At 36.6% G+C, this 72,089-nt stretch overlaps 1 protein-coding gene across 1 annotated transcript; it reads left to right on the top strand.

The window, feature by feature from the left end:
- Window positions 1-13,463: 13,463 nt before the first annotated feature.
- On the top strand, window positions 13,464-71,219 carry CNGB3 (cyclic nucleotide gated channel subunit beta 3). Its single transcript, XM_085049828.1, has 18 exons — window positions 13,464-13,627; window positions 15,893-15,968; window positions 22,463-22,574; window positions 38,041-38,189; window positions 38,969-39,157; window positions 39,711-39,919; window positions 41,734-41,784; window positions 43,733-43,819; window positions 45,472-45,536; window positions 48,972-49,094; window positions 56,268-56,409; window positions 58,362-58,521; window positions 58,872-58,969; window positions 60,017-60,100; window positions 61,664-61,782; window positions 66,209-66,355; window positions 68,861-69,041; window positions 70,169-71,219. Exons 1-18 carry the CDS (start codon window positions 13,520-13,522, stop codon window positions 70,400-70,402), a joined length of 2,334 nt encoding a protein of 777 aa, XP_084905954.1. The 5' UTR covers window positions 13,464-13,519; the 3' UTR covers window positions 70,403-71,219.
- The last annotated feature ends 870 nt before the right edge of the window (window positions 71,220-72,089 follow it).

Below are 72,089 nucleotides of genomic sequence, written 5' to 3'. Positions count from 1 at the left end.
GTGGCCTCCCCTGTGCTTTCTGTGATCTCTGAGCTTTGATCTCTCATCCAGAACAGGGATGTGTTGTGAGAGTGCCTCTCAAAACACCTGCATTATCTCTACACAGAAATTCTACTTCTCAAAACAGACAAAGGATAAACAGCAAGAGGCATAAAATATGGGATTCCCCACACCCTTATTTTCCATGCCTTGGCTTTCCCAGCTGCAAGGCCACTTGAGCAAATTTATCATCCTCATCGCCATTCTTCCACTTTTACCCATTTCTCCCACTTTTACCCATTTCTCCCAGGAGTGGCATTCCTCAGGGGTTGGCAATAGGACCTAAAATATCTTTGTTGGGGACATGAACAGTGGGATTAAGTGCACCATCAGCAAGTTTGCCAAAAACACTGAGTTGAGTGATGAGGTCAACACCCCAGAAGGAAGGCATGCATCCAGAAGACCTTGACAGGCTTGAGACCTGGGCCTGTGAGAATCCATTGGAGCTCAACAAGGCCAAGTGCAAGATCTTGCACCTGTGTTGGGGCAATCTCAATCATATATACAGGTTGAGTGAGGAATGGATTGAGAGCAGATCTGGGCAAAAGGACTGGGAGATGTTGGTTGAAGAAAAGCTTGGGAGATGTTGGTTGAAGAGAAGCTTGACATGCCTTGCCATCATATGCTTGAGCCCAGAAAGCCAGCTGTACCCTGCACCAAAAGAAATGTGACCAGCAGGGTGTGGACTTGCTGCAGCTAGTCCAGATGAAGGCCATGAAGCTGGTCAGAGGGATGGAACAACTTGGCCAGTGGATGCCCCCATCCCTGGAAGTGTTTAAGGCCAGGTTGGAGGGGGAATTGAGCAAGCTGGCCTAGTGGAAGATGTGCTTGTCTGTAGCAGGGGATTGGAACTGTATGATTGTTAAATTTCCTTCCAACCCAGGCCATTCTATGATTCTAAAATTAGTAGTCCGTCTTTTCCAAAAGTAAAGTACAGGAAAAACATGGACACCAATTCTGCTAAGAGCAGGACTTGGTGACTCAGTCCAGAACACAGAAAAGCTGTGCATCTTCCAGGATAAGAAGGAAATAGAGACAGGCATTCTCATCCCTGAGTGCTACTGCAGTATCATGCGTTCTGTGCTATGACTTATTATAGAGTTAACATGCATCACTGAATGAAATTTGTCCATCTGTTAGAGAAGAAATCTCTATATTTACATTCTTGTGACTTTGCTGCAAGACCTCTAAGAGACCATATCAGACACTCATATGCATTGTCCAGTTCAATGATTCATTTGTCCTGATTCCTTTCATAATGTTGCGAGAGAAAAGGCATGAAGGAGCCTAATCTCCCTTCAGGAGGCCTACTGCTCCCCCTTCAGACAGTTGGGAGGAATCTCAGTCTCTGCACTATTTAAAGGCAAAGAAAAAACATGAGAATAAATCTGTTACATTTAGATTACTATACAGAGTTTTTTTAATATAGTGTTTATTGTAAAAAAAAAACCACATTTTTGTTTTAAAATTCATTGAATAGGTGTGTGACAAAGAGTAAATCAACATAAATAGAGCAAATAAAATAGAAAACAGGGTTGAGAAAGAATTAATACAACAAAAAGAGCTGGCAAGAAAATGGCAGATTATTTGGAGCCTGATATTTATCAAAGAATAAAGCATAGTAGGTGGCTGAGGTTATTGTATTTCCCTGTTAATGAAGAACAGTTCCTTGGCAGATTCCGTAGGCAGAAAGCACCTCAAAGCCATTTTTAGCTTTGCATGCAATTAAGCTGCTGAATCAAATGGGAATGCATAAACTCCCCTGTGTAGCTCATCCTGTAGGACATATTTATCTCGTGTTTGTGTGCTACATAACAATACAGCAAAACCTGCTTGCTCCTATTAAAAAAACTCAAGAAACATCTATATTAGAATGTTTGCATACTCTGTATGAACTACTTATTTCATTTAGAAACAGCAAAATGTAATTTTAAGTCCATGTTACAAGAAACTGTAAAGACATGACATTATCGTAACGAAAGGGCTGCTTCTCCCCTGAGTTCAGGATCATACTTTGACATCCAGAAAATATTTGGGGATTTTTTACCTCGTTTTGTCTATCAAAACCAATACAGCTGAGACTATATGAAAAAAATTACATTCTTGTCCAGCTGAAAGTGGTGCAATTATCTGACAATTTTCCCATCACTTGTGCTTGAGGGCACCACTAAAGCAGGAGCAGTTCTGAAAGCAGAGATTGGTTGTTTGTAAAAAATAGCAGGACGAATCAGCAATTTAACTACAGGCTACACAACTTTTCAGAACAACCTTGAGATGGGAGAATGGAAGCCTAAAGTTTTACTAATACTTAAGATGAAGTTTGATTAATTTCCAGAAGACTGCAATGCATACCTATGAAATGAAATAAGGAAGAAAGATCTTGATGGCACAAGAGGTGCCTTCTCACACAACATTATCTACTAGAATAAATTAATACATGAAGGGTTTTAAGTATTATCCAGCAGGAGGGTAGAGACTACAGCAGGAAGCTCTAAATCTATAGCATTTGGTTGTAAATTCACCAGACCTGGCCCCTAAGCATTCAGGATTACAATCACAGAAGGTATTTCTGTGTGCCTTCTACTGCAATAGTCATTCAGTATTTATTGACTTAAAAGGGAGGTAAGCAATGAAGCCACTTTGCAGATGTAACACTTAGCTCTTACCAAAGAGTAGAGAATTTATAAATTACTGGTATAAAAAGGATGCACAAAATCTTTTGCTGGGGCAGTAACATCACCTTCAAAATTGCTCAATGTGCGTATTGTTAAATAACAGGACTTTTCAACTCATGATCTATGAACCAGTTTTGCTCAATTATCAGAAAAAACATAGACCACTGTCATCCCTTGCTTGGTCTAAACAAAGTCCTTATCCAAAAACCTAGCTGCAGAGTTCTGACTGTGATTTGCTTTGTGCATTAGTGGTGAAAGAAGCTTCACTTACCACTAGAATTTGCATCTGCTCTTGCTAATAGAACACCATTTGGGATCCCAAAAAATCACAACCATGAGGTTGTGCAGGCTGCTTTCTCTCTGACAGATTGACAGAGCAAAAGTGAAAGTATTATAGAAGATTAACAGAAAATAAATTAGAGTAAGGAAGCAGATGATATAGACCTGCTGTAACGTCTGGTGTGATTTTTAAGCAGGACACAGCATTGGAGCTCTGCAGGAGGAGCAGATCTAGTGGTCTCAGAACAAAGGGATCCTGGATGTCAGGATTCTCTGTCACTGGCATGGTAGGAATCAACATGAAGTACCAAAGGAAGAATATAATGTTCATGGTTGTGAACAAGCTGAAGAGGGAAACTGTAAGATTTCAGAGACATTTTGAAGAATGGAAATGAGAAAAGAAGGAATTTCAGATCATTATACAAGTAAAAATTAATAATTATATGACTGATAGCAAGACTCACTGGTTTTCTGGGTTGACATTAGTTTGAGGGTGAAAAGGGGGTAAGTTTTGCTAATGTAGTGAAGGAACATGTTTCTCACTATACAAAGGGGTTGAGGATGCAAAAGATTGGGTAACTGGAGTCATGAGTAGATGCCATTCTCCATGCTCTTCTTACTCATGCACATAGAAGAAGTAGAAGCATGGGATTATCCTGGAGCTCACAGTGCTTTGCTTCTAGTCCCCCTCTACCAGTCAGGTGCCCTTAAAAACACTGGGTCTTTGCTAAAGAGCAGAAAGACATGTATAAATAAACAGGAAAGTTATAACTAAGAACTTTTTCAGGATTTCATCTGAAGGAAAAATGACTACTGGTCTGCTGCTCAATAACTCCGGAAAAAACTATAATTTAAAAGAAAAAACTATAATTTAAAAGAGAAATATAAATCTTCTCTTTCCTTGATAAAATTTACTGCTCTTCATGAACTGCTTAATCACAAACTTACTAATGCTTTTGATTAATGGCTGGGGAGAGAAAAAAAGTCATATTTTATCTGAATCAGAAATGGCAATTTTGTAGCAGTGAGAGCTATAACCGAGCTAACTCTATAACCAAAGGAAATGGCTTTTTTCCAGCTTCTACAGAACTGATTGAGTTTTAAATACTAAATAAATCTATTTTCTTAAACTGCAAGAACATTCATTTTTCCAAGAACAGGCTTAAACCTGATATCAAATACAACTAGTAAAGTTTAGTGCAGGAGAAGAAAAAGAAGTGCTCTATTTTAATCATTCCTTCAAATTCTTCAGGTGTTCTTTAAGGGCTTTTTGTCCTCCTTAAATAGAGGTACTAGTGACTTAGAAAAGCAAATGTTTTACTGCATTTTGCCACCGAACATGTTGTATCAATTTTAGAATGTCTTTATCTAGGTTTCTATCCAGTAGACACTACTGCAGCTTAAGAACATTCCAGTACAACTCCTAACACTTGAGACAAAGTTTTTCATAGACTTATGGTCATGGTGAACTTTAAACAGGAGCCCAACAACATCACTTATTTCTCATTTACAATTTCAGTGAAGGAATTCACCTTTTTTAAAGTTGTCCATGTGCACATATCTGAGGAAACCAGAATCAAAAAGCATGACAGATGATGGCAAGTAGAAGTATCACTAATGCAAATAGCTGTCTTTCACAGCTGTTGTTTGCCTACAATAACTTTTCCAGTGATCCATGGGGACACAGGAGTCAAACTGCTGCTCCAAATGGGGGCAAGCTTACTTCAGCACACTGAGTTAAAGAAAGTTAAACCACTCTTCTCCTTAAATTGTGTGACTGCTCTGTAGAGGTAACCTTAAAAGTAATGTAAGACCCTTTTTTGAGAGGTGGGAATATTGAGGTTAAAGGGATAATCAAATAAAATGAGGAGAAATCAGGTAAGTTTTAAAATATTTTTGTGCTTAGCAAGGTCCAATGGATGTTGCACAGTTTTCTATCTGAAGGATAGAAATGTCACAGTTCAATGAATTCTTTTTCATTAGGAGGGGATGTGCGAGTTACAACCTTTCAATTTAAAATTTGAAAATAAAGAACACCTTTTCATTCACCCCCAAAAAGTCTTAGTAAAATGGGGATGTGAATTCTTCATAGCATTACCTAAACATAAGTAAGCCCATTCCCACAAATATAAAGTAATTGTAATAGGTCAACCAAATCAAAGGCCTTTTTTTTTTGCTATGAAATGCTCTTCATTTTAAATCTCACTGTTTAATGAAAGTGACTCTAGCAAAACTAGCTTCTACTGCTTCTCTTACAGCTGATCACATGTTACCAGAAAGATCAGCAATGTTATACTTGCAAATGAGAGATCCAGGAGAACCTAGAAGTGGAGCCTGACTTGCTTACAGAGTCATTTCTCTTCTGCCTTTTATTACTGAACCAAATTAAATCAAATAAGTTGCCAAATCAAGTCCTTCATTAACACCAGACCCTCATGAATTGCTGGCCAGACAGGTCATGACTATTCTACATTCAAGCCTTATTCAAAAAAATTTTCATCTGATTTTCACTCCAACAAGTTTAATGTATTTCATGTAGCAAGTGGAAATTAATTTATATAAAATTTCCTATCTTAACAGGAGAAGTTACCAGTCTGCTCTGCCCTTCCCAAATGACAGAACTTCAGGGCTAAAGCTTGCTCTGGCTCTTGTTCTAATTTTGTGTTGATCTTTGAGTTATAATATATACAGCTGTACTGATTTAACAGGAGATGTTTGGAATAGTTCTTTTCATCTTTGATAAAGTTCAGCCTAGTATTGCAGAAGAGTGGGAACTGTGAATATGAATCCCTTTCTGTCAGAGGTCAGAACCAACAACAGGTCCTGTATTTGAGCTTGTGATGGAATTCACTAGACAATTGCATTAAAATATTCTCACAGCTCCCTTTTAAAAGATGAAAAGAGAAAGCAGAAGCAAGTACAGCACTTGGAGGAGTTTGATTATGATAGACACTACTTCTCTGAGCCAAGCTACTTACACAAAGAGTTAATGTTTGCCTGATGTGAATGTTTTCATTGCACTATTTCATCAGAGAGAACTGGAGTGTTAAGTACCATTCATAATGCACTAAAAATACTAAGAATTCCTATTCCTTCCAGAGGTTTCCCCATCCAAACAACTTATGTTTCAATCATCACAACTCTAAAAGTTGCAAAAAAAGAGCTAGAATTGAAAAAAATAGATAGGTCTTGATCTGTGCATGGCAGGGAAAGCGTCTTCAGACAGTAATTACTTTTAAGGAGAGAAAAGTGCACAAAGGAAAAATGTAAAAGTTTGATGGACTGGCTGAAACTGGGGCAAGTCCCAGTTTAGTGCTTTATCAGTTATATCAAACTACCTCCATATTTAAAGTGTTGGGTTTTTTCTCTGCTAAGGCACTGTTTCTGCAGTACTCAGTTCTCAGTTTGTTGCCATGTTGTTGACTAGATGAGGTAGTTTGTGTTGGTGGCATGTTTTAAATATTTATGGTAGCAGAAATATAAGGCTTAGCACCACTGCAATGGGAACAGGATGCTCTGAGGGTATGTAGAAAATATGATGGGTTTAGAGGAATACATTACACACTTCTGAGAGCTTTTCTTCTTTTGATAGCAGAGTGAATTTCAGCTTTACAGAAGAGATGCAATTTATAACCAAATTTATATTTCCATTTCCCTCAGATAGAAGTATTAACATACCCAAGTGTTAACACTTCTGGCATGAAAGACCCTAAATGTATAACCCTGTTTTCCTCCCTTCCCCACAGTGACCATTTGCTTGCAAGACAGTTCAGTGGCCACAGATGTTTTTCCTCCACACTTACTTCTGCTCTTCCCTACAGGTACCTGTCTTGTACTTCTGGGTCCTTTTTCATCTAAAATAAGTCATGTCATCATCTCCCCAGTCACCCTTCAAGAAAGTATGTCAGGGTCTTGTAACTCAAAGAATTGAGAAGTAACCTAGTCTTAAGATAAAAATAGGGGGACTGCCTAACTTCAGCTACCAAATTTGCTTCTCTTTCTTAAACTTATCATTTTTATTAAAAAGGGAATCTTCAAAACCCGACAAATATTGAACATGAATTTCCAATTCTATCCTGACCACCTTCCGATATTTTTCAGTGTAAAAAACTATTTCCTCTCTTCTCCCTGCAACCCCACTTTACTCCTGTAAGAGAATATAATTGAGGAATGTTGAGACAACATTGTTCAGAAACCAGGAACCCAGAATGAGATTATATATTGAAATATTCTGAACAAGACATACTTATTTCATTGGTTTGATTTGGTTTTTGGGTTTGGTTGCTTGGCTGTGGCGTTTTTTGCTTTTGTGTTGTGATTTTTTTAAAGAAGAAAGTCCTTTCTTTATAGGGAGTCCTTTTCACCTCACATTAAATGGTTTTGAATTCCAAAATGAAGGATGTAGACTAAAACCTCATCAAAAATTGAGATATAGTTGTGGTTCAAGAATCTCTTCTTCTCAAGTATGATGAAGTTTCCTTTTCCTGATGCACTCACAGGTATGAAAGACAAAATCGCCCAATATTTTCTTACAGTTTTATTTAAGGGAATGAAATTCCTTTCTACCACTCTGCCATCCTTGTTAATCATGGTATTCTACATCAAAGAAACAATGATTAATGGTTAAATAAGTCAATGATAAACAGCTAGGCCAGTATGAAATGATATAAATGTAGTTACTAGAGAATAACCCTTGCATTTTTCTTTTGAAAAATAAAGATAAAATATAAATATTAATAAATTTAATAAATATTAAATATAAAAATACATGTAAAGCAGTGGTTCTGAAACCAACACCTCAATATCTTTTGTAAAAAGCATATTCAAATTTTTTAACAACAAGATGCATTCCAGATTAATGCTATTTTATAAAACTAGAAAACAAAGCTGCAGAACCACATCTTTTTTGGGAGTCTTGACATTTTACTGAAATTTTTGACAGCCTACTATTTTAGAGTGCTTGCACGGTTCAGAGATCTTACTGCTCCTACTAGCATTTGAGGGAAAATAATTTCACCAAAGTGACGTAGTTTTCCAACTCTTGATGTAAATAGCCTTCAGGAAGAAAAAAACAACTTTTCCAGTAGTTTCCAGTAAAAGCTTTTAAACTTGGTGCAAAGGCAGTCCATGTAGCTCCCCACTGAAATGCAGCCTCCAGTCCAGGAGTCAGACCTTTCAAAGGAAAAGGTTGTCTTCCCTCCCTGTTTTCCTCCTGGGGCTTCCTACCAAAGACATTTAGCAAAGGACGCCTTGTCAACTTTCCTGCTGTAAACAGGTGCAGTATGTTTTCACAAAAAAAATTAATAACAGTACAGAATGATTTTTGAGCTCATCTCACATCATCCTGGTTAGAGAGACAAGGGTTTCTTCTACAGTTTCTAGCAGTGTTTAATTCTGTACCATTAATATAATGGCAGGGACAAGTCTCCATTTCTGCCTTTGTCTGGGAAAATGACACTGGGTACTGTCTTTGGGAAGCAATTTTGTTTGTTTTGTGGTAAATACTGTTTTGTGGGTAAAACACTCTCCCTTTTGTACACTCTTTTACTCATTGCTGTGGTTATAGCAATTTCTCAGCAAATTGTGATTGCTTTTTATAATCTCTCAGAGTGTTTCCTCCACTATTGGAAGAGGAGAGAAAAGGCGGACAACTTGAGTGGGTTTAATGTTTCCACTGGGTTTTAAACCAGCACACATATATTTTGAGACGCTCTACCACTTGAGCTTCATATTTTGAACCACTTCAGTCTTACACACAGAGGGCTTCCCCTGGGAAATATCCAGCAGACCACATACAGGCAATTTCCCATCTAAATGTTGTGGCAGAGAATTTATTTCCTTTTATAGTAATCTATTCTTCTCTATGCAGATGCATAAAAAATGGGAAAAGAAAGGGGACTATGACCTCAGCAGTATAAGGTCACTAAATGGCTGCACATGAGAGCACAGCTTTTTAGGTTGTTTGCTTCTGACACAAGAGTGACCTCTTACAATTCCAGACAGTACTGCTTATCCATGAAGGTACTTGAAGAGACCCTGCTTTGGTGGTTTGAGAATATGTGCTCCTCCTGGAGAGGCTGTAGGACACCTGATTCTGTCAGTGATGCAGCCTTGGCTGAGAATCCTCCTAGAAGATCACACAGCCACCTTTCTGTCTGCTCCTTTTTGGGCCTAGGTCCAGAGATTAATTTTGGATACTCATCTAAGGGAAAGAGGTACTTTTGAGCACTACCTTAGCATATAAAATTTTCTCATGTAATGAGTCACATTTTAGGCAGTAACAATGATTTTACCAAAGGAATTTTGCTCCTAAGGACATGTAAGAAATACAGGCAAAAATATCTGTTGATGGTACCTTTTTTTTGCCCTGAGGGGAGAAAAAAAGATGCCAAAAAGACAGGGGAAAAAAAGTAAGAAAAACAGCCAGACATGCTAAGGGAGGTGTACCTTTCCTCAGCTTTTATTATGCCTGCAGATGAATGTCATAATTAAACATAAGGAGGTTTGCATTTTTCTTGTGTCTTATATCCCACTCCTTTGATTCATATGTCACTTTGATCAAAAGAGGTCAGTAGCAAAAAGTGGCATCAGTCATTATAATTTTGGCAGGCTGACAGTCAATTTTGTCACCTCCTCCAACCCACCCATCCCATTATAACATGATTCTGTGATCATATTCAAAGCGAGCTAGGATCTGGTGCAGGCTCTAGAAAACAAGCCTTTAGAATATGGCTTAAAACTTAACTAAGTTTTTTTTATACAGAGGAATGTGAAAAGGAGCAGGACATAACAGCATTCTGTCTTTTTTCAGCATATTGCCAAAGAAGTGTTCTGATCTCTTTTTTGTTGTAAGCTGAATAAATCCCATTGATTGGATTTTACAAATAAAACTGAATTTTAAAGGAAAGTCTTTATTCCTTTTAGTCCAAAACAATCAAGACTATTGTGTATTTTCAGATTCCTCCAGACCATAAGATCTTTTACTGCTTCAAACTTAGGATGCAGATGATTTGTGCCAGAGTATAAACTGCAACATAAGAAAAGCCTTATGAATCAGTGCAAAATTAGATATAGTAAAATGGTGAAGGAATCATCCTTTAATTAATCTTTGCAATTTCTAGAGAAACCTCATTGAATGTTAAAGTTATAATGCATACATCTGGCCATGACTGTGATAATATGCCTAAGGAGACATATTCCCATTGAAAGCGTGAATTAATTTTCTTTATAAAGGTACAACTAGTTAGAAGATAGTATCACCTCCATTTAAAAAAGAAGACAATAAGTACATATGAACAATCTGAGCTCCAAAACCAATTATTTTCTGGGAAAAAATATAAAAAAGTCTTTTAATAAAAACCTCAGCATTAAGTGAGACAGATAATTTACTGTTGTAATTTTCATTAATCCACAAAAATTGTGAAAATTGTCAAATCTTACACTGTGAAGAGGCAAAAATTATGAAAAGTGCTAGATTCAGCTATTGTCTGACTATTATTACAGAGCTCTAAAGTAAGATGTACTACTCTTAGCTGTCAAGATCCTTGAATCACAAAGATAAGCTGAAGAAAGGTTCCTATGAAAAGCATCTGCATGCTACATTTTGCATCATGGGAGTATCTGAACAGAAGTAAAACCTAGGCATTGATCTTTTTAAAATGTTACACATGACTTAATGCAAAATAAAACTTCCAAGTGGTATCTATTGATCTGTACATTCAAACAAATGGAGCAACTGACCCTGCCTTTGGAGGAATGAAAAGCAGACCTTGGGATTCACTCTGTGCCTGTTAAATACACTGGTAGTTAAATTTGCACCCATGGCGCTTTCAAACATTTTATTACAAGTTCCAGGCAAAGAAAAAGGCCAACAAAACGCAAACCACCTCAAAGAACAGTCCTGAAAAAAAGAAATTTCTTATTATTATCAACTCTCCTAATTATAGAGAAATTCATGTTTCCTTTTGTATATTCTAACAATTAAAGTACTGCATTCTTTAAGATTAAAAATAAAATCCTTTGAAGAAAAATTTTATGAAAACTTTGGAAAGGCAATGCATATGTCACTTTTTTACTGGAGGACAGATAATTTCTTAAAGAAGAAAAAAAATTTGATAGGAGGTAAATCATTAATAAATATAAGATATACTCCACCTGCAGCTAGAGAGTAGAATGTATGAGACAGGCTTGAAATCCCTGTACCCCTGGGGTTTACCATAAATACAACACCTAGTAAGTCCTGAGCAAAGCCAATGTAGCTAAGGAGCTAACTGGACTCAGGCTATCTTCTTTTCTGCTGCACTCTTAATCTTCTTACTTAACAGTGCATCATGATATTCAATTCACTAAAGTGCTTTTAGCATGTTCAAAGCATGGTAAAAATACCTAAACAGCCTTTGCACATAGAAGGAAAATGAAACATTGAAGCAGATTAATCATTTTACCAGGGTCAGGACGTGAACTTGTACCTCTATCTGTATCAAAATACAAGGTTTTTTGTGGTCTACTTATTATTTACAAAATCAGATCATGTGAAGGGATTTCAAACATTTGTTTAATTAGTCACAGACTAAATGAATATAAAATTCATTAACTGTGGATGTCAATAGTTATTAACGTATTCCCAATGGCACTTTCCTTTCAATGTCTGCTACATTCCTTTTGCATGCCTATTAATTATAAATTATATGTCTGCATAAACATTATATTTTTAAAAAGCATTAAAACATGTTGCTTCACATTTTTCATGAGATTAATGTGCATAATTTTGCATAAATTTTTAAGATGTGTATTTTCCTTTTATAAATACTATATATTTTCATTGCATTATGGTTTATGCAGAACTTTACCATTTTTAATAAACAAGGAAGAAAACTACCTATTCTAAAAAATTTTAGTAATTAAGAATTTCTTTTTTATGAGAAAACAGTTGCTCTCAAAAAGATTCAGTCTTCAAGTATGGTTTGTATGTGGCTATTATTTAAAATTTCCTGAATTGGTCAATTTAATCCACTAAAATTTCACATAGTAAAAGAAAAACGAACTAGTTTTCTAAGATTCTTCTGTTATGAGGAGATGTAAAAATTCACATATAGAAGAAAAGAAGCTGCCTATTGTCCAGACCTGCATAAGTAAATGAAAATTCTTTAAATACTAATTTATAATTTAGTCACTCAAACACTAATTTTAAAAACAATGTGAAAGATTAGCAAGAACTTCATTGCTTGTAAAGTAAATCAGGTTATAGAGGTTAATAGAAAGGGGAGGTTCTAAGCTCTTGCTGCATCTAACAACTAAGAACATCATGCATGTGGAGAAGTCTGGCCAATTATTATAAGGTTTGCTTTGTAAATGTCACTGGAGAAAAAAAACTTGCAAACAAATTAGGATTTTTGGTTCATTCTTATTTACTACTGTGGTTGAATAAGGATTAGGAACAGTACTTGCCAGATAATAAAGCCCCAAAGAAGGGCATTTTCAATACTTTGATGTAATTGCTAAATATGTCATTTAAGGAATAACTCAGAGGAGTAGCTTTCTGTATTTCTTGATGCTTTGATGGTCAGTATAAATCAATAGTAAGCTGTTAGCTCAAATTCAAAGCTCAAAGTGAAGGCATAATACACAAAGTGAAATTAAGGACAAAAAGAGACTTGTAAAGATCCTTGTTAACAGTGGCTTAATCAAGATTACATTAGAGATACTTGAAATTGAATTTATGTATAAACTACACTATGCTTTATTTTATGGAAATTTATATAAGATGACCCAAAGCCCGTAGAATCTCAATATCATGTCCCAGTTATAAACCATAATAATTTATATTTTACTGATTTATAAGATGTTCATTCACCTAACATTTATTCTCATCAAAATTGTAGCTAAGACTGCATAAAGTGGTATTGCCTGTAAATGCATTAGAAAATGAAAGACAAATTTTTTCCATGTTTTAAAATAAGAAGAATGAAATAAAACAAGGTATAAAGTTGCTAAAACAAACCCCAAGAGAAGACCTTTTATTGTCACTCACTCAAAAAATAAGTTGAGGACTGCAGAGAAATTAACATTTTGTGATCTCAGGTAATTTATTGTTGATTATTTACTAATTAATAATTTTAATTTTGTAGTTAAACTACAGGGATGCTAACAACTTAAAACCTTATTTCTAAATATAAATTAAAAGCTTACTATCCAATGCGTAAAAGATTAGACACTGGTTTATTCTAAACAGAAATGAGTCACTCTCCTCTGACTTTTTGCATGAAAAGTAGAGCTGTATATGGTGTAACTGTCAAGACTAAAAATAACTTAAAAATAACTTTGTCTACAACATGAAAAATGGTACCAATGGTGACAGAAAAATGTCACTGAAACAGACTGTGCAAGGAACTTCTTTAAGGCACTAATCAGACCTAAACCTGATTAGGTGTCTAATTGGCTTGATTACAGATGGCAAGAAAACATGTGCTGTAAACCTGTCCATGGTAAAAGAGACATAGAGGCTTCAGGGGAGTTGAAGAGACAAGATGTTCAGAAAACTACGATCAGTATTTTCTAGACCAAAGTTAGCACCTGAGATAGTAGATTCCAAGAATGAAGCTGCCCCTCCACCACCAAAGGCATCGACAGGCCAGGTATGGTTTTTCTTGTCTATTATAGACTGATTGTTACTATCTGTTGTTTAGAAGGTATTTATGTAAGTAAACGCCAAAAGTTAGAATTTCAAATATATTTACTGAACATGTTATTAACCTTTATTTAGAAAAATGAAATAAATGTTGTTATTCTTTTCCACCCTACCGTCTTTTCTTTATGAAGAAAATACAATTTTCCCTTTTAGAAAGCTGCTTTCCAAATAGGGCTAACCTGAAATAGTACAGGTTTGTGAGAGGTCATGATTAACATTGCAAATGGAGAATTAGAGATACAGGTATTGCTGCTTTTCATATGCTGATATATTTTTCTGCATCTTGTTTCCTTCTGGCAGGAAATGTCAGTGTGTCCTTTCTGAATATTAGAATGTCATGCAGGTATATATCAGCCTGCTTCCTGATAAACATTGGAAAGACAAAGTAATTTAGTAGCTTTTTAAGGAAGTCTTTTTTTTCAGCTTGCTTTGACTAACATAACCTTTCTTTGAAAAATACGGTAAATCATATTAGTCTACAGTCTATATTTTTATTTAGTATTTCTTTATGGAAAAAGTTAATTTATTCTTTTCAATTTAATTAATGGAATATTTTAAACTGAACCAAAAAGATAAGTTCTCTTTCACTTGTTGCCTTTGAATTTTAATCTTTTCCCAATAGTGTCCCTGAAAGTGTTTTTGTTTTTTCCAGATTGATAATCAGAAATATACAAGGCAAAATGGCAATTATTTAGGGTTTCAACAAATAATTATGGAAATAAAAAAAGTTATTTAGTATCAGCCTGAGCTATTAATCATTCATGCGTACTGAAATAATCAAAACTCCTCTGTTATAAAGTTAATTTTAAGTAAGCAGTTTTATTTAACATATTCATAACAGTTGAGCATATACCAAGACTCTCACATAACTTCTGGGAGCATTGATTTACATGTACAAGACTTCCATTAATTTTAAAGTTTTAGGTAAAACTGATAGAAGCAAAAATGTTTGTAAGACTGAATCACTTCTTAGAACTGATGTTTTCTAAAATTCATAGGTTTGTACAGACTCAAGAAGAGGTGTGGTTTAATCCAGGCTAATTACAATTCAGATTTTATTTATCACTGGTATAAATAAGATGAGCAGGCATATCCATACTGTCATCCACAAAAAATGGCAAAAATGTCTATGTTCAATAACCTTCATATACTGCACATCTACAGGCATTGTTCATGCTTCTTTTAGAGTTCAGTTTCCTTGTGTCAATAACATACTGTTTTAAAAGCAGAAAACTCCTGAATATTAACAGGTTAGCTTCTGTGCAGGCTGATATCTCACTTGGCAAAGTGCTCTAGGGAAACAGATATATTTAGATTTCACTGGAGACATGGATTACTCTTTTGGCAAGAATAATTTCATACATCAGTACAACACTCAGATTGTATCACCATCAGCCTCCACTCTTCAAAACACTGCTAAGATGGAGGCACATGAATGGATCAGAGATTAAGACATTTCCTGCTGCAAGGAGATACCATCTAAAGAGAAAAGAAGTGCATAGTATCTGGTATCTGATTAATATACTAATGAATGCACTAATTTATGTACCTAGGCTAATAGGAGGCAGCCTGACACAAAGAAAAGAACCTTTATAACAAAACATCATGCAAGAGCCTTGAGTATGCACAAACATTGACTGGAATTGTTTTTTATATATATATATATATATATATAAACATATATACATATATATTTATATATATATATGTATGCATGTATGCATGTATGTATGTATGTATATATTGGAACTTCAGTGCATGATTCCCTGAATAAAAACAGGCAGGAAAACACAAATATTTTCATTAAAAAAAAAACAAACTTATTTTCAGAAACACAAATAAAAAAAAGGTCACTGATTTAGGAAAGGAAAAAAAGTGCATGAAGACCTGAAAACTCATAATGTCAAATAATTTTTCCATATGCTGATACAATCTAATATCTTTCTCTATTAATAAGTGTACTACCCACCAGGAAAATTCATTTTACCTGGGATGGAAATACTCATGGGCTTGATTAACATGATGCTCTTACATAGTACTGTGAACACTTAGGACTCCCCATCACATCTGAAAACACACAGAACACCTGGGAACAATGGTCAGTGTGTGTCAGTTTAATCAAATTCCTACAAAAATGCTGCAGACATCAAACCACCCTTATTGTTCTCAACAGCAGCAATCTAGAGTTTCTAATCCTGTTTATTTTTTTAAGGATGAAAATAAAACAACAAATGAACCACAGAAAGCAGAGGCCAGTAATAAAGCAGAGCCTGAACCAAAGAAACAAGGTCAGTAATAAGCAATTTATGAGTTTTCAAAGATTATCTGGACACAATATATGTATACTGTATAGGATTGTAAATAAAACTGTTGCTCTTCCTAGTATGCTGGCAGGCACTCTCATTTTTTATTTGTGGAAGAAATTGAGATCTCTGAATTATCATTGACCCCAGACCAATGATTTGTTATACTTGTTACAAGTATAGGAGCATTATCCAGCAATAACAAAAGGCAACAAGAGTTCAAGCACACAGTCCCTTCATGAGCTTGGCCGCTTTAATCAGCTAGAATAGGAAACTCTTATTTCATCTTACTGCAATTTAACTCCTTAGAAATCTTGAAATAAAGGTATTTATTAGCTTAAGGAAAAAAATGCATATTTTTAATGCTTCCTTTGAGGGTACTTCTCACATGTACCAGAAAAGATGGGACAGACTTTAAACTATCTGACATTCAAATATTTCACTGAGCAGCCATTAAAAAACTTTAAAAAAACCAAACCAAAACAAACAAACACACAAACAGAAAAGAAAACCCACCAAAACAAGCAAATAACTAAAAAAAAAACCAAAAACAAACAACAAACCACTCAATGCCATTAAAAATATTTACCATCACCACTCAGAATTTATTCAGGACTGGTACACAGGAACATAGAGCTCAGGGCAGTAAAACGAGGTAATTATTTGCCTAAGCAGCTGGTTTCTGAAAGCAGAGGCAGCTGGTCATGGCTATCCTGCCCTCCTCTGCCCCCACCTTCAGTAGCCAAGTCTGTTTTGCTTATACCAGAGCCTAAATGACTGCTTACAGCAGCTACCAAAATAAAGGCTCAGGATGGGTGAATTACTGCTGGGCCATATCCTCTCCTCCCTCCCTCACAGCATCAGTGGTGCAGCCCTTTCCTTTTCCATTCTCCAATCCTGGAGAAAAACGGAGTCCAGTTTTCCTGTCACCTCATGCTTTTCCTTTAGGAGAGCAGTTCATGTTAATTTCACTGAAGCAGCAAAGCAAAGACTGAGGAATCTCCAGCTTTCTGTGATAAAGAATAACTAAGAAGAGTGGAGCAACTGGAAAAAGGTTACAAGGAAACTTCCATAGTCTTTACTTATGTTTGTGTAACCATAGCAAGTGTCAATTCCTTTCCTCATATAATGAAACTTTTAACAAAGTCCATTTAATGCAATTATCTTGTTATACAATGGCTGTAGCATGAAATCAAGGGAAAACGAAGTCTGATATGAATTAACTGTAGCAACAATGGAAAAAAATCAGATTTGTTTTTTTAACAGCACTGAATCACAGATGTTATCCCATGACAGAATGGAGTATCTGTATATTTTTTATTTCCATTACAAATTTAATCCAATTTTACAGATTAATATAAGTCATTAAGATTATTTTGGGGTACTAAACTACTTGTTTTTCCTTCTAAAATATAAGTGGTGGTATAGTAGCAATTACACCATTAATTACTTTAGAAAATTGTAATAATACAGGCTCCATGTTTTTCAGGGATAGTTTGAAATCTATAGCTTTTTTGGAAGGTACTTCAAGTCTCAAACAGCTGCAAGACACTGAGGGTATTAATGAGTTAGATAGACAATGGCTGTACAACTGAGAATTAACAAAGGCACCACACGTCCGGACAAGCTTATGAATTTCAGCATCCTGAACCTAAGTTACTATCATCTGAGCCAAATAGGTAACTGCTTTATGTCTGGCCAGAAAAGGGAGGCTGGTCTAAAGCAGCTGACAGGACGGTCTAGATAAAACTGCAAAATTTTGTGAACTTTGTGTCAGACCTAAAATCATGTGGATATCATCTGGAAGAAGAAAATAAAAATTTCTCTGGGTAAGCAGAGGATGAGAGACCAGAAAAAGCGTTTTATGGTATATGTGCAAATTTGGAAAGAATTATTAAAAGCACAACCAGGACTCAAACAACATTAGTTAAGGGAGATCAGCTAAATGGAGAATTCCAAATGTGTTAAAGTCTTTGCAAGGTATCCCATTAGATTCTCTGATGTAATCATAATGAAATAGACTAGTAAAGCCCTTAATCACAGTATCAGTTTGCAGCTCCATAGTGCTAAATACAAACCAACAGACTGAGCTTATCTTCACCCCCTTCTTTCCACATGAGCAAAACCAGCCATTGCCTTGTCCCTTTCTCCTCGTACTTCCCAAAGCAGCATGATGTTTCCAGTACAGATGAGAATCCAGCAGGAGGTACCATTGGATCCTGTTTGATTAAAACTTGGCCACTTACGTCAGTCAGCAACACCTGGTACTTTTGGTTTCTTTGTTGGCTACTCATTGCTCCATCTCCACCTCCTCAGTTGCCCTCACTCTCAATAGCTTGCTTTGTGATTAATTCTCTACATAATTAGCTCACTCTGTAATTAGTTCCCAGTGTCTAGTCAGTTTGGTCCATAATGGATTAATTTTTTTAATTTATTCCCTGCATTTTTTGTGTACTTAACAAAGTGTGATTCACCTAATTACAGGTTCTCCGTGATATTGAATCCAATTGCTATAATTTCTTTGCACATTTATCACCTCCCTTAACTGACTGGCAATACAAATGTTTCCCTTGTTTTACCCACTGCTGTTCAATAGCTCTGTCAGTGGTTATGCTCTTTGGAAAGAAACATCCAGCCTCCACCTGGTAGCTGGTGACTACATTATCATTCTCTCTTTTATGATTTCTTTCATCCTCCTGACAGATAATTCCAGTTTGATTCTTTCCAACTACATTTTAGTACTTCTTCTCTGAAGTCTGTCCTCATTTTTATTCTTTTCACTTACTAGAAACTTGTCTGTTTCCAATATTCTGTTTTTTGATCTTCCTACTTCTACTAAATCAACAAGTGTCTCAAAGATGTTTTCCAGAATCACAGTCACATTTATTCAGCTTTTACTAAAGTGCCTATGGATAATACTTTGTTCTTGGTAGGACTAGAATGAGAAAGCTAAATAAAACTACCATAGGTATTTCTATGCATGCTATGATTGCACCTCTAGGTCATAAAGTAGACAGAACTTCCCATCTAGGAGACTATGGTGTTATTGTTCAGTGATATTTAGTATCTTCAGAGCCTAGATGCTTTGGAAAGCATCTCAAGTAAGCAGTGCAGCACCTCAGAGGAAGGGCTGCTCAAAAGGAACTTCAATCCACTCCAGACTCCCTCTTCTGTTTAGGTACACAAGGAACATTCACTTTTCCACTTAGAAAAAAAGCAAAAGCAGAAGCTATTGATAGCTGCCCCCTCTCATGTATTAGCCTACCTGTTACACCCTGCCTGTTTCCTAATAAGGGATTTCAAACCCATATCTCTCACGTTCCTATAGAGTTCCCTAACTACCTGTGTAAAACCTAAACTAAAAAGATGTGGGAGGAAGTTCTGTGGCATTCCTAGCCTCTGGGCCATTGTGCAGAAAAGAATGTAAAACCCTGTGAAATCTGAGATGTTAGAATGCAACACGGAGCATGGAACTAACCTAAACATGGAGCATGGAATGAACCTAGAAGTTAGTCAAAATAGTAACCATGTAGGAAGAATGAAGGACATTGATTTTTGCATGTATTTATATCAAAACTTGGTTGAATCTTTAAAAAAGGGGGAAAAAATCTTCCCAACAGGTATTTGACCCTACCACAAATAAATAAGGCCCAGAGCCAAGATTTTCTCTTCCCCAGGAGAGTCTTGCTTACTAGCTGTTATACAGAATATAGTCACTCTCCCTTCCTAGAGATAGAACAAAGCAGATGTATTTATTGAGGGTACCAGAATCCTATTCTGTAACACCTTGGCCAATTCTGGTTAATTAGGCATCAATTAACTCTACATGGACTACAACTGAGTTAAACCTCTGAGAAGGATGATTTGACTTAAATGTGAAATTTTGCAGCTAAAACCTCCCTTTGGCCTGTTATGAATTTGACTCTTAAGATGCTCTTAAGCAGCTTTACAAAACCTGTCGCTTAGCACCTGAAAATCCAGAGTTAAATAAGTGGTTTTTATTTCAATAAATACAAATGAAGTATGTGATATAGTAAGCTGCAGCCCAATGAACTAAACCTGCCAATCCAAAGAGACTTTGAAATAATCTTATTCCTTGTCACCTTATCCTTTATGCTCATCACTGCACTCAGAAAACAGTCAGCTATTATTCCCATAAAATGTTTTTTTAAAGATTAGGAAGGACTTGAATATGTTTAATCAGCTTGCTTCCACTCCTGCTGATGTGAAGTCTTTTAATTCTTCTCAGATCTTCATTTTTCACATGAGTGACAGGTCAAAATGCTAGGAAAACAAACTCAACTTCTTCATATAATATTTCTTATAGAAAATAAACTTAAATAATACTTCTGTCAGCCACCAAAGGTGAGGGTTGAGTTAAGATGGACCTACTTACTGTTTGTTTTATTTCACCCCTGCTGATTTCTGAACTTTTTTTCCATGCATATAGCATTTGTTCAAAATCTGTTGCTTGTAAAGTCACAAAGGTGTGCATTTTGTAATGTCAGAGGTGAAGTCTTTTGTCTCCTTCATCCATAGATTTCCTGCAGTTTTTATTTTTTCTTGGAATCTCCAGGACCCTATAGACATTTTTAGATATTTTGGATAGCTCAAGAACATCTCTGTGAGGCAAGGACAATCAGGCAAATGGCTAACTATGTCAGAAGCATCACAGGGATTTTGTAGACCAGTTCTTCCCACTGCATGAAATGCAAAGTCAGTCTTAACTCTGGCTGTTCAAGAGAACCTGCTCTCTATATTACTTTGCAGGCAATTACTCTTAAAAGCCAATTTGAGACTTCAAAAATATTTTGAAATGTTTCACACTTTGAAAAAAGAGGAAATGGTAAAAAGAATCACAGATTTTAAGTGCTTAAAATCATGATTCTAAGGCATATATGATACTACTAAAAAGAAGAAATTACTCAAATATTAGTCACTCTGCCTCATACTAGCAGACTCTACCCATGTCTCTACACAGTGTTTCCTATTTTAAACAATACTGTCTACCCTCAAGTGTTTCCATGCACCATTAAAATTGCCATCATTTTTTGTTTATTAAGTAAAATAATTTTATCATTTTATCATGTTGTAGTTTAACCCCAGCCAGCAGCCAAGCCCCACACAGCCTGTCACCAACTCCCTGACCAGCAGAACTGGGGAGAGAACCAGAAGGGTAAAAGCTAGAAATCTTGTGGGTTGACATGTTTTATCAGTTTATTAGGGAAGGGAACAGCTGTGCACACAAGCAAAGCAAAACAAGGAATTAATTCCTCTTCCCACTGACATTCCGTCACAAGAGAATGACAACTCTTGTGTTGTCTTGTGTTGTGTTGTCTCCTGGCAATGACAAATCTGCCTGTAAAAACACCCTCCTCTCTGAGAAAAGGTCCTATAAGACTAGTGCCTTCAGTTTTAGGATAGTGGAGTTGGTCCTACATGAACAGGCTGGAACTAAAAAGAACTTTGCCAACTCTTCCAGTGTTATGCTTAGCCTCACAACATTCTGGTCTTTGAAAACCCTAAGCTCCTGGTTTCATGTGCTTATCAAACAACTGTAAAACAAACACTAACATTCAACCTTCTGAGCTGCAGAGGAAAAAAACCCTAAAGTGATTAAAAAGGCTTAAGATTCATAGATAAGTAAAAAGTGTTCTCTAGTTGCTCTTCTGGAAAAAATGGGAAATACTCAGCTCCAGGTTATTCTGCGAGTGTATGTCTGTGTGTGTATGTCTGTGACTAGGAAATCAAAGGAATTTGGAAAGACTGTCAAGGGTGTCAGTCCAAAACTGTGAAGTTAAAACTGAAGATAAAAACTGCTTTATGGAAACATAAAAAACTGAGCTGGATATCTTTGGAAAAAGTTGGATATACTCCTCCAGATTACAGAGATCCTCTGGCTACTCTTAATCTAATCCTGAAAGGCTGTTCCAATGTTGTCTTACTAGAATTTTGAAAACAGGGGACAAGACTCAACAGTGAAGTTTTAATAATACTAAATTTCAGCTGGGTCTGAATCATCAACCTAGGATAATACAGGTAAAAAACTGAGGTCCCATATAAATAATGTCATTATCATTTCCATTCATAAGCAAATAAGCTACTCTTCGTTTTTCTTCCTATATTTCACAAGACATTTCTAGATAGATCTATCTGTCCTCTACCATGCTGCATGACTTCTTGTCCCTCATAAATACAGAAGAGCTCTGTATTGACCATTGTTGAGCTAGCTACCAATGAATCTAGTTAAAAACCACAAGTAAATTATACATCCTAAAAGGTGTAGTTATCATAATTAACATGTTGTGTGCAGCTGAAATAGATTTATGCAGGACATTGTTCAAAGGTCAAGTCCCAGTAGCAGTGTCTTTTATTGCTTGTCCACTGAAGAAATAATGTCAGACCGACTGTGATTCCTTCACAAGTATTGTTATAATTCTTAAAAAATTCATTTTCAAAAATTAAAACCTTTTTTCTAGATACAGGATCAGCAAAAGCACCTGAGCCTTCAAAACCAGAAAACTCAACTGAACCAGCTAAGACAACTCAACAGGAAGAGCCTCAACCCAAAGACGGGCAAGAAAATGCTGAGTGAGTAAATTCAATTAAAAAATTTGAAGATTCTACCTGACATCCGGACTGAACATTTCTGTCTGCCATATATCAGTTCTTTAAAAGCCCCTCTTGTAACGATCTGAACAGTTATATTTCAGTTTCAAGACAGAATATTTATGAGGCATTTGTTTAGTATGTGCTTTTGATGGTTTGTTGTGTGCATGATCCTGAATTGCAGGAATGAGGAAAAGGATTTGCTCAACTACAGTTTTATGCTAATTTTATCAGTGCTGCTGCTCAGTTTTTGCTATTCTTAACAAACAAACAAGTCCCAGAATGCTGCCCTGAATACCTAGAATGTTTGTCATATCATTCTGACTTGAAACTTTTTAACCTGCACTTTTTTTTTTCTGAGTTATACCATTAAATCAGCATTAGTCTCTACAATCAGAGGATTAGTACTATCTCTTCCCAAGAAGAGACAAATAAATGAAACAGTAATATTCCTTCAGGGGAAAATCTAGGGTCATTCAACCTTTGGAAAAAGCTAAGATGACTGTTTTGCTGAAATAGAAATAAATATGAAGTCTAGAAAACAATAGTCTACAGTCATTACAGAAGCAGAGATTTGTAGATTCATGGAATCATAGAATTCTCTGGGTTGGAAGGGACCTTTAAAGGTCATCAAGTCCAACCCCTCTGCAGTGAGCAGGGACAGCTGTAACTGGATCAGGTTGCTAAAAGCCCCATCCCAGCTGACCTTAAATGCCTCCAGGGATGAGGCATCCACCACCTCTCTGCATAACAGGCGCCAGTGTTCCACCACTCTCATTGTAAAAAAATGTCTTCCTTATATCTAATCTAAATCTGCCCTCTCTAAGGTTAAAACCATTGAAATTTGTCATATCACAACCCCTGCTGAAATGTTTGCCTCCATCTTTCTTATAGCCTCAGTATTTCATAAATACTGAGGCCACCAATAAAGTTTCCCTGAAGCCTTACCTTCTCTAGGCTGAAAAACCTCAACTCTCTCAGACTTTCCTTATAGGAGAGGTGTGCCAGACTTCTGATCATATTTTTGGCTCTCCTTTAGGCCTGCTACAACAGGCCTATATCTTTTCTACACTAAGGATTTCAGAGCTGAATACAGTGGTCCAGGTAGAGCAGAGGAGGGGCAGAGTAACCTCCCTTGTCCTGCTGGCATTTCTTTTGGTGCAGTCCAGGATACAGTTGGCTTTCTTGGCTTCAAGTGCACACTGCCAAGCTGTACCCAGCTTTTCATCTACCAGCACCCCCAAGTCTTTCTCCCTAGGTCTGTTCACCGTCCCTTCATTCCCAGCCTGTGTTGACACTGGGAGTTGCCCTGACCCAGGTGCAGGACCTTGCAGTTGACCTTGTTGAACCTTCTGCTGAACCACTTCTCAGGCTTGTCCAGGTCCCTTTGGATGGTATCCCATCCTTCAGATGTGTTAACCACACCACTCAGCTTAGTGTCATCTGCAAACTTGCTAGGTGTGCTCTTGATATTACTATCTGTGTCACTGTAGAAAATAAAGATCTTCATAGACCAGCTCAGGTTGGAAGGCTCCTCCAGAAGGAATGAGGTCCAAACTCCTGCAGAAAATATTTAGAGGTTAGACCCACCTCCCAGGTTAGATCAAGGTGCCAAAAACATTTTTTGGTGTGACTGTGAATCTATATCATCTATACCTTGTTCAGTATAATTGTGAATCTATATCATCAAGAATGGAGTTTCTACAGTTTCTCTGGGCAATCTGGTCCACCCTGTGACCACCCTTATTATGAAAATTAAATATAATTAAATTTTCATTTGCTTTAGCTTGCATCTTTTGCCTCTCATATTCTTGTTGTGCATGTCCAGTTCTAAGTCAGCAGCATGCAGTTTGCTTTCATTGCTGCAAGAACACACTGTGGTCTCATGTTCAATTTGCTGTCCACCAGGACCCCCATGTCCTTTCATGCAAAGCTGTTATGTACTCAGTCAGCTCCAAGTCTTTACTCTCACATGGCCTGTTGTTATGCATCATGAAGTCCCTGCCTTTGGAGATCACTTTGAGTGGAGAAAAACTGATACACTCAAGACAAAGCAGGGTAGAAACTCTTCCTGCTTGTCTTTGCCTTCTGTTATTTTGATTACCCTAATGACACAAAGCAAAAGTCTTTCCTTGACATGGAGTTGATTTATAGAGATGATTACCTATTTCCTCCCCTTTACTAAGACAGACTTTGTGTCTGGTAATAATCAAGCAAAATGCTACTGCACATGCCTCTATAAAATAATAGATGCAATTAAAAATATCTCTGACTAGAAAGAATGGAAAAGTTATTAATAACTTAGTCACTTCAATGTGAATCAGTAGGTCAAAAATGAAAACCTAGATAAGAATCTCCTTTTTTTGTCATCACACAATACGATATTCAATGCCTACAGTTCCACTGATAATTCCTGTAACCATGGTTAAAATAATTACTATGTGCTTATGAAACAAAAGGGTATGTTGCTTATTAGTAGAAACAAAATCCGTCTTCTTTTAAAAGGAAATTAAAAATGTTTATGTTAAACACTGCTTTCTCAGAGCTGTTCTGACTCAGTGTCATGTGTGTATCCAGATATACCTAGTCAGTCTAATTTGAACAACAGCTTCTAAAAATACAGTAAATATTTGGTAAATTCTACTGTCAAAAGAGTTGCCCACTAAATCCTGAAGTAGAGTTTGGAAGGCATGGCACTGGTATCATTGCACTGGCATGAATCTAAACTAACCAGATCTGTTGTACTGTTGACTGTCAGAGACAGAGGGACAATAATTTTTAAAATGGGCCTTTGAGAGAACTTCATTCATTGCTTCTTAAGGTTCTTGGAAGTCTATTTAGACACCATTCCTGATCAAGGCTACTGCCTTATGGAGTCTATGTGTTCAACTTTGCTCACTAGAATATTTGTAGGGAAATCAATTGCCTTCATCACGTGAGAAAAGCTGAAAATTTGAGTCAAACAGATACATGTGGTCTACAAAAGCAGCAGTAAGTGAAACATGCTCAAATCACTGTCTAGGCACTGAAGCCAACTAGAATAATACAAAATGCCTCCTGGAGAATCTGCTCATTGCTAATTTCTAGATATTTACATACCTAGGAGTTATTTGGAAAAGTGCTAGTTTTATCAGTCAAAGCCATATCCAGGACTGTGAGGATAGTCAGGATAGTCAACCAAGAGTCCCATTTTCCAGTAGTAGTCTCTGTCACTGTTTATGTGACACTATGATATGGATATATTTGGATACCTCTCAAATAGAGATTAGTAACAAGTGCTGCCCCTTGGGTGACACCAAACTCTGTGGTGCAGCTAACACACTGCAGGGAAGGATGCCATCCAGAGGGACCTTGACAGGTTTGAGAGGTGGACCTGCACAGACCTCATGAAGTTCAAACAGACCAAGTACAATGTTCTGCACGTGGGTCACAGTAATCACCAGAATCCTTACTGTCTGCATGAAGAACAGACTGAGGGCAGACCTGCAGAGAAGGACTTGGAGATACACTGGTGAAGGAAATACTAGCTATGAAATGGCAATGTGTGCTCACAACTCAGAGCCATCTATAACCTGGGCTGCATCAAAAGTGTGGCCAGCAGGTCAAGGGAGGTGATTCACCCTCTTTTATTCCAGGCTGCTGAGACTCCACCAGGAGTGCTGCATCCAGCTCTGGAGTCCTCAGGACAGGAAAGACATTGACCTGTTGTAGCAGGTCAAGAGGAGAGCCACAAAAATAATCAGAGGGGTGAAGCACCTACCTCTCTTATGAGGAAGGGCTGAAAGAATTGTGATTGTTTTTGCAATACAACAAGAGGTAATGGTTTTAAACTTACAAAGGGCAAATTTAGACTAAATATGAGGATAAATTTTTTTGGGGATGAGTGGTGAGACAATGGTTTGTCAAAGAAATTGTGGATGACCCATTGTTGGAAGTGTTCAAGGTCTGGCTGGACATGGCTCTGAGCAACTTGGTCAAGTGGACAATATCCCTGCCCAAAGCAGATGGAATGGACTAAATGATCTTTAAAGGTCTCCTGAAAACCAAACAATTCTATGATTCTATGATATTGTTATGGAAATCAAGTTTGGCAAAATCACTGGTAGAATTTTCTTACCTGAAATTTCATACTTTGCTCAGATGTGTTTCAGGCTGCAGCAAGGGCTCCCTGAGAGGAGATGGGAGCCAAGGATAACAGCAGCACAAGCCAACACACAAAGTTCAACCCCACTGGGTTTGAGCACAGCAAGCAGAGCAACATCCTAGCAACAGGCTGCCTCAACAAGGCACAGTGATAGACCAGGTACAGAGTCCATCAAGGGACTCTAGTCAGGAGCAAAAAAGACGGGGTCAGAGACAGGGCTGGAAACAAGGCTAGAACACAGGTCCAAAGTCTGTCTAGGAGACAGGACCACAGGCAGAACTGGAGGTAGACACACCAGGCATAGCTCAGTCAGTGACCAAGGCCTGACCTGTAGTGGATAACAAAGACCCAAGGGCATAGAGTGTGGGTAGAAGTCCTACTGAAGTCCCAGGGCAATTAATTTATCTACACTATTTTCTTATACTAATCATCTTTCAGGAGTCAAAGTTTAATCAAATCATTTGATCTGCAAGAAATCATCAGTGTGCCCATTGACTGTGAGTAATATACATAATGAAATAAGGTTTGTGGAAATATATTTGTTTACAAACCATATACATCCAGAGCACATCAATTTTCATGGAAATATTAACAGAAAAGTTTTCACCTTATCTGCTGTTACTGGGACAGTTAATTTTTTTAAATGCATCTGTGCAGACTCAGATACATAGAATAAGGAAGAGGGAAGAAGGCTGTTGTCCTGTTTGGAACAGCATATTTTTTAATTTCCTCTAAATGAGCAAATTTTTTTTGCTTTGTAACTGAATGACAACTTTAACAAAGGCTGTGTTTGCTCCTAAAAATTCCCATAGAAATTGTTTGTCCACAAAAACACTTTAAAAAGGGAAAAGAAAAAACAAAGAAAAAATCTGTCTTTGCCTCTCAGCACACCTTCACTTTTTAAAATACTGCAGTACACAGTGATGGACATTAATAAAGAGTAGAGTGACACAGCACTAGTCTCAGCCACCTGAACACTATGTCTGAGAGAAGAAACCCACAAGAATGGATGATGTGCCAAGTGCTGAATTACTGCCTAAGAACTGAAACATTTAATATCTGTTTCCTAATGGCTTGGATAGAATTGCACTCAAATCACCCCTGTCTGCCAATATATTGTTTCTCCCCTCTATCTTTATTGATAATGAAACAGAGCAATAGGTAATTTTCATTAATAGCTATTTGCTGAGCAATAATAACCTCTGGGAGGGTAGGCTAAGACTCCCCTGTCTCTTCACAGCAAGAAATGAGGGAACAGAAGAACAATCAGCGCCTCAGTTGCACTCTAATAGAAGACAGGGGAGTCTTATTAACCAGAAACTAGCACAAAGCTTCAAGGTATGAGACAAAGAAGTTGCAGCAAGTCCTGGAAAAAGTAGAGTATGAAAGAATGGTGAAGTATCTGAGAGCATAGATCAGAGAAAACAGTGACACAAGGATCTTCTATGACCTCTTCTCTCCTCTGTGTCTTTTAAAAGCCTTTAAGCCCAGTTGAATTTGTAAGAGTATTTCATCTTCCCAGATTACCAAAGAGATTACAATGTACTATTTATACGAAGGCAGTACGCTGAAACCCCAAAGATCATGAACCTTGCTGTGCAAAGTACAGCATAAAATAATAATCCATTATTTGGAGGCTAAATATTCAAGAGCACATAAAGGAAAAAAATATAGTAGGTAACTGGGACTTCCTGTGCTTTCAGATTTCATTTCAAAGTCTTACATATTCTCAGTTATGTTCAGAGAGGAACAAAAAATTATATCTGATATGCCACCTTCAGAATATAGCTATTGTGAACAAAATATGTTAATATAAAAATGCACTAAAGAAATTTTAATAAAATATTAAAATTATAGCCCCAAAAATTAGCATTCCAACACAGAAAGCATACTCTTCTGATTCTGCTTTTTCAAATGCAGAAACACAGCTTTCAACATTTCCAAAAAAGGGATCTCCAGTACTGCAAATTTCCATATGAGCATAGGTGGTTCAGGAAAACTCAACTTCATGCTTGTGGTTTGCCTTTCTCACAGCCACATCCTAGTACTTAATAGACTCTACCAGTCCTTCTACAAAGAAGACTTTTTCCCTCTTTAATTTGGCTAATAGCAAGAAAAGAAAACAAAACAAAGATTAAGAGGCAATTTGCTATGTGGTGCATAGCCAGGTTAATAAAGAGAACTCCTGCTGGTAGCATGTTCTTAGTGAGTAATGCATTTCATTTACTTCAATAACCTTGACCAAGAAAATTACTTTGCTTATTAGTGCTTGCCATCCCCTAGTTACAACACATCAATTCACCAAGTAGATGCACCTTAGAGAAACTATGCACTATCAGAAGTCCAAAATCTCAGTGCATTGGTGAAACAGACCCGGTGTCCACCCTCTACAGAGTCTCTAGAAATCTCTGATTACCATAGGAACACCAGGGATATAGGACACTCATGGCAAAAAACTTCAATCAAGTTTAGATGAAGTAAAACAAGGCCAGGGCTGGGCCTTTCAAAAAATCCCAGCTTAAATGAAGTTACAAGTACATCTTATAGAGAGGCTAATATATTTCCTTAGTTGTTTCCAGCTAATCACTGCAGTACTCGAAACTGTAAATAGATGGAATGCATCCAGTACTTTTTTTAAGTCTGACTGAAAAGTCATTAATGTGTTAAAAAATATAAAGTCTTTTCTTAGCACTTATTTTCCGTCTGCTTAGGTATTTTTTTTTCAGAGTTTGTCACTTCTAGTTCTTGGACTTGAATTTCTGAAATTTCTACATTGAAAACCTGCAAATTAAATAGAAAGGTGATAGTGTGCTGCCTGTACCAAAATGGATTAAACTTGCTGTAATCTTTGCTGAGATGTATTTTCCTAGAGCCTTTAAATTCCATCCAATCTGCAGGATGCAGTTACCCTATTTAATTTCACTCACTGTGCATGGCAATCAAGTAGGCAGCCTGAAATTAAAAAGTAGTGGATTCAGAAGATTTTCATTGAAGATTAAATGAAGCAAGTAAAGGGATAGGAATGTCATTATACAGATTGAAATGTTGCCTTTTTCCCTCCTTGCATCATTTTAAATCATACACTCATAATATTCATATATATTTACTGCTAATTGTATCAGTGGAAGAAATTGGGCTTTTTTGAACATGAAACAAAAGTTAGGGTATATTTTTCATACCTTGCCACTGATTTATTTCTTTAATTAAAAGCATTTTCTGTGCATTTGTGTAAATCCTCCATTGGCCTAATATTTTTCAAAGTAAGAAGAAACCTTTTTTTGTAAAGGAAGAAATGATCATTCATTCAAAATGTTATGTCTGCTATTATACGTTGAGTCATTTTCCGGAAAAAAAGCAAAGCAATGGCCGTATTGCTGTGTGTAATATAAAATCTTTCTATTTAAATTTCATTTGTATTTAAATCACATTTGTACCAAATATTTGCAAATATATCATAGCCTTTCTTGATAAATCTGAGACATATAAATCTAATGCAAAATGATTATCATCATTTAGTAAAATGAAACTGATTATTGATTCATGACAAGTGTAAGTATTCCTGCCTATGTTTAATCTTGTCCAACATATTTTATTAAAATGTCTTGTCTCCATTTATTTACTCTTTTTCTAAATCATAACAATTTAGGGTGAAAACATCCCATATTGTACAGCCCAAGAGAGGAACAGAGGAAACAGTGTGGGGTGGAGATATGAGGCTCAGATGAGAAGTCAAACATATCTGGCAGCCCAGTTTTATTCATGGGTTAATCAAGGATCACACACAGGAGATATGTGATGACCATTGTCTGCAGGGAACACACCTACTTTGTTGCTGAATTTGGAAAGAAATGTGCCAGGATCTTGAAGAAGGAGAAAGGATGGTCTTTAATAGCAGCAATTGGAAGTCAGCTCAGAGGAACAGATTCTTTTTCTCCAAGTTTCTTTGTGATCCTGGGAAAGGTACATTTAGTCAGTTCCTACACAGGTTGCTGTATAACAGTTTTCCACTAATGAAGGTAGACTTGCAACAAAGATGGTCACACCAAGGTAATTCTATATAATTAGCATAGGCAACAACTGCACATGGCATGCAATTCAACATATTGTAAAAGTCTGCCAGGGTTCCCAGTACTAGAGCAACTTTAGCTGCCACAAAAGCTGAATCTATGCCACTGCTTCTTTCTCTTTGATTTCTAACTTTGCTAGTTGAAATAAAGCTTCCTGAAGCTAATATCAGTGAAACAATTCTTATTCAGGAACACACACCTCTGCACACTGAAAATTATAGAATTAACTGATATTCTTAGTCATCATACAATTATTACCCTTTTCTCAAATCTTTTTGTTATGAAAAAAGCAAGAAAATTTAAGTATGCAAATGGCCAAAAATTGAGATAAAAAGAAGGGACAATACATTTTATCCTATGTTCAGAAGCATAGGACAAATTGTACCAAAAGAGATTTACATTCAGGAAAAAAAAAATTCAGATGAAGGCAGTGAAGCACAGAGAATAATTCTTTATGAAGATTATGGAATAGCCATCACTAGACATATTTAAGAATAGGTTAGATAAGAATCTGTCAGATGTACCTCATCCTGCTCTGAACTGTGAGGACAGGATGTCTCAAACTTCTCTACAGCCTCGTGGTTGAATGATTATTTTAGGTACTCTATGAAAACAGATAAGAAATGAAAACATCTATTGGAAATTAAGTTTTCCAAGTTTGAGACTTTTTTCCAACCTTTTTAAAAACTCACAATGGGAAATTTTATGGCATTTTCATTTTAGTTTTTAATTCCTTGCATATAAAGAAAAACTTAAACATAGAAAATAGGAAGAAGGTTTTATGTTGTGCTCATGAACTCTGTATAGCACCAGATCTTATTTTGATTAGGATATTTTTTATGCAGCCATAAATTATAGGCTTATGTAAATAAGTTATGATGCATTTAAATGTGTTTGAATGTAACAGACATTATGTGTATATGATAAGAAATACCTTTAAAAATTCTTGATAAGTGGCAGATGCCCCAGACAGATTTAATTACTTACAGATAAGAAAGCTCCAATGACAAAAGAGCACCAGATAAGGAAATAAATGAGCATGACTTCCTCAGACTGTTATACCTTTGTTCTAAAACAATTAGTATTAGAAATTATGCTGTCCTTATTTTTCACATCATAGTATATAGCTAGTACAATTAAAAAAACTTTATATTACCAGTTACGTTAAAGAAAGGTGATTTTTTTCATAGCTAATTGATACCTTCATTATTCATACTACTTTCTTTCTACTACTTTTATAATTTCTACTGCAGAATTTTTAATTCAAATAAAATCTCATTCACGTTTTAATCTGGTACCTCAGTCAGAGTTCCATGTGTTCAGCACTGAGACAGACTTCTCCTTTGAGAGTACTGTAAAGAAGATTAGAGGATTCACAGATTGTTGTGATTGAATAACTAGAAGGATTGTCAAAGAAGCTGCTGTGAAAAAAATTTGAGCTAAAAAGCAGGAATCTCTGCAGCCTACATGATTAGGTTTCAGTCTGCATTGCATCACGAAGTTTGTTCTGAGTTCAATACCAGTAGATAAGTCTGAAAGAGTGTGCCTTCCTTTAACACTGTTGCTTCCATATCTGTTTTGCTTTATGAATACAACATGTGATCTGGGAAATGGATGATCTCTGCATTTTATTTCAAGAACATTTGCTTAGGGCCCAAACAAGAATGATTTCTGTACAAAGATTCTGAACTAAGGGAAAGTCATGAATTCCAATGGAAAGTTTTATTTATATGTTGTCTGCATGAGGCTTTTAAATGTTTATGGCCCATTCTTGCTTATATATACCTAAAACCAAAACCAACCCAAATACTATGATATCACAATCATATTAAATATTATTTCATTTAAATTAATGAAACAGGTAATAACATATATTATAAGACAAAGGAACATCAATTTAAAATAAAATTCCATTGTGAAGAACGACTCAATCCTAAAATTAAATGAAAATAAAAATGTGTTTTGTTCTGTTTCATTGCAAAGAAAAGTGAATATAATGTCAGTATTTCAAAAATGCAGCAAATAGAAAAAGACATGATCTTCTGTATCAGTAAAGATGGGTCTTTATCAGACACTTTCCTTTGCCAGGGGTGGTTCTGATTAGATATAAGAGAAAAAAAAAATCACTGAAAGAGTGCTCAGGTATTGGAATAAATTTCCCAGGCACATATCTGGGTGTAGCACTTGGTTTAGGGATGAGAATGATGGTCCTGGATCTTGAAATTCTCTTCCAACTTTGATGATTCAGTGATTAAAGGAAAAGATGATGGTTCAGAGGAAGACCACTTTTTTCAAGACCGTTGATTAAAATTAAAATTTAATTAAGAGCTTTTGGAAATTCCATTGAATCTAATGTGTGAACAGCTTGTTACAAGACTTTAAGCTAATATATTTATCTTAGAAACTCACTTTTTTAGCTCTTGAGCTGTTAAGATTTTTGGCAGTAGTAGACCTGGTGGTGAATATACAGGTTGTCACTTATCTACTTTCCAAACCTTTATATATTTCAAGTTTGTTTGCTGAAAAGGATTTCCTGTCATGCTGCATACATTCTTTTTCTTTCTTGGGAATCACAGCCTACAACAGTTTCATGAACTTAGCTAATATAATCTTGAAGTCTGTCACACTTGTTTAAACTTCTCCTCACTCATACTAAAAGGCTGCCTAGAATTCTGGTCATTAAATGAGGTTTCTCGCTCTGGGAAAAGGCGGCGAGCCCCGAAACCCCCGAAGGAAGGCTGCCGCCACAAGCCTCCCACGTGAGTCGGACCAGGCGCCACTGTGGGTACCGCGGGCACGGGACAGGAGTGTCTCTGAGACAGGGACAGGCAGGAGACAAGGCGATTAAAGAGATGTAGTCCCTGAGTTCTCGGAATCCAGGGTTTATTGAGGAGCAGTGGGATGGAGAGGGTGCGTGGGGTCAGGAAGGGTCAGAGGGGAAGAAGCAAGCTGGATCCAGGACGCGCAGAGTGCAGAACAATGCTGAACACAGGGTTAAGAGGGGGTGCAGGATGGGAGGAGTTTACATGGGAGAACCAACCAGGACGCTAGGGATGCAGGATTAGCAGGGACGCCAGGCAATGGGGATACAAGGAGGGAGGGTACAGAACTTTGAAAACCAATAGTAAATCTCGGGTAGAAGGAACAGAGTAGAACATTCTACTCCACATAGGATAAAGAGGAGGAGAAAGCCAAAAACCAATACTCTTGTTCCCTGATGCATACTAAGGAAGTCAGCTGCAAGGTGTCTTGGGGGGAGCATCTTTTTGTCACCCTGAGCTAAAGGGCTCTTCAGACCCAGGGACCTTCCTCAGGTATATCTGCCTCCAAACTCATCTGAGCCAAGGTCACTGCAACAATTAAAGGCTTAGAAATTTTCTTCAGATATTTAATTCATGTTAATTCATTGTTCTTCTATTCACATTTATTCCTATTACAAAACTGTTTCTCAGCTCAACACCTCTTTTCCCATGATTCTCCACCAAAATTTGAATTTGTAGACAATGATCTTACTATGTCTCAATCTATTTTGTTGTCCTTTTCAAACATGTTCCATCAGCCTTGGCCATTCTAAAAGCTTTTACAGAGTCTCCTACTGGAATTCACCTTTTGAGTGTCACTGGTCAGAATAACCCTCACGTTGGTTTATATCAAAATATCAATGCTTACTTCCCTGTTACTATGTCATGTGCATTCTAGAGTTATATTTGAAGCAGCGTTTTTCACAGCCAGATTACGTATGGCTCATAGGCACCTTCCCTTTGACTAAACACTTGGATATTTATCCTTTAGTAACCTGCAACTGATGATTCCAGCCTTTACAAAAGAAATTCTTACACTAGGATTCTAAGTACATGTCTGCAATATGGGGCATTAGATTTGTCCCCATTTCTATTACTTGGACTGAATAATTCAATTTTTCCTGCATAGGAATCATTCCTACTTTTTAATCTTCCAAATCCAATATCCTATTAAACATCATTAGTACACTACTGCATTTTGGACCAAAACCATGAAAGAGAATATTAAAGCTCACTCCTAAAACCCCATCAGTGTTCTGTGCAGATAAAGGAGAAGAACAGTCTCTCTTCACAGGCAATTCAGAGCAGAAACCAATCTCAGTCATTCTGGAACCCTCCTCAGGGAAGCCTTCTATAAAGGGAGCATAATCAAAGTAGAGGAAGTTAGCTATTTGGAATACCTCTGTTGCTGTACCAAGCAGGTGACTAGCATGTTAGGTTTTTTCTGTTACTAGTTTTCCTAATAATTTAGGATAATTTCCTAATCATTTGGAGCTTAGGCTAGGAGCTCAGGGCCCATAGAGAGTTCTGGCTTCTATGGCTTTACTCACACTGAGATTGTCAGCAAGAATTGAGGATGTGTTTTTGAATCAATACATTTCATAATGCCTGGAACTACATTTTCCTGTCTCACTGAAAACTTTCTACTCTATACCATGATGTTTTGTGGTCATCTGTATATTATGCATTGTCATATCTTTCTGAAAATTGATTATCTGAATTAGAGATTCTCCAGAATTTATTCAGAAAAGAAAAATAACTTTTTTTTCAAGACACAGGTTGTAAATGCAATCATAAATCACAACAGCAGGACTCAATAAAAGCATTGACAACTCTATTGTGAGATCAAGAAATCTATTTCCATTTAGTTAGCAGAAAGTTTCTTTAGTGCTGAAAAAAAAATAGGGTTATAACTGAAATTAGTAAAAAGGGGTATGGATATTTTCCAGGCGGAATACATTTATGAAACATATTTTCTCAGGGGTCACCTGGTAGATGAAAGATGGACTCGAACTCAGGTATTTGGTGTTCATGGACAGAAACAAGAAGGAATTAAACTCTAGGTTGTAACTTAGAAAAGAGCAAACCTTCTGAAATAACTACTGCATTTCTTATCACTGTTTGTTTGAACTCTTAACACAGAAAACTTTCAAGCCACAGTACTTAACAGCTGTTGCATACATTAGCACACTCAACACAGTATTTCCATAGTATATTTCAAGGCCACATTCTTTAACTGTGCTAGAGGTGTCTAAATCTTTTCTTGTGCCTTGGGGAGAATTAAGGCACTGTCATTTTGTTCACTAAACAAACAATTTTAAATCTACAAGTTACAAAAATAAAATCTACAAATTAAAAATATCAAAAAACTACATTATTGTTATACTTCTCAAGTTACATATGTAGGTATTGTCAAACAAAAGATGTTTGAGGTAGTAACAAGACTGTGCATAGCTGAGTTGTGGCCCTGATTTTCATTTCCTAGGCCACATGAAATTGTTACTTGCGTAGAGAATGAATATTTCCACTCTGTAAAGGACTACAGGGAGAGTAATTGATATAGACCTAGGCCTATTGTAACATATTGCACAAAGGTCAAAGATAAATTTTCAAAGATAAATTTGCTTAAAGAAAAAATTCTTAAAGAATAACAAACCCAAAACCTAGCACCACATGATGCAAGAGAAGGAGTCAAGTTTAATTAAAAGTGATTTAGTGAGGTTTGAATGGGCTTCATTACCCCAGGCAATTTAAAGTGCACCTCCACTGAAAGTACATGTACAATAAACATCCTCAAATTAGCAGTGTTCAACATGCAGCCCCTTCCATCTGTATTAACTAGAGAAAATTTAAAGTAAGCATTTCATTACAAGAAAATAATAGAGTAGGAGGCAATGCAAGCCAAATGAGAAGTAGGGCAAGGAAAATCAATTTCTCATCAACTGTGGGGCAAATAACTTTAAGTCACATGGATTCTAATTGCTACCAAATGGAAACATGGTTCCTCTGTACTACATTACAAAGATTTAGTATCAAATTCATGATAAAGGAGACTTTAACTTTTGTTGGGCAATCTGTGAAATAAGAGGAAAATCCCAAGCAATTTGTAGCTTATTCCTAGAAAGAAGATATAAGGGGCCTTTGGCATAACACTTGAGCTAAGTGGTATCTCACCATAAGATAGCTAATGACCTGAGCAAATACAAGAACAGCAAAGACTAAGAATGATCTTAATTTTTTTGCATAGAAGCAAAAATCTAATTCTGACATGTTAGCTCAAAACAAGAAAGATTTCATCACATTGCAGACAGCCTGAGCAAAGGGACTACATGACACAAAAGGAACTGTGATGAGATTACAAAATGCATCAGAACTGTTTTAATTACTGTCCTGTCTGAAGAGTTTTAAGAGTAAGACAGTATAAAAGACTTAAATTGGAGGAATGGCAAGCATATACTTCCAAACTTCTGCTTTTAACAGCATATCTCCACTTTATCCAATGGTTTTATTGCTGAAGGATTTTCACATGCTTAAATATACTTCCTTGAGCACCATGATGTGCGTTGTGTCTCCAGAAAACTGCTTCTCAAAAAGCTACACACATCCCACTCTGACACTCTCCTTTTTTAGTTACAGCTCCTTCTGTTAGAAACTTCAAAGTAGGTTTAGGTCTTGAGGAGACACGGTATTTATTCAAAGATAACTTTGCAGTGATTTTTATTTCTTCCCTCCACAAGGTGCTGTCGTACCACTTTCCCCTCTACTCACCTTTGGGAAGATTTTCTCAAGAATCTAGACATTTCAAGCATATGTCACTCTTGGTCTGCTCCTATTCTTGCTGTAGCCTCATTCCTATGCTACTTGGGACAGAGTAGAAAAACTGTTAAGAAGAAAAGAACAATTCCCTGCTGCAGCCCCTATATTGGGCATAGCTTTCAGGGTTTCAGTACAGGGGTGGAAACTGTGACCTGGAGGGGACGAGGTCTTGAGCTGCCCTGTGCCAGTCACAGGCATTTCCCACCTGCATTTCTCGTCATCATTAGGATGTTACCATATAATGACAAACACATTTTTATGCACAGATGTGAAGAACATGCCTTGTAGCTAAGTAAATACATCAGATAATCTCTAGGCCTTACACAGCCACAGCAGAACTTGGTGAAAAGCAGCAATGGGAAGCCGTCAGTGCAGTAGCCTAAACAGGGTGCCCTGACCTTCTCTGTTCAAAATAACACACAGACTGCTGCTGGCATGAGCAGCAGACAAGAACAGGTAACTTAGGTTTCTCCTTAACATGAATTAAGAGATGTGAGTAAGCACTGTGCTCAATAAAGATCCAATCTTGATGCCTGACTTCAGCTCAGAAGTAAAATTAGCACTGTTTCCTTCCATTGATTTCCAGTACATTAAGCTTTCTTCCCTTTTGTTTTAATTAGCACACAGAAGCCAACACGTTTCCAAACAAATGAGTATGCTGATGCCCAGCTTCAAGAGATTGTCAAAAGATTGCGTGAAAGGGCAAATGTCTATAAGGAAAAGCTGAACGACCCAGTGATATCTTCACCTGAAGGCAGTCCTACAGCTAGTAAGTGACTATAGAAATATCTGTACATTTGTTCAGTTTAAAGCTGAAAACTATTTTGTGCTTAAAAAAAAACACTGTGAAAATATTTTTGTAAATATAGTGTGTTTATGTTCTGGAAAGGATTACTTTGTGCCCACTGATGTCAATTTATTCCTATTTCTCTACAGTAAGAGTCCTTAGATAGAAGCTTCCTTTGAATGACATCACGGAAGAATTTGGGGAAAAACCTTATAGAGGAAGTATCTAGAATCATCTATGTCAAGAAGTTTTCTGTATTTTGAAATAACTCCCAAATATGTTTATTCATGGAGTTGAATCTCAAACATACAAAGAAACATACATATCTTATGAGTAGATATTAGTCATTTTGATATGACTAATCTGCTGTGCAAATATGTAAATAAAATTTTAGCCTTGACAGAAATCTGGACACACTGAGGACTTTAAGTCCATGTTTTAAATAGAACATACTCACCTGACATTAATTTATCATTGACTTTTGACACAATATGAAACATAAAATAAATCAATGTTTTCCTCTTTAAAGGAAAGTTTGACTTTTCTTTTTCCTTTCCACAAATAATTGAGTTTATACCATTGGTGATTTTATTCCTCAAGTGTTTCTTTATGTATTTAATATAATGAATTGTAACTTTAGTCACTGCCCAGTGTTTTTAGAAGAAATTTTAACATGATAAAGGTTTTGTTCATGTTAAAACAGGGTGTATTAATCGAGCCTTTATTACAATGCCAACGTTTTTGATCATCTATGTGTCTAGCACCAAAGAAGCCTCCACCGAAAGAAGAAAAAAAAGATGAAAAAAAAGAAGAAAAGAAGGAGGAAGCAGAAGCAAAGCCAGAGGAGGATCATTATTGCGATATGTTGTGTTGTAAATTCAAAAAACCTCCACTACTGAAAAAATACCAGGAGTATATGAAGCTACCAGATACCATTGACTCATACACAGGTAAATTAAAAGCTATGTAATAGAATGAGGTAAAGTCATATTGAAGTGAGCTGGTATTACATGGCACTCATGAGCCACCATAAGATACACATTCCAGTTTGCAACTCACAGGAACACAGAGGTCCTGCCCTAAACAACATTTAATCCAATCAGGAAAAGTGACACCCGTTGTATAGATGGTATGCACAAACCAACCAGAATTAGAAACCAAGTCTTCTCTTTCTTGATCTGGAATTCGTACCATTCATTAGGGCCAAACAATTATTTTGTCAGTTATAACATACATGAGCAGCCCGCAAAAGGATAATATGGGTTTCTTTGGATGCACTGAATTCCATATTCTCTCATTAACTCATCTTTATTTCCATTTGCAAATTGCTTGTGGGATTCCTATTTCCAAGCTATATCATTTTAGCAGCATGTCCAGTTAAAAAGGGAGAACAGTAGGCTGCTCTGGGCAGAAGCATTCCCAGAGACTGCAGTATGAATGTGTCTAAAAGAATGACAACAGACTCCAAGTTCATGCCTCTGCATTCCCTGTTTTTTCTTTCAGATCGGCGCTACGTGGCCTGGCTGATGCTTGTGACAATCGCCTATAACTGGAATTGCTGGTTCATTCCCCTCCGCTATGTGTTCCCATATCAAACCCCCAGTAACTCAATATATTGGTTTATCATTGATGTAATGTGTGATGTCTGCTACCTGTGCGACTTAATAGTTTTCCAGCCCCGAGTGAGATTTATCAGAGGGGGAGATATAATAGTAAGTATTGGAAGTGGGACTTCCATGGGCAGTAGTTGTGGGTTAGAGTACAGAAATTCATCCAATCTGATAATTTTTTTTATCACTATGTCAGGTCTATGTAACTTTTTTTATATATCAAAGGATACACGTTTGTCACTGACCTTCCATTATCCTATCTGGCAAGAGACATATCCATTACCTAAATTCTTAAAAATTGAAAAAAACTGATTTGAATGTAACAGATGAGAACAGTTCAAACAGGCATATAGCTCTAAACAGATTCTTCACTGGAATCAGGGATTATATCATATTTAACCATGCACATATATATTTGTATGTTTGTGTGAAATTTTCACCTTTCCATTTGCCTTGTAACAAAAAAAGAATTGAAGACAGGGCATATTCTACTAGGGCTGGACAGGATATAGGTGCTTTGTAACAGATTGTGAGATTGTGGTTAAATTTTTTCCTAAAATCAGAGAAAATCCCTGTAACTTTAGGATACTTTGAAAATAATTTATTTGAGACAATTTTTTGGGGGAAAGTATGTATGTGCAACTCTGATTCTTGCTACTATTTTTGTGTTATCTTTTTACAGAAAAATGTAAGATAGAATTTTAAACAAGTATTTGAAAAAAGGGTGAAAGATTGTCCTGAACCTACCAAAGAGTATCTAGACCATTACCTGTTCTTTAAATCTTGCCTGCTTTTAACTTCTTATAGGAAAAAAAGCCCTAACTCAGAAAAAGAAAAAGAGTTTTGATAACTTCAGCATGACATTACTGTGCCCAACAGACAGAAAATTCAGAAATATATATATCCTAAAATCTAATTTGGAACTAGCTTTAGTCCAATGCTTTTACATAAAGTTTTATACTTTGTACATACACAATATTACTGACACCTTTACAGACAAAGCTGTGCAAATATCATTTGAATAGGTATTAAATGCAGTGCAGTGGAATGTATTTTTCCACACCAAGACATGCAGTAACTGGATCTTGCCTAAATCCCACAAAACTCAATTTTTATGAACAAAGTTAAAATTCTAACACAGGAAGCTCATCTTGTATTTCCCTTGAAGCTGTTTCTACAATTCATAGATTTTAGTGCACAGAAATCATCTTATGCTTGATCTCCTGCATCTACTTTAATGTTTAAACTGATAATAGTAAAAGTTGGCATAGAAGTATGATTAAGATCTTAAAGCTATTTTAAAGTTTCCCTGATATAAATACAGAAAGTATAATAATAGATAAATTTCTGTATGTACTTGTGATTAGCCATTCTTATTAAGATATTAGCATCAGTTCCCATGAAGAACAATTTAAAAATAAATAGCTAATCACTATTAATGAATGCAGTGTTGATTATTATAATGCTAGTAATGCTAGCATGATAATGCCAGCATTCAAAGAGCTAATTTTGTACAGCACCATTAGAATCACTTTTTTATTGGAATCACTGCAAATAAATGGAGTCTTGCCCTGAAATCGAAGGGGGTTGGGTTGAGCATGAAGTGGTATAGATGTTTTGAGAGGGAAACTTTGTGGGAAAAATGTAATGTACTTTTCTAGACCAGACTGGAAAAAAGCAGACAAATCCCAACCCTCATTTTTTCAAGTAGTTCTAATAAAATCTGATATAATGTAAGCTAGACTTCTTAGTAGAAGAAGCTACTTCTCAGAAATATCTACAGCTATTTCACCATTCATATTTTTTGACAATCATTAATTTAACTGTCATCATCCCTACTATACTGTTGAGTAGCAGAGGCTCATCCTTGACATTCTATTCTTGACTGTCTTTTTCTACTTTCATTATCACTGTAGTCAGACAGAGTGGAAACGAAGAAATTCTACCACAGCACTGTGAAGTTTCGGGTAAGTAGACCCTGTGTTACTGATATCAATATGGAGTTCTGGCTGTAGGATTTCACAGGATTTTTTTTCATTCACTGAAAATCATTGTTGATTTAAGAATATCACCAGAAAACATTGGCTCGATGGCAAATCAGTGCTCAACAGCTGAAGATTGTCATCTTCATAAACAGTGTTCAGATGGAAGAGAGAATACCTATAAATGCAATTATAAATATTATTTTGGAATGATAATAAATTATTAAAATAGAATTTTATTTATTTTTATGAGGTCATCCCAGCACACACTAAAGACATTAACATCATCTGCCAGAGATTCATTAAACAAAATTAAAATTCCTGAAGAGAGGTGATCACTCTATTCTCTAAACTCTTATGAAGTACCTCATTTTACTGAACAGCTCATCACTCACAGGAGCAGTGAAAAATTCAAGCTAAGATTTTTGATGCTCATGGCACTTTGTAAAAATAAAGATGCATCTGATTTAGGAAAGTTGTTCATGTTGTTCCTAAATGTTGGGGGGTTTTGCCAATGGAAGATAGGTGGTTTATTGAATTCCTGATACACGTACACCTCTGTGACACTAAGCACACATCTCAGTTCTCCTCTTCTCTAAAGACTTTTGCACCTGCCTTTTTCAGAGTTAAATTTTTCTCAGTGACTCTTGTATCATTACTTTAATACTTGAGATTAAGCTGTCCAAAAGTGAAGGATATACATGCTACAGGAAAATGAGTACAACAGAGTCAAACTTAAAGCAAGAGACCTAAGTGGATTTGTATGGTTTTAAGTTCACGCTTGCTGTATGTTTTAGTGCTCTTGATTCCTGGAGAAACTAATGAGAGCTGAGTGTTCTCACCACATGCAAGATATAGATATAATGAGGAAATTTGTCATATGATTGAGTACTAATTAACAGTTACTGATATTAATGCACTTTTGACTAAATTTTGCCTCCTCTTAGACATGTGTCTGAGAGAGGGAGAGAGAGACCATAAGAGGCTGTTTCTCCTCTCCTCCTCAATCAATTTTTTTGTTTGCTTTGCACACTGTTCAGGTATTAACTGCTTCCTATTTGCCCAGAATAAAAGGTCAGTGCTGCAGGCTAGCTGCTGCCAACATGATTTACACCCCTCAGAGCAAAGGCATTTCTGATTACAGGAAGATGAAGCCACAGTTCCACATCCCTCTCTTGCTCCCAAGCAATAACAGCAACAAAGCAAGATATCCCAGGATCTTTAAAAAGGAAAAGATAAATTTGCCACAGCTTTCCTTCTCTCCACAGAATTCTTAGAAGGAATAAAGCATACACATAAGAAGAGCAAATCACATAGTTGATGGATTGCAGTGAGATGTTGAAAACCTTAGTGATATGGGAAGAAGCAGCATACAAATATAATGCAAGACAAAATCTATTAAAAAAAAAAAACAAATAACCATCTAACCAATCAAGCAAAAAAAAACCTTATCATCTTACGATGAATCTGTTGTTTGGAACACATGCCTTCTGCAGGTTCCAAACAAGAAACCTAATTCATTGTGCTCCCTCAAATTGCTTTAGGCAGTGGTTTTTTTTAAAAGCTGAAGGACTTTTAAGAAGTGCCTTTGTAGTGGCCTCCCAACCTGCATTCACATGCCAAACATTTTAGTCTGGTCAGAACTACAACTGAAATAACAGAATGTATTAAAAATCAAACATATGACATACTGTTAATTATCTACATGAAACAGATTAAAATCTCAGGCACAGGGGACTCAAAAGCAGGGCAAAGGCAAGCTGGTGCTGTTTTCAAAGAGATAATCTTGCTTCCAGTACTTGGGAAACTACACACTTAGCATGCTGACTCTTCAAATATCATAGTCATGATTCATGCTAAGCAGGTTTTTGACAGAAAATAAATGCATTATGATTACTGTGAAGTTTAAATTGACCTCTCTACTCTTCAACAGCTTGATGTGATATCAGTGTTGCCATTTGATGTTTTATATGTCTTCTTTGGATTTAATCCAGCATTTAGAGCAAACAGGATGCTAAAGGTAAGATCTGTTTTAGAGATGGAATGCTAACCATACACAGATGTTTCTGCAACCCAACAGAAAGTTTTTTATTATATGTAAGAATATGAAATTTAGAAATTGTAAAATACCTGCAGGCTAAGGTACAACATAACTAAATAAAACAACAAAAAATACAAGTTATAGTCTAGCTGAATTAAGCTTTTATTATCTTATTTTTCTTCTGACTTTATTATTTCCTACTTTCAAAAGGTAGTTTATTATTAAAGTTAGGTTTTTTCCATTATCTAAATTAGATTGATCTCAAATTTCCTGTTTAGTTTTCAAAGATTAAAAAAATTGCAATTAGTGCTAATGTATTTTCCCCTTTTGTTGCTTATGTCAGTTGTTAAAAAGTGAAGGAGGTAATTTTAAGGACAATATAAAATATACACAGAATACCTATGAAGCACAAACCTACTTTTGTTAGCAAGTCCAAAGACACTTGGAATTGTGTAATGAAAGGTCTGAGAAGGGATTAGAACACAGTACCTAGCAGGTCACTCTGTGACTAAAGGCATTTCCTTGCAAACAATCAACATGTTGACAAATTATTGGTTTTTACTTAAAGCTGGGGAGAGACACAAGAACTCTGACAATAAAATGATGGCACTCTTCAGTATGTGATAAAACTTCAAAATTCCTGAAATTAGATCCAAAATAATATGAAAGAATGAAAAGATAAATAGTATCTTGTATTAGACAACCAGCTGTGCATTGAACAAAAACAAAGGAAAATGCTACATGCAATCAACTAAAGATCAACTACAAATACTAAACAGGAATAATTCAATACAGCTGCAGTTGACACCACAGAGTATCATCTAGTATGTTGCTGTTGAAACATATGATTGCTTACTGTAAAACTGGTGGAACTTCAGGATGAGGAAAAAAGCATGTAATTCTCTGTGATCATATTGCCCAAAAAATAATATATGTTTGAGGAAGTAGAAGTCGTCCATTTGCAGTAGTCTGACCAAAACAGCAAGGTTATTTCTGTAATCAGATTAACGGTGCACTCAACACCAAAAAAAAAAAACATTTTACTAAAATTTCTCTTTGCTTTTCAGTTCACATTTTGTTAAATGTTTGTTGTGGTTTAGGGATGGTATTGTCCCACTCAGTACTCCCACTAAAAGCACACTCTGCTCCCCCTTCTCTCTCCAACTGAGGGCAAAATAGGCAATGATCATGGGTAGAGATAAGAACAATGTACTGGAAACAGCAATGAGATAAGAAAATTACCATTAACAACAACATTGCTAATGACAGAGGGTATAAGAAAAGAAATTATTCACATGGAAAAACTCACAGGTAATAAACAATACCAGGCAGCACCCTCTGACAGGTTGTATCAACAGGAAGGACCATCTTTCTACCCTGAGAGTCCCTTTATCCCACGCCCAGCAATGACCTGAGATGGTACAGACTAACATGGAGTCCTAGCCATGCCACTCCCACCTGCTGCAAAAATTAAGATTGTCCTGGCCAGAACTAGGACAATGTTTAAAGAAAGGTTGATTACTGAAAAATCCATTTCTAAAATGTGTATGTGAATTATTGTCAGTACTATTGTAAAAAAGATATGCACTGTAAAATAGTGATTTGATTACTTTCATTTGTTTTCCATTCAGCATAACACATTCTTTGAGTTTAATGATCGTTTGGAAGCTATTATGGAAAAAGCATACATCTACAGGTATGTGCTGATAAAACTTAAGTAGCATGCAAATCTTGGCACAGAATGTATTTCATAGGATTTAATGAGTTGTCAGTTAAGCACTAGGTGGAATATGATACATCTTTAACTGTTCAATTTAAAGGGTTTTTTTAAATATCTGTATTTATGGTGATCATTAAAATAATATGTATATAAGCTTTCACTTACATATGAAATCTAGATCAGTTCGGCTGGCCTGGTTCTGGCAAAGTGTTCACCAAACTGATGCTGCTGCCAAAATTTAATTGATCAGAAGTATCAGAAGGAAGTTTCTTTAGTGAAACAGCTAAAGAACACTTTCTTTGGGTTGCTAATAGCAGTTCTAAATCCTCAGTAGCTGTTTATTTTTACTTAATAGGAGTTATGAGCTTGAGCTTGTGTCAACATTTTTCTTCAAACATGCTCTCCCCATGAACCTGGCATGTAGAGAAACTTGATCCTTCACTGCACTGACTACAGCTGGACTGAAGATCAATTCAGCACAGCTCTCAAACAGTGATTATAACCATAGTCTGCCGAGCTGTGTTCTCACCTTCTACATTGACAGAAGGAATTTTGGATCCAGCTCCAGCAGTAGCAAATGGATTTGCTATAGCAAATTTCATAGACCCCTCAGCTGTCAGTGATGCTGCTAAGACCCATCTACTTTGTCATCATTATTGTCAATATCATCAGTCCTAGTTTATCTTGTATAATACCTCCACCAACAGATTCTTTTCCCTGTCCCAGTTTTGGGGTATTTATTGTTCCTGTCTGTTGGTACTGCATAAATTAGATTATGTTGGTTACCATCTCATTCTGTTTCAGAGATTGTGGCACTTAAACAGTACCCTTGACATTGATACATTCAAATGAGATATTTTACGAGATTTAAAAACAACATAAATTTCAAAAGGAGGTTGAAACACCATCTTTTTCATTATTTCATGTATCTATGAAATAAAACTTAAAAGTTTGAAAGTTCTACTAAAATAATTTTGAGATACTGACCTTCAAAAAGCTTATTCTTATGTTGCCCTCTCTTATCACTTATTGAAGATCCCTTTGTGGTTTGATTTAGTTTATTTTTATTTCTGATTTTTTAAAAATTCTTTTAGTTCAAGAGAGGAATGAATTTCCACAAGACAAAGAAATTTCTTGTCTGTTTCTGAATCTCTGCCTCCCTATATTTTCCAGTTTCGAATTTCATTAAAAAGAACAGGCTTTCATCTGCTCATGTTGAAAAGTTTGAAAATGAATTGCTTTAAAATTAATTAAGTATTTTCTATATTATATCCTTTGCTTTTTGGAGTCATAATTCAATGACTTTTCTGAATCTTGTATAACACTTGCAGTGAGTACTGGGAGGTACAGTATATATAATATAGATAGTATATATTAATACAGATAATTCAAATAATTCAAAGAAGTGGGAACAAATTTAAAATTCACTTTCACCCAAATTAACAAGGGACAGAGTTTCACAGTATATTACAGTACAGAATGGGAAATTATTGTTCAAAGGACAAGTTGAGAAGGGAATGTGTATGTCTTCAAGCTAGATCAGCTTTGAAGGATGTGATGTTTATTTGCATGTCAAAAAATGGCCAAAGTGCTCACTTAGAAAGGCTAAGACACACAGAGAAAGATCTCACTGCTCCAGTAAAATGTGAGCAGTAGCTGAAAAGACAGAGCCAGCAACCCTGCAATGCACTTCTGCCTTCTCAGAGAAATTTTTAGCATGATATTGGTTGAGTACCACAACTGTGTGTTACTGCTTTTGTCTTTGCTTCCTGGCCAAAGGCCCACTCACATTCCCAGTGTTAAATCACTTGCAGAATGTAAACTGCAGAATCTACAGATTACAAAGTGAATCTTTTTCTACCTCATACTTCAGAAAACACTGACTCCCAGTTTTGCTCATTGGCAAACGGAGAACAGAGGTAGTTACACTGAAGAAAAGTACAAGCAGGTGCTAAAAAATCTAAAAAAACCCAGAGGTTTTTGTTCAAACTAATGCATTTTATTTTAATGAAGCAATGTTGCTTTGGTCTGAGATTGCTATAGTCACAATTTGAGCAATAAAGCACCAATCAACTAGACAATATCAAATGTAGATTCTGCTCAGCAAGTGGTTATCCCTGGGTGGAATCTCTTCTCAAACTAATTGGTTTGAGTTTGTAGGAACAGAGCAAGCAAGTTACTCACATCTTATCTTCTCATTGTGATCGATTCAACATATGTCTAGAGAAATATAACATAGCAAAGGCTTCCGGAATCTTCACTCAGACGTCAGCAGTCCACTTGCAAGGATTCAAACTTGCACAGAAGACCTAGTATGGGCAACATTGTGACATTACTAGATCACAACAGCTATTTGCTGTTCCCTAGAGCTTGCAATCCTAAACAGAGCTGTCCTGGAAGCATGCCGACTTTTAAACAGAGAAATAGCATTCACTTGTGAGCATCATAAAGACTACACTTAGGTAGATTACTTAAAGGCATGGAGAGGCCAAGGAGAGAATGCAAAGGCACCTGAAGAACCAGCAAAGGAATGCTAAATGAAGCAACCACAGAGATACTATCTCCCATTAACTTTGTTTATATACCCAACTTAGTTAGACCTTATTAAATTTTCATAAAAACAATCACTCAGTTACCCTGCTCTGCATACTGCATTGAATTCTAGCTGTAGCAGATAAAGTCATTACCTACCAGCCTGTGTTTAGGCAAGCCCTGCACTTTTCCTGCTTATTTATCCCCTTCTTGTATGATTATTTGAATAAAGATCTAAATCCAGGAGATCTTTTTTTTTTTTTATCCCCATGCACTGAACAGATGATAAACAATGAGATTATTATTGTATTAAACAGAAAGCTGCTTGGTGCTTAAGTAGTTCATCATCAATATTCTTCAAAGAGCTGGCCATAAGCATAAGAATGGGGATTAGGAATGATATAACTCCTGCTGTAACCACTAAATTGTACTATTTAGAGGATCTGCTGCAGGCTTTCTACAACAGCTCTTGTAGAGCAGTTAATTTCTGACCTCAGACATTTCTTGGCTTTGGTTCACAAGTTTAGAGCCTATCTTGGATAGAGTTTGGCAAACACATTATTTTTTACCCTATAGCCTCATTAATATAGCTTCAAATTTCTGTAAATACTCATTTAAAGAAGTGGGCTATAAACTACTCAGGGAACCATAATTTAAAAATTACCCCATGCCAAATATTCTAGGGAAGATATTTATTTGACTTTGGACAGATGTGAGAGATGGTTAACTGCCAGCTATTTTTTTCATAGATCAATACAGGTGGGAAATGACTTAGTGGATGCTTAACGTTAACATTGCTAATCCAAAAAAGTAATAGGTTCTATATTAAAATAAAGGACAAATGTAAGTTGTTTTACAGGAATCTGTTGACTTTTGTAGGGTCATCCGAACAACTGGATACTTGCTGTTTATCTTGCACATTAATGCATGTCTGTATTATTGGGCTTCAGACTACGAAGGAATTGGCAGCACTAGATGGGTGTATGATGGTGAAGGAAACATGTAAGTCTTTTACTCTTGAAAGAGATTTTTGTTGACATTGCTCCTTCCTGCCTTCCAATCCTTCTCCCTTGCCTTTGCTTGCAGGGTATGTCCTCACTTTGCCAGTGCTTGGACAGTAAACTTTTAACACCATGACTGCTGATTAGCAGCTTTCATTACTAACACATATTTGGAGGGTACGTGCAGTGAATAATCAGTTGACCACTTTCAGCTTCTATAGGTTTATGAGTCAGTGTTAAGCACTAACTTAATTAAACATTTAGAAAGCAACAAGGGTCATAAATTAAAGTTACTCATTGCATATGCACATGGCAACTCTTAGAAGGATTGTATAGCAATCCCTCAAAGGAAACACAGGTATAGTTTGGGTTTGTTTTTTGTTTGGTTGGTTTTTTTCTGACACAGAACATTGTGTCATTAAAGTGCAACATTTTAGTCCCTCTACACCATGGTGATTGGTCTGAAAAACTTCCACCAGCTCTCTCTGATCTTTTGAGAAGGTCATGTTTAAACATGGGGCAGAGTGTCTTCAGGGGAAAGGACTGGATATTAGCACAATTTTCCACAAATTCCTTGTGACAGCACTAGGTTGGGTGACAAGTAAGGAACATTTATTAAGATGATGGAGAGGAAGTAAGAGAAAATAGCAAAGTCATAATATATTCTGTGTGTAGTTTTATAAAGATATTTCTAGTAGGTTCAGCTGTATGAACATTCATTTCTTTCAAAGGCTACAACATAGTTAAAGCCACAGAAGCTCAATTTGTTCTTTGATTACATTCCTTGCAAAACCACATATAGTATCCACTGCTGTCATAAATCACCTTCTAAACAACTTTTCACCTTTCTCTTGCAGATGTGCTCCTCTTGTTTGTAGTTTTGTCAGATGTCATGAGTTTGATGTCACTATCTTGAAGGATAAGAAAACAGCCTTTCAGAGCAAAACACACTTTGTGTAAAGCAGCATTGATTTTTTAGAATTAGGGTTATCTCTCAGAAAAAATGACACATCTGAAGTTTCCACACATGACTAAAATACACAGCTTGAGTACTGCAGTCAGACATGTGCCAGCAGGGTCATGGAGCTTAGTGGGACCACTTATGTCAGTGCAGTTATAGACAGGTTTTTATTTGCAGGATCGTGGTTTCCAGAAATCTGACAAGAAAAATGCAGAAGCAATTTCCATTACAGCTACTTTTTGTTAATGTGATTCTTGGAAGTACTTGCGTCATAACCAAAAAATAAGGAACATAAGACGAAAAAACCTGAAAACTCTGAAAGTTGAGAGCTTACTCAGACTTAAAGTTTTTTAATTCTTCTTCAGAACAGTCTAGAGAACAGGCAAGAAAGAATTACCTGTTTTTCACAGAGAAAAACATATTTCACATTTCAATCAGAGAAACAATTGGTAGAAATTATTTACTGGATTTATCTCAGACAATGCAGTGTTGCCCTGGAAATGGCCAGGTTTTTAATATTTTTGATACATCTTCCATGAGCAGACAAAAAAATTTTCCAAATGAAGTCACACTTTAATCATATGGAATTAAGAACAGATTTGTTTTATAAACAATGATAATAAACTGATATTTCAAGTTCTGCTTTAAACTGAGATTCTGCAATAAAATCCATGTTGATTATGCAAATATCCAAATACAAGAAAAACATTGACCTGTTGGAACGAGTCCAGAGGAGGCCTCTAAGTTGATCACAGGACTGGAGCACCCCTCCTATGAAGACTGTTTGGGAAAATTGGGACTGCTTAGCCTAGAGGAGGCACTTGTAGCACCAAGCAGTACCTAAAGGGGAGCCTACAAGAAGGCTGCACAGGGACTTTTTACAAGGTCATGCAGAGATAGAACAGGGGGGAGTGGCTTTAAACTGAAAGAGAATACATTTAAATTAGATATTAGGAAGAAGTTCCTTACTATAAGGGTGGTAAGGCACTGGAACACATTGTCCAGTGAGGCTGTGGACTCCCAGTCCATGGAGGTGTTCAAGGCCAGGCAGGATGGGGCTCTGAGCAACCTGGTCTAGTGGAAGGTGTCCCTTCCCATGGTATGGGGGCTGGAACTGAATAATCTTTAAGGTCCCTTCCAACCCAAACCATTCAATAATTCTGTGATATATCCATGTAAACCTCGTTAAGCCATTCATGTACTTCATCTTGACATTGGTTGGTGAATGTATGACTTTATTCTTTTGCCTGTATCTAACTCACCCTGGAATATGCAGTGCCCTGAACATGGAACAATCAAGAGTATTCCAAAATGAGCTGCATTTCATAAAGTATCCCACTAAGAGCAAATGCTCTCTGTATGGGATAGTCTTTGCCTTAGAGATTTAGGCATGATATAATTTCTAATTTTCAAATGTCTGAGGATTTTTTCGCACAGAGAGTAATCGCATGAACATTAGTTATGATTGGAGATGCAATGTGAATTTAAACTTATCAGACAAGATACTTCTAGGTAAATTCATTTATTTGGAAAGCAGATATAAGCACAATATGTCAGGAAAAGTGACTAGAACTGCAGCATACCTTATGTGCACAGCAGTGCACATAAAATTTCCTTTAACAGATACTCAAGATTGACCATATTTGAAGCAAAATATGCCAGAAGTCTCGCAAAGAATGGGAACATATTCAGAAAGAAGATTAGGCAAACATAGCTAATTTTTTAAAACATCATGGTAAGCAGTTTGACAAGTAAATAAAAATTCTAGCTGTCTCAGATTACATTGACCCACAGCAGATGATCTGGCACTGATTTAGTGGCATTAAATGCTTTATGTAGCATCCCTGCTGTGTCCATAAAACATTGCTAGTGGTGGCCAAAACCAGTTCTTGTAAATGTCAACACTACTAGGATTTTTCCTTTTCCAGGCTAAAAAGAATTAACAAACAACAGTTTCCATTATCAGTTTGATTACGTACATGTTCCTGAGCAGGCACACTAGATGGTGAACTAAATCTATAACTAACTGCTATACAATGCTCCAAGCACAAGCAAAATTATAAAAGTATCTCTTTTGCAAATCTCTGCAAGCTCTATTCTTTTCAGGTTCTTGTCTAGACTTTAAAATGTTAGTGCCAGCCCAAGATTTGAGCATTTTTACACAGCAGCCTTCAGTCAAAACCTTTGACATGGGGTGCAAAAGACAATCAGCAATCAACTTTGCCTCCCTGCAACACACCCAAATTAACCACACATGGTGTTTGCATTAAAAGGGCACCCATGAGCTTGTGTTAGGTAAGACCTCAGCCTCTGCTAATGCAGAAACACAGCATCACTACTGCAATACCAGAGTGTTGGAGTCTATGCAAGGACAGTAGCAGGATATTGAAAAGGTCTCTTAATTTGAACTATATGTGTTTATTTACAATATAATTTAACTGCCTAAGTAAAAGATCAATCTCCCTAATTCCTGAGGAAAATGGACAAATCCTTTTCAAGGAATTCAACATAAAGTCATTGTTCTGAATTGCCCCAAAGAAGTATCTCTCTTTCATCACTTTTCACAGAGAAACTAAAACAAGGGAGCTAAAATTCTCATGCAAACCCTCCAGGTCAGCAGTAAATTTAGGCAAAACGAATAATTTCATTTTGTTCATGGTATACTTCTGCTGTTTGCAAGTCATCCAGAAGCAGTCTGCAAAATTCTTTGACAAATTTAAGACATCTATTTGCATCCCAGTTATGTTTCTCTGTAGCTTGCTGCCTTCCTGTTCTGGGCACAGACTTAGTGAATATCTGTAAGTCCCAGAAAATTGTCACTGTATGTGTCTGGAACCACTCCATTCCTTTGGCATGCATTGCCCAATGCACAGTGAGACTGGAAATCTTGAAATGTGTCTCGTGGGTATCAGTTGTGCATTATTCTTGCAATAGGTCTGATGTGTCATATTCACAGTGCTTGCTATGCAAAGAGAGTTTTGTGCCTCCAGACAAGTTGTGAATGTGCAGCCCAGCTCATATGTCAGACTTCCAGACCTGCTACCCACAGCCACACTTTTTAGGCAAAAGTTTTATAGTTTGCTCCATCTGAGATCATCAGATCCACAGGCACCTGATGAACATGTCAGTCTAGAAGGGGTAGCAAGAAGGAAGTCATTGATTTATAAAGACTGCTTCCTCACTCTGCTTAAACCCATCCTGGCTGTAATCTGAGAGGATTCAAACATGATAGCCCTGAAACAAAGCTTCCCTGGGCTGAAATGGATATGTGAATATCACCTCAAAAGCTGAGACACATGCACAAATACTTGATTTACCTGTACTAACCAAATGAAAGAAGTTTAGTGTATTCTGAAATAGACATTTCTGAAAAAGATATTTCTATTGCTATAATATTACAAAGTATGTTATTTGCAGTGTTCCTGAATATTTTCATACCTAGGATTTTTTTTTTAAATCTAGTATTTTGATTGCCTGAAGGATAAACATACTCTCTATGATGTACAGAAGGAAAAATCCCTTTCTTCTCTCCTGACTGTTGTTTGCTTCAACAGTAATTTTATAGCAGGCTGGTAAGCTGTATGGTGAACAGTGATGGTTTGCAGACACATGCTGTTAGGAAGCAGAGCTGCTAATACTGTTGAAATAGGAGTCTGTTTTTTCTGGCTTTCCTTAAACAAAATTTACAATCTCATTTCTCCCCTTCTTAGGGAAGAAAAAAACTGCTCTGTATTTCAACTGTGCAACTTTCATTTCAGATTAAAATAAAAACAAAAATGCGTAAATGGAGAAAACCTGTGCCTAAGAGATAGTGAATATCCTGTGCCTTTGCCAGTAGAAAATTTCTTTTGAAATAAAATTGCAGAGGAATACAGTGCATTAACTATATCTTAAGAAAGAAGTAGGCAGATATAAAAAAAATCCTCACACTTTGGACATACAACACTGCAAAGAAGAATGTGACCCCTAAATTCCTCTGAGGAGCTGCTTTGATTCTTTGTAGACATTCCCAGAATAAAGATTATAGTGTCTATCATGGTGGAGTTAGCAAACTTGGCATGCAGGGCCATTGTGGGTGAGTGAGTTACTTAATTACTTTTGTTTCCTAGAGTAGCTAGCACAGAAGTAATGTTTATTTCTTTACTTTCATATTACTCAATTATACATGTTTCAAGCACTACAGCATTCTCAATTACTGCAAATAAATATGATATTAATATGCTTTATATGATAATTCCCTCCACCAAGCTAGAAGCATCATTTTATTCTAAAATCTGAAATTCTTCCAAAATGGATCTGAGTCTTTTTCTTATTATTTACTTATGGTACAGAAGTCTAAGAAAAAGCTGCCACTTATGCATACATTGCTGGAAACATGCATATGTGTTTTGTTTGTTTGTTTGTTTTTTAACCCAAGTGAAAATATTATAGTAGTGTAATTCAGCAGTTCATTTTACATCCCTAACAAGGAAAAATGATAAGATGGAAAATATGCAATTAATTTTTTATTTAAGGACTTTGAATGAGAATGCCCAGTTCTGACTGTTAAAATCTAAAACTAGAAAACTATGGTAAAAGTAACCATTGTTACTGCATTTCATTAATTTGCAACCAAGAAAAAAGTAATTTTGGAATGAAAAGCAGAAATCAATTGCTTAGTAAAGCCTGACATTTTAGGTGAAAAGCTTGAAAACATTTTCAAGTGATTTAGGAAAAAACAAACCTCATTGGAATTGGTTGTTATTGGGAGTTTATTGTCTCATATTTGCACAAAACCGACCCTGCAGTTGTATTATTACATGAACCTCTTATTTTAGTCGAGTTCATATCTTAAAGAGAGAGGAGTCTAAAAGTCAAGGCCATTAAATAAAATATACACCTAAGGCCTGCAAGCAGATCAGGTGAACTCACAATCAGAGCAGGCATGAGAAGGTAACGTACTACTTTTTATTTCAAAACAAACTTATCTCCAAAAGTATTTTTTCTGTGTCTCAGTGTTTGGGGGAGGGGATGCTTGGTTTTTTAAATTATTATTTAAAACTCAAGAAAATTCAACAAACATAAGGAATCTTCATTGCTTCAGAAGCAGTACTCAGAGCTGAAATAATAGAATATCTCACTTTACAATTAAGGAAAATGAAGTTCCACTCCTAATCACCAGCAAAGCTGAAGTACGATTGCACAGAAACTTAGGAAGTCAAATTCTTATTAATAGCAGGCTTTTAAAAATATGCCTAAACCAATTACTTGCTTGCTCAGAAAAGAAGGAAATTATAGTATTCTCACAGCAATGATTTGAACTAGTTATTCCGCACTGCAGTGCTGCATTACTTGTGGTTCCATGTTCTAGAATGAAATTTAAACCAGAATTTTAGAGATGCCAAGGCACTTTTTAAAAGCCTTCTGTCTAGGTCCTTTGTTGCTTTCATAAACTTCTGTTGTCATATTAGTAGAAATACATGACTTGAAGGAAATAGGCTCTGTAGAGAAGACAGCAAGAAAGTGTTTGTGAAGGTGACAGAAGTAGTGGAGAGCAGAAACTAGGAGATGTTAATAGAGGAGTCAGCCTTTCAGTGCTGAATAAGAGAAGTGGTTTGGAGAATCTGAATTACACACAGCTTGTGGAAATATGTAACTTCTGTTTGACATAACCCAGCAGGTAGAGCCAAGGAAGGGTGCTCAGAAGCAGAGTGGGAGGAAGACCGGCAAGGTTCAGGGAGTAGAAATGGACACAAGAAGAATAATAATGCATTTTTTATTCCCATCATAAGGCTTTGCACTGGTGTCATCTGGAAAAGCCATGAACGAGCCATTCAGATGTCTAAGCATCTCATATGCTGCTACAGAGAGACTCTGGGAAGTCCCTAACACTTTAACACTTTTTTGACCATCTTCACTGGTTCCATTCTAACACTGTAATGTCCATCTTTGCAATTTTGTACACAAGTCTTCTGTAATGTTACCTGGAGTTAGTAGAGAACAGTAAATTAGGACTGCATTTCCCATACATTTTTATTTTGCTGTCAGTGAGAACATTCAGCCCAACCTGACCTGTGTAATTCAATCATTTATAAATTCATAACCCTTTATAAAAATGCTGAACGTCTTTTGGACTGAAAAACATCAGTGAAAGGCCCAACACAGGTAGACATATGCTTAACTTCAAAAATATCCATAGCTACAGTCTAACAAAAATGCTGTTTGTATCCACAGGTACCTGAGGTGTTACTACTGGGCAGTTCGTAGTTTAATCACCATCGGTGGTCTTCCAGAACCACAAACACTGTTTGAGATCATTTTTCAACTGCTGAATTATTTCATGGGTGTCTTTGTCTTCTCCAGTTTAATTGGTCAGGTACATTAAAAAAATCAATAACAAGTTATATTCAAATTACTGTAATGCATTTATAATATATTCAATTTAATGGAGTTAGTTCTGGGAAAAAGTTTAGCTTCCATCCTCTGTTTTAATGTCATCCATACTCATTCTTTTGACCAATACATATATTTAATTGGTTCCCTTTTTTGTATGTCTTTTGCACACAAGCTGATTAAAATCTAAGGTTCTGCAAGACACAGATGATTCTTGAAACTATGAATAATTCCTTTTTTTCCCCTTACAGCCAAGAAGACAATACCTTGACATTCACATTATACTATTAAATCTGACATTAAAATTGTAATTGTTGAATAAGTCATTCTACTACCAATAAAATACTGTTAATGGAAACCCCATGATCTTTTTCAAGTTAGAAATCTGATCTCTTCCACAAATTACAAGATATTTCTCAAACTGAAAATTAATTGGTCTCTATTTCTCTTGGTTCCTATTTAGCAGAAGGGAAAAAAAGAAAAAGGCCCATAGCACAGCAAATCAGTATATTTCCAAATTAATATAACTGAAATGTTTATGTCTCGTAACTATTAAACTTGGCCTTTAGATTCACAGGTTTTAAAACACCTTGCCTACATAACAACAAATGCTAAGACTTCTCTGTGAGACTGTGCCTTATCAGTTTCTGTAGAAACCATTTCAGACTTCATTTGTCCATGTCTGTTATAGAATGGATTATTAAAAAAAAAAAAAAAAAAGAAATTTGAACTGAAATTTAATTCTTATTTTGAATACAGTATTTGAAAACTTCAGTCAAGCATATGCATATGTCTCTTGTTTTTTAGAAGTGCAAGAAGAGGTAACTGTCATTAAAGAGACTTTTACTTGTAGGATTTAAAATTCCTCCATAAACCAGAATTACCAAAAATAAAACAAAGCATATGTATAAAATATTTCTTCCGAAGAATTATTGAATTCAAGTATATAGGATTAAACTTCAGAGTTTGCATATTTATAATTTTTCCCTAAATTTTTGTAACTATCAATGAAAGCCTCATTTCCCCAAGATTTTGCAGCTTACTTTTTGTAACCAGTGTAGTCATTTGCAGTCTCAAACTTTAAACCTTAACACACAAACTGTTTCATTGCAGTTTCTTTGTTATAATTCCTGTTTACAAATATTAAAATTTAAAATTATTATTAAAAATTATTATTTGATATTATTATTAAAAATTAAAATTATTGAGTCATTCCTACTTTAGCACACTTGCCTAAAAATTGTTATTCCCATTGCAATCAATTGCATCTCTGCAATAAAGAGCAAAATTCAGCCCATGGCACATTAATCCTTGGTGGCTGCCACATGAAGCCATTCCACTAAAACCACATCTGAATACTTATTATTTTGAAGAAGAAATGTCTGTTAACATTAACTCATCCACTTTCTAAAAACTGAATTAGGTTTGTGTTGAAATGTTAAATGATGTTTGTGCATTAAAAACTTGAAGGTCATCTTTCAGCTCACAGAGATTGGGACTGATTTCTTAACTATTTAAACAGTGGCACAAATTTAGTTCTAGTGGTGTCAGATTATATTATTACAGAAATTCAGGCCAGTTTGCTTCACTTCTGACTTACACTGCATGCCAAATTCAGAGTAACTTTACAAAAGATTTTTTAAAAGAGTATTAGCTATAATTTTCACCCATGTCCAGAAATACAAGACAGAACAATAAGCTAAAACACAGAAATGATTCCTCTAAAATCATAATGTTACACTTTCCAAGACAATCTGAATAAATCTGTAATATTTCTGAAAAAGCAGATGAAGCACCTATTCAAAACATGCAGCAGAACACATTGTTAGTCAATGATCTTGAAAAAGTATTGTTATTTTTATAAGTTGCTGACAAGATATTAAAATCAAGACTATTTTTGCTGAACTCTGTAGTAACAACAATTGATGTTTGCAGATGAGAGATGTAATTGGAGCAGCAACAGCAGGACAGAACTACTTTCGTTCCTGTGTGGACAACACTGTTTCCTACATGAACACTTATTCTATTCCAAGATTGGTGCAAAATCGTGTTCGAACTTGGTATGAATACACATGGGACTCTCAAGGAATGCTGGGTGAGGATTTACAATTCCAGTTACTTAGCATGTCTGAGTGAGTGTGTAGATACACACAGAGGGTGAAATTCACGTTTCTCCTTTCCTAAATTGTATGTAGGAAGTGAGAGGAGGCTGCTCAATTTACTTTGCAAACAAAGGAGGAATGTGATTCTTACAACTTCACAAATCTATTCATTAATACAATGTTTGGTAATAATTTTAGACAAGATATATTAAGTATCTTAGTCAAAGTATATTAGCTGCTTACTCACTTGAACCCATAAATGTTAGAAAAACTCCAATAAGTTATTTTTGCTCATTTTTGTGGACATTCTTTCATCCATCTTTTATTTTTTTTTGTCTTTCAGATGAATCAGAATTACTGGAGCAGATGCCAACCAAAATGCAATTGGCTGTCGCAATTGATGTGAACTTTGCCATTGTCAATAAAGTGGACTTATTCAAAGCAAGTAGTTTTATGGGAAAATGCAGAAATATGTGATATTCCAGAGACAGAAACCTTATGTTGTGCATCTTGCAACACTTAAGAACATGTTTGTTAGTATGCAAGGCAAAATAAGTCTAAGGAATGTCTCAACTAATGGAGACATGTCAGAACAAACCCAATTGCCTGCATTTGGATTTCTGTTGTGTCAAGGCAGTGATTTTTAAAGAAAGTAAATAAGATTAAGACAAAGTCCTATTATGATGGCATACTATAGCTGATGGTATGGGCAAACTGTGAGCTCAGACTATAACTAATCTCAAGAGTCAGACAGAGAATAATCTAATTTTTTAATTAAGAATAATTTAATTTTTAATTTTTTGCTGTAGCTGTCCAGGTCTGCCTCAGATCACCCATGCTACGTGTTCTGACAACATACCTTTGGTGTATTGAATGCTCCATTGCAGTCAGTTTTTGTGCAAATAAGCTTTCTCTTTTCTTATTGAGGTACTTTTCCAGAGCTATGATTTAAATGTGTACTCAAAATTGGATTTCTGACACAAACTGAGTTTTTAGAAGTACAAAGAGCAAATTTTCTTGTTAGGATATTTGCAAGAAATCACATGATATATCTCTATAAACATTGCATGGCTGTATGGTTTTTCCACACTTGCTGAAGACATGGAATTCATAGATAGATTCATGCCAACATTTGACATGATCTGTTTTTTCCCCTGGGTCAATAAAAAAAAAAAATCCCATAAAATTCCCATAAAAAAGACAAAAAGCTCTGAACATAACACTTAATGAGCTTCCACAGAAAATCTGGACATACAGAAGCTCACTTTTTAAAAAATGAAAATATGTTCAACCCATAGAGATCTTTATAAGTATTTGAAATACCAACTCTTTCAGTCTTTTCTCAGCTCTAATAGCTGATCTTCATGATGTTTTGAGTTTCCATTCCACTTATGGAATCCCTGGGTCATTCCTGTATTGCTGGGTTTCGGGGCACTAATATTCACTTTTAATACTGAATTAACAGAGTGATCAACTCTATTTTAACAGGGCTGTGATACCCAGATGATATATGACATGCTGCTAAGGTTGAAATCCATTGTGTATTTACCTGGTGACTTTGTCTGCAAAAAGGTGAGCATTCTTTTCTTGTTCAAATAATAATTATATTATGTATTTTAGAAATAGAGTTCAGATATCGGTCAACAACGTCCTTTAAATAAAATTAATCCTGACTGAATTAGACAGCATAAAATTAATTAAACTACTCTGTGTAATAACAACAAATGTGCTCTCAAATTTCAACCCAGAACAAGATAATATGGATTTTATTACTTACATTACCAAACATGAAATTATAGTAATATGGGAAAGTATATAGTGTAAATATGGCTTATCTAATGATACCTCATGAAATTTTAATATTTAAAATGGATCAAACTTAATGTTTCTATACTTATATACATACAAACACAGCCTACAGCTCTCAATCCATGATGCTATGCCTGTGCTTCATTTGTGTACTCAGACACTCTTAAGTTGAATTATCCAAGAATGTAGAAAACACACTGCATCCCATAAAGCTCCTTCCAGCAGGACCTGCTCTACCTTCACTCACATCTCTGAACCATGTCCAGGCTTCCAGCAGAATGCTGTCACACTGCCCCTTAGCAAAGATGTCTCTCTTCTCTCAACATTTAACTCAAACCTGTCCAGACAGGATGTTCACAGGTAAATAGCTCAGCTGCTGACCAGGGAGCCCAAGCGTCTTTCCAGAAGGCATGTAAACACAGGGCAAAGTAAGATGCAATCAAAGCTTGGGGGGATGAAGTGTCAGTACTATTACTGTTCTGGCAAGTGACCCATAGGTCCCACCACACCCAGGAGTGACCAGCAGAACCCCTTGTCTCTACCAGTTCTGGGCCAACATGTTCACTAAGGCCCTACTCCCTCCAAGAGTTAAGCATACAATCCTCCTCAGGAATGCTGGGCTAGTTCCACTGATTCCACAGTGTAGGAAGTTAAACATTTGTGAATATACTGAAGGATCAAGGGTGCCCTTTCAAAGACCAATCCCAGAATTGCTGTTGGCTAGGAATGATGGAAGAGCAGTTTGGTGTGTTTGCTTAGACAATGCACAGCATGAAAGGATCTCAGACTGTGTCTGGGACTCTGACACAACAGAGAGAATAAAGCACAGTAACAGATTCGACGTCTTGATAGTGCAGTCTGATGCAAATGGTTCATAACAAAGATGGATTATGAGAAATTGAAGTTATCAGCTTATTACAGCTAGATTCAGAGCTAAAAGGTCTCTCACTTGTATAACTCACTATGTGAACGATAACCAAAGCAATCCTATGAATGCTGCAACATGTAGTAGGGAATAAAACCCTGTTGGAACCACATTCCCCTTGGATGTGTGTTGGTCTCACCCTGCTTCACCAAGGAGATGCTGCATGCAGGCTTGAAGGATCAAGTAAAGAGATAGGAATAGCAAGTGCCTACATTTGCAGTCCTGGCGCTTTGCTGCTGCTTCCTCTTCACTTTTTAAAACTAGATTGCTGCTTAGCTTCCTAGCACTGGTACACCCTCTCTTTTTGAGAGAGTAGAAGTATATTTAAAGAAGAGTCTGTCATATTCTAGCAACAAAAACCACTGCTAAAACATGGGCTCTTTATGTGTTTGTACGCCCAGGGAGAGATTGGCAGAGAGATGTACATCATCAAACAGGGTGAAGTTCAAGTCCTTGGAGGCCCTGATGGTACCAAAGTCCTGGTTACACTACGAGCAGGAGCTGTGTTTGGGGAGATCAGGTAGGTCCATCACTATTTTTAATATTTTTTTTTAGAACTTGTTAAATAATCAGTGGTTGTTTAACTTCTCTGAGGTAAGCATGACAGCTATCATGGGGAGGCTAGAAAGTGGGTAGGATCAACAAAGAGGATAAGGAGATGTAGTAACTGAAGGAAAATCTAAGTGAAGCATCAGTGATTAATAGGGCAAGATCTGAGACCAGTGTTTTGATCAATGTACACAGGGATATACAGACAAAATTCTTCTTTAGCATTTTAAAGATTTAACACATCTCCCTGTTATGCTGTCTGTAATACAGCAGGAACAAAGGCATTTTATTGTCTGTATATGAAGCCTAGGTGCCCTTGAACAGCAGATGGCAAAGATGAAAATTAAATAGACACAAAAATCTGAAAAAAGCAACTAAAAACAGTTCATTTAGGAGCTGAAGTAGGGATTAAATTGCTGAAAATCAGACATCCCAATTTGAAAAAGTATTTATTTAAGAGCATACAAGACAAGAAACAGGTGGGTGGATAAACCAGATTTTTTTGTCTGAGTTTATCCACATGAGAATTATTTTCTAGTGGCTACAAATGGGTTTTATATTCTCCATGTGCTTGCTATGCAAAATCCATTAACTCTTATGTTTTATATTCCTCAATTAGCCAATCAAGTGCTAGTTTTTAGGCACTGTCCCCCCGCTGAGGTTGGCCTGAGGAAAAGTAATAAAATAAATGTGCTGCTGCATGTGATAAACTTGATCCTTGGTTTCTTTCGGCTGCCTTCCTGTTATTGTTAATCCTCTTGCTGGTAGCTTTAATCTGCCTTTTGAAAAGCAATAATCAGCTCTGTGCCAGGTCTACATTCGTCATCCAGTTGTGTCTGTCTTTGCAGTAGTAGAACTATTCCTGTTTATCCAATTACGTGCATACAGAACTTGCTTAGATATCAAGTGGAAAACATCTGATATACCTCACAGTCACAGAACTTTTTCATTAAGTGGGAAAGTGAAATTATATCAGCTCTTTGAGAGAAGGTCATTTGGAAGGTATGTGTGACAATATAATACCTGAGCAAAGCCTCCAAACAAAAGGCTGTATTGTAAGTTATGCAGAAAGACTGAGAATGAACTGATCAGTAAGGGCTGAGTAATGAAAAGAAGAGAAAATGCTAAAGAAGCCCCCATATATAACACACACACGGTTTTCAATTATTTATCAGTCTGGAATTTGAAGTGAGAACTTTGTATTTTAAACTGAGAAATAATAATGGTTGGTTTTAAAACAAAGAAGAGATTTTCACACTTTTGATCTAACACAGGTAAGCGCTTGTTTCCACGTGGGAACCACACAATGACCTTTAAAGATTCATTTCCCAGTACTTGTTACTCTTTATATAATTGCCAATATGGCCAGCAAAACCTTCAGCAATGCTATAACGCTACACTTCTAGTCTTGTTTTATTCATCACTGACCTACTGCAGCAGCAAATCCATTCAGACATGTGTAATTTGCATATAAAATGTCAGGCAGTGGATAAACTCGGGGAGAAAAACCACAGCAACTGGCAGACATGAAGCACTAAGTGTATCAGTAGAGATATGCTTTTCCTTGTGGCAAGGTGCTAGAAAATAATGAGTTTGTATTGTGCTTTTCTGTATAAATTTTGTTGTCTTCTGAACACAGAATACCAGAAGCAAATGGAAAAAAATATTCTTTAATGGATTATGTACTGCTTCTTTTAGGACATCCAAGTTTTCCCCTCACTTCATAACGGTTATTACCTGATATCAGAGTCTGATTGCCTTCTGATTACCAATTCAAGATTTGTTTAGAGAAATATGCCCACTTCCTTCTGAGCAGTTTGGGTACATGATTTATTATAGGATGCTTTCTATTTAATCTTACTCTGTTCAAAATGCATGTAAATGATGCTTAAAAGTCTCCAGGGGCAAAGGAATTGAAGAAAATAAAAACTGTTTGTTATTTCCAAAAAGTTCCCTGAATTATTCTAGAAGGCCAATGCAAGAGTAATGATCAAACATGTCCTTTGCCAATTTCATCCGTGTAAATTATTACAGAAAGGGATTAAGTAATAGGAGTTCCAATTAACATCTTACCCTCACTGCTACTTTCCTGTGTAGATAACATCAGTCTGAGGAAGTAAAATAATTTCAGAATCAGAAGCAAAAAGAGTGTTGCCTTAATGAGAGCCTGCCAGCACAGACAATTCAGAACAAGAGAAATTCAGTTATAACAACACTTCATTAGCCCAGAGAAAGTTACACTTGAAGCCAGATGTCCTCATGCATCCATTTACTGGTATTTCACTGGAGCTATTTCCTATCAGAAAATGTTAATTTGGAAAAACTAAAACATTCTCCATTTTATGTAAATTTTCAACAGGAATATCTCTAAATGTTTGACCTCAGCTTCAGATTTCAGCTGTCTTGTAGTTTTAAGTATAAAAAAAACTTTAAAACCTTATATAACTTTATATAAAAAATCAAAACTACAGGGAGTATTTAGTTTTGTGAAAGATGACATTTTCCATTACTTTGGTCCAGGCTGTCCCTCCAGGTGGTAGCTGCTGCTTTTCAATGGGCTCTGCCCTTTGGAGTTTTGACATCCTGTTCAGAAGCAAGATCCAGACCTATTTCCCTTTCCTGACTTACCCATTCTCCTCACATTCACACAGGTTTTGAGCCACCACAACCCTGCACGTTCAGCTGATAACACAAGACATTCCCTAATTTCAATGGGAAATTGCTGCTTCCTGCAGAGATCAGCCTTAAAAAATAGATAAGCTGAGTCATCACTTTGACAACTTTATAGCTTGAAATTTAATTTGCTAGCATAAGAATTCTTAGGTTATCAACTTGTACTAATATCACAGCACTTCAGGCTCACAACTGGAGTGAAAAATGTTGAGTAAAAAAGCAAATTTTGTAATTAATATAGATATTTCATTACCAAGAACCACTGTAAGGCAAATGTAAAATTCGGTCATACAATTCTTCACACGCTAACCAAACCAGATTGAATGCTGAAGTATATAACATTGTCCTCAGTCAAAGGCTGCCTTACTTGTAAAATTCACCTCACATCATCACTGTAATGAAAAAGCTGATCTCTTTAGTCCTCGTCTACCTTGATAAAATGAGCTTTCTGTTAGGAAAGCCTAAAAATGATTGTTCAATGACTTGTTGAGAAGTGATTCATCAGAGCTCAAAAGATGTTTGCAATTTTCTTTAGCAGCTTTTCCTGTTGTGAAAAGAGTTTATTCTATGAGGAATCATACAGAATTGTTTAAAAAGAAGACGATAAACTGCATTTTCAGCTTCAGTTCATGTATTGATTGCCGTCTTGAGTTGCAGAAAAACACTCCATGGGCATGTAAAAAAGCCTTGCACATACTGTTTCAGACATCTCCTACAATCCTTTATAAATTAAACATATTATCTATATTATTTAATAGTTAGAAATATGTTCTATAAATATCTTTAATATTAAAACAAATTTATATATATCCTTGATTATTACTTCAGATGGGTATCAATTCCTGTTTACTGGGGCCCAGACTATCTTTTATTAATAACTTTTGAATTTAGATAATACTAACTGTTCTCTAAAAATATTAATTCGCTGGGAAATCTTTAAAGGACAAATTTTAGGGTAGATCTTGAATGTAGTGATAGAGGAATTTTAGTACTAAGAACAAAATGCAAATTCTCTTAGCACAGCTGAGAAGTGGTCTCTTCAATTGCTTAGTGCAAGATGAACAATTTATTTCTATTTGTACATCTAATTTTTTTTAGATATTTTCCTTTTGACTAACTGCTTCTGGCTAAACTGATCTAATGCCTTACGTTCAAAACAAAATAGCCTTCTTTTTCTGGCAGACAAATTTGTAACTGTCAGCCTGACAGACCTTCCTAATCTGTATCATTCAACTTTCCAACATTCAAACGTAAGATGTGATATGTGAGAAAACTGAAAGCTAGAGCCCCACAGAAGTTATTCACTCAGGAAAATGAAAATCCTTGGAGGAGAATCACTCATTCACTGTAAATAATGCTGCTCTACTTCTGATGCAAACAATTTTCAGCAATAAAACTGAGGGAATGCTGAGTTCACATGAGGACTAAAACAAGTGCAGTCTGAGCTGTGGGTATCTCTTAGCAGAAATGTCTCCATGTAGCAAAACTTTTCACAATCCTTAGCATCTACATATGCCTGACCAACAGGGACAATTTGCCTTCTTGGGGCAAGAAGACATGTCTAATCCCATCTGCAGGGATGTTCTTTACAGATGTGCTTTACAGAACATTGGATAGAGCAGCCAGCTGTAAGTGAGCTTTACAATGACTGGAGAACCACCAGCAAAGAGATTCCTCACTAGGACAAGTAACGCTGTGACTGATGGTGTTTATTTTCATTCCAGCCTATTAGCTGCAGGTGGAGGAAATCGAAGGACTGCCAACGTGGTGGCTCATGGTTTTGCCAACCTTTTCATTCTGGACAAGAAAACACTCAATGAAATCTTGGTGCACTATCCTGACTCAGAAAAACTTCTCATGAAGAAAGCAAAGTATGTCCTAATAACAGTTTTTAAATCATATCATTTAGCTGCAGAATGGACAGTTGTGACTTCTAGATGATTTGCAATCATTTCTTGGAAGAGTGACAGTTGAAAACACGTTTGGTGTTAAGAGGTCAGATTTGCCTGGTAGTTTCTAGTGGAAAGCACAGTCTTGGAAGGAATCCCAAGGATTATGGAAATGTGGTAAGTAGAATAAAATCCTGAATGTAGTTGCCTTCTGCATTGTATTTAAGGTACCAAAACCAATAGGAGATAAGGATACATATCCAGACTCTGACATGGTCAAGAGAGAAACTGCAGGACAGATACCAGTTCATGAGTAGGTTTTCAAAGATGCAACGAAACACTTCCAATTAATTCTACAGAGATATGTTTCAACACATCCACACTTGTATGCATCTCCAAAACCTTAACCAGCAGTTGAGAATGGATTTAAAGTAAGGCCTGACAAGATGGAACTACAGAGATTAGATACCTATGTGTTATGTTCAAAAGCATTCCGAAATGGGATTTCAAACCAAAAGTGCTTTTCACCTTCCTTTGGTTGTAACTTGCTAGGATCACCATTTTCCCAGCTTTGAAAGGGCAAATTATTGTCAGATTTTGTCATAAAATTATGACAAAAGGAGTACCTTGCTACCTTGTAAAAGGTCCAAATACTTCAAAGAGTTTGTCATTATTAGTATACTTCAGCACTCCTATTGTTCTCACTCTATTGTTGCCTTGAATTGCTATCAAAGGTTGGAAGGTTGGTTCCAAACTTGAAATACCACTAGAGAAGACTAAACATAGCACAGGAGGGACATTTTGTTCTGTGAAAATGCTAGCAAATGGCTGCTTTCAGCTTGTTGTAACAGCCCTGGTAGTCAAATCTTGAGAATCATGATGCCCCTGAGGAACAAGGAACCCAGAGACAGGATGGGTCAATTGCTCAATTTTCAAAACCAGCATTAACAGGTAGAAAAGAGGAACAAATCCACTGACTGATGACCCCCAGCATCTATAATTTCTGACTTTTCTCCAGCTTCTATCTGAACAGTAGTATGACCATTATTCCTTGTTATTCCTGTCTCTCTGTCCCTGCCTCTTCTGTTTCTGTGTCCACCCTAGGCATATTCTGACAATCCATTAAAGGCTCCAGACAGCCTTTCTCAACCGAGAAGTTGAATCATCCACCTTTTGTATCTGCACTCCCATTTGAGCTCAAAGACCTTTTGAGATATCAGACTAAAATGAGGGTATCCTGTTTAATTTTAAGATATGCAGTACCTGCCCTGTGCAGGAGGCCATGTATTTTGCTCACCTGTCTAGGCATCTGCAAATTCTGCCAAAACTAGGCACCAAGAGGAAATTTGTCCACTGTTTTCATAAAGATTGTGGTTATGTTCAATTTTGGAAGGAAGTTACCTGGAACTCCTTGCCCTGCCCTGGAAGTTTTACATTAGAGTTCTCTGTTGTCATCTGACACATTTAAAGGGCTCCCTGAAATAAACTGAAAGCATTTATTCAAGCAGGAAATTTGTTCTATTATCACCTGCTTGATACCCCCTATCTGGTTTTTACATAATAAAATCATGCAAGATGCTAAAGTGTATTTTTTTAATTTATGACAATGAATTTTTTTTTTTAAATTAAACCCTTCATTTCTGAAATTCCCAAAGTGCAAGAAGCTGGAGAAAATTATAGTATTGTGGCATTTACTGTACTTCAGACTGCGAGTATAGTCCTTGCTCATAAAGAGCCTTAAGTCATGGCTTTTGCACGGATAGAAAAGTGGCCTTGAAAACTGTACAGTAATCTAATAGAAACTGAAAGCATGGAAACCCTCTGCTTTCCACTGGTCCCATCTATCTCAGATCTTTCATCTAATCTTCACTCTTGTTACTCTGTCTAACTTCTTGTCATTATGGCTGCAAATCAGTACAGCTATGGAATGGTGTGAAAATCTAGTGTGCCTCACAATTGGAAGTAATGTCGATATTGTCAGGGTGTCTTCATCTACTGAAAAAGACCAAAAATAAGCACCCCTGTCTAACCTGATCTATGAGAGATGAGCCATACTGGAAGTTAGTTTGGTAAATTATTGCTTCCACAAGTGTATACTGACTCCCAGTGGAGCACTAAATGCTCTCTGAATTTGCATCCAGAAGGCCAGGTAAGAGACTGCCACCTCAGGTATGGGGCACCCATCCGCCTCTGCACTGCTTTCCTTATAAAACTCTTTCATCTCTTTTATGACACCTTGATTTGAGCCAGCATTTGTTTATACTCCAGGATATAGGTAAGTAACTCCAAATTTGAACAGCTGCTTCCAATTCTACCACAATCTAGAGCAAAACCTTCATTGTTTCCTTTCATTTGCTCTTGCCACTGGACCTGGGAACCAAATAAAAGCCACCAGATTTTCACGCATAAATGTGGCATTTCAGCTTTGCAGGAACTTTTCTCAGTTTCACAGCACTGCTGTGTGCACTTATTCCCTTCTGTCTCCAGGGTGCTGCTGAAGCAGAAGGGGAAACCTCCTCCAGGACCACCAGTGCAACAACCACGGGGCTTGGCTGGTTTCTTAGGGCAGAAACCAGAGACTCCCAAATTTGTTAAAGCAATGTTTGGAGGAAAAGGAAAAGATGGCCTTGCTAAGCTGCTGCAGCTGAAGAGACAACAAGAAGCTCAGGTAAAGCCATAGAAAACAGAGTAGAATCTACTGAGAAGGCTTGGGCAAACAGTAGATGAAAATTTAGCCTTATTGCAATCAACAGCAAAAACTCCCAGTAGCTGAGATATAACCACTTTTCCTAATCTCTGGAAACACTAATTCTAAAGTTTGGCTCAAATCTTTCAGAACCTGGACTTAATGCAGAGCAGAGAAAACAAAACCAAGGCAAAAAAAGCAAGCAAACAAAAAACTTGCAAGAAAGTAAGGATAAAATAGATTTTACAAAGGCCCCAAGGGCATCTGATCTTCTAATTCTATGTAAACAACAGTAAATACAGAAATACCGAAACAGAGTCATCTGATCCAGCTGACTCAGGCACATGGTGAACTTTCCAATTCAGTGTCAGATCTCTAGTTGTTAAAAATCCTGAAGACAAAATATTAAGTGTAGCCCACACAGGTAAAACAGATTAAATCTCTAATAACTTGCACTTATGAGAAAACTATTATTTTAACTCATGAAAATTCCCACATTATACTCTGTTCTGAGAAATGTTAATAGGAACCTGCTCATTTCTACATATTTACACAAAGTTGGCAGAATTCTTTATTTAACTTAAATATAACCACAGCTATTTCAGCGATAAAGGAAAGAACTTTGCGCTTTGCTTACACAAACGACTACAACGCTACGATTGGAGTAGAGATACTGCTCAATTTAATGTGTATTTGTGAGCTTAATAGCAAGTATGCTTGGCCAAGGAATTGGGGAAGTGTGAAGCATGTCAAGATTTACATAACACTCTTTCTTTCTCCGCTGGTCTAAGTACATAAAGGAAGGCAAGACCTAAGGAAGGGTTCTGTGCCCCAAAACAGACTTGTTTCATCCCTCTATATTAGTAAGAAGCAAGTTCTGTGAGTATCCACAAGTGTTTCCTAGGTTTTATACTGATATGCTGATTCTGAAATTGCATTTTCCATTTAGAAACAAATTTTCAGCATCTGAATAGAAATTTGCATGTGTTGCATATTGTTAATACTATTAACATGTTGCCATGCTGTGCCTTTCCATGGCATGTACAGAATAGAACTACTTCCTGAATTTCTTCTGCAGTATTGGAAAACATTAAACATCTTGCTTCTAGGAAGCTACAAATGAACCAGAGCCCGAGCCTAAAGAAGAGGAGAAGAAGCCTGAGGAGCCTGCAGCCCCCTGTGCACCCCCTGCTAAAAAGGAAGAGCCAAAAGCAGATGCTAAGCCTGCAGTTATGCAGAGAACAACCAGCAAGGAGTCCCTAATCATTAGTATGACACCATCCCCCACAGCAGGAGAAGGAGAGATCCTTAAAGTTGAAATTAAAGAGAAAGAAAAGAAATAGAGAGTGCTTTGGGCTGTGGTCTCATCCATTGTCTTGCTACATTCAGAGGGCTGGCTGGACTTTCCTTCTGGGTGTAGAAGATAGCAGAGACTATTCATGAGAAAAATCTAATCCAGATCCTCTTCTTCTTGCCCTCCTCTCCTGGCACAACTGCATACATTTTTTGTTTTCTTAACCTTGATCCTGAAGAGAGAACTTTTGGTGTATTAGCAATTAAGGCTCAAATAACTGTATTTCACGAATACTTGTTTCTTATCCATGCTCTCCCTTTTGTCTTACTCTTTCTTGCTCCTACTTCTCCTCTTCCCTCCCCTCTTTATCCTTGCTTTCTTACTGTTGTTCCTGTTGCTCAGTTTGCTCTTAACTTTTGTATGTATTCTTTTCAATTTTTTCCTCTGCCTTCCCATAGTTATCCTTTTCCTTGCTACTGTCCTACTGATGCTAAGGTTCCTAATGTTTCTCTCTATCCTTCTCTCTCCTCCCCTTATACTTTTAATCAGTGACCTGGGTTTGTGACCAGAGCAGGCAGCAGGTGCTGTGAGTTTGGATGTTTTACCTTGGGACAGAGGGCAACATAACAAAACCGTTGTCAAAAAATAAATCACAAAATCCACAAGAGGGAAGCAGATTGCAGAATTATTGCCAACCCTCTGAAAGCATAAACATCTGCTCCAGCTGTCTTTGACTCTGGAAAATTAACATGGGAAAGACTTAGATGGTTCACCCTCCAGAGGTGACCTATAACTCTGGGCTGTTGATTTATTTGCTTTATCCTGTCAAGCGGTTGGGCACGCTCTCTGAAAATGTGAGCACTTGGTACGGCTGTCTGAAGAATCTTGGTGTCTAAACCAGCCACTTCAAAAATAAAGGCTATTTTATAAAAAGCAGGATTTCCACTTTCTGGCTCTGCGTTGCAAAGTTTCAACCAATGCTCCGACTGTTCACCTACATCATAGACTTTGACTAAAGGTGCAGAGAGAAACCCGTGTCTTCCATATCTTAGCTACATCACACTTGTGAACTACAGTAAATCCTTTATGAGAGCCACAGCTGCAGGGTACAGCCTCCCAGCCAGGAGCTCTCACACCACCAACCTTCTGCATCAACTCATCAGTCTCAGATGCTGTATTGTACAAAATTGAAGCTGTGTTTTAAGCTGAACTCCCAACTACTTTCTTTTCCTTCATGGGTTTGCATCTCCTCTCTCCCAATCCCCTTTCAGACCCCACTGGATGAACAGCTTTGTAAACTAAAAACATGCAGAGGCCAAGCCAAGAAGTGGCAAGGGCAGGCTTCATGGCTCCTTGGCTCACTAGCCAACCAAGGAAGGCACCATGCCAAAATTAAACACTCACTTTGCAGGCTGTATATGACCCTGCTTGCTATGCATTCTGCAGGCCTGGGCTTTAAAGCCTTTCAACGTCTGTAATCACAGGCAAAGCTGGAAGCCTATCCAGAATCAGTGGGAAGTTTGCCCAAAAAAAAGCTAGATGACTGAATTCCCTATGTTGTGTATTCAACAAATCCTCTGATGTGACCAAAACCCTAATCTCTTTCAAAAGAAAGTTCTGCTGCATTACCAGGGAGGTAAAGGTTCAACAGCTTTGTGGACAGAACCATCTTTATTTGTATGCTACTTGTTATTTGATATGTAAAAAAACAGAACATCACAACAGAGGGAGAACAT

This window comes from Lichenostomus cassidix, chromosome 2 (assembly GCF_008360975.1).
Source record: "Lichenostomus cassidix isolate B80296 chromosome 2, HeHo_3.0, whole genome shotgun sequence".
In the NCBI taxonomy this organism is placed as follows: domain Eukaryota; kingdom Metazoa; phylum Chordata; class Aves; order Passeriformes; family Meliphagidae; genus Lichenostomus; species Lichenostomus cassidix.
The sequence above is the reverse complement of the archived record's forward strand: the minus strand, read 5'-3'. Positions and strand labels throughout refer to the sequence as shown.

Excerpts from the sequence above, each read along its gene's own strand:
- CNGB3 (XM_085049828.1), top strand. The coding sequence starts at position 13,520 with ATGTTCAGAAAACTACGATCAGTATTTTCTAGACCAAAGTTAGCACCT. Across the intron at positions 41,785-43,732 it reads ACAGCACTGTGAAGTTTCGG|CTTGATGTGATATCAGTGTT; the intron begins GTAAGTAGACCC and ends ACTCTTCAACAG. Across the intron at positions 58,522-58,871 it reads GGACTCTCAAGGAATGCTGG|ATGAATCAGAATTACTGGAG; the intron begins GTGAGGATTTAC and ends TTTGTCTTTCAG.